The 62939-nt window shown below is 48.9% G+C and overlaps 1 protein-coding gene across 3 annotated transcripts; it reads right to left on the bottom strand.

The window, feature by feature from the left end:
* Positions 1 to 4516: 4516 nt before the first annotated feature.
* Positions 4517 to 62603, bottom strand: FBXO34 (F-box protein 34). Of its 3 annotated transcripts, none has more exons than XM_079993044.1 (4): positions 62418 to 62603; positions 28087 to 28165; positions 8649 to 8858; positions 4517 to 7324 (listed from the first exon to the last, which is right to left on the bottom strand). In XM_079993044.1, the coding sequence occupies exons 3-4, from the start codon at positions 8726 to 8728 to the stop codon at positions 5236 to 5238; spliced, it is 2169 nt and encodes a 722-aa protein (XP_079849170.1). In that variant the 5' UTR covers positions 8729 to 8858; positions 28087 to 28165; positions 62418 to 62603; the 3' UTR covers positions 4517 to 5235. The 3 variants fall into 3 exon arrangements, with proteins under 3 accessions (XP_079849170.1, XP_079849169.1, XP_079849171.1); XM_079993043.1 differs by lacking the exon at positions 62418 to 62603 and adding an exon at positions 61765 to 61935; XM_079993045.1 differs by lacking the exons at positions 28087 to 28165; positions 62418 to 62603 and adding an exon at positions 22935 to 23184.
* Between the last annotated feature and the right edge of the window lie 336 nt (positions 62604 to 62939).

Raw genomic sequence — 62939 nt, 5'->3', positions numbered from 1 at the left:
TTTAGGGAAGTTTTTAATGTTTAACAGACCACTGTATTTTAATATTGTGTTGGAAGCCGCCCAGCGTGGCTGGGGAAACCCAGCCAGATAGGCGGGGTATAAATAATAAATATTATTATTCTCATCCCTCTTTTCTTCCCTCCCACCTCTTAATGCTAAAGGCTTGCACAGCTGTTTGTTGTAGCAGCCCTGCTGCAGTCACTGCTGCCTCCCACCTATGGCCAGTCTCCATTGGGCCACTAAGGCTGGGCGCCTTCTCTTCCCAGGCCGCTATGGGGCAGTATGAGGAGGCATCTCTCCTTGGGGGGGCAGCAGCAGCTGCCCGGAGGGGAGAGGCTGAGGGGACACTCCACAAGGGTGTCTGAAAAAGGGTGAGAGGCTGCCAGCTCTGCCTGCAAGAGGTGACGTAACTGGGCTCATGAGTCCCACAGGGGTGCCACAGAATAAATGTAGTTGGGTCAAGGGAGCTGTGGACTCAAAAAGGTTGAAAATCTATGCTCTGATAACCCAAGTAAAGCCCCTTCAGAGCTCCTTATGCCTCTGTGGCTAACTTGGGAGACCATATGCAACTCAATGGGACAAGGGTGGTGCTGTGGGTTAAACCACAGAGCCTAGGACTTGCCGATCAGAAGGTCGGCGGTTCGAATCCCCAAGATGGGGTGAGCTCCTGTTGTTTGGTCCCAACTCCTGCCAACCTAGCAGTTCGAAAGCAGTCAAAGTGCAAGTAGATAAATAGGTACCACTCTGGCAGGAAGGTAAAGGGTGTTTCCGTGTGCTGCTCTTGTTCGCCAGAAGCGGCTTAGTCATGCTGGCCACATGACCTGGAAGCTGTACGCCGGCTCCCTCGGCCAATAAAGCGAGATGAGTGCCGCAATCCCAGAGTCGGCCACGACTGGACCTAATGGTCTTTTTACCTTTATGCAGAGCACCAAAATGGGGAAAGATCTGCCTCCTTGTGGAATGTGTCCCTCTCATGCACACTGAGGAATTCTGTCTGCTCCCCGGAGTCAATGGCAAATAGCACCTTTTCCCTAAAGCCTGCAGTGTAGAGGGAAATTTTTCTTGTCGCTGTTGTCAAGCAGTCCCACCCATTTATTTATCTCATGGTTTTATTCTGGTCTCACCTGCAAGGGCAGGTGTATGTGGTTCTTCCACCAATCAGACTGGCTGTAGCTCTCCAAGCAGAAGGTCCTGGGGTTAATCCCTGGTATCTTCAGCTGACGTCCCAGAGAACTGTTGCCTTTGATCCTGGAGGCAGGCAGCAACAAATCCGCTGTTTCACATCTGGGTCTCTTTCCAGGGAAGCATCCCCAGATGCTGGAAGTTTCAGGACAGGGGAAAAAGAGACTTCTTCACATGGCATGTGGTTAAGCTACCAAATTCACTAATTCAAAGATGGAATGATGGTACTGGTCTCTGGGTACAAAGAAAACAGGTGCTCTCCTGCAGGGGCTGCCTATGCAGAATATGTTTTCCCAGATTTTTGAGCTATGACTCCCATCAGGCCCAGCCAGGATAGGGTTAGGGTTAGGGTTAGATGTGTCATTGCTACTGGAAGATTGGCTCTCTGCTTCCTGAGGTGCTTTTCAACTTGCAAAACAGATTGTTAATTCTCAGAATCCTAGTAATCTAAAAAAACATGTTCTCCCTTCTCTTCCTAATACAGTGGTACCTTGGGTTACATATGCTTCAGGTTAGAGGCTCCGCTAACCCAGAAATACCGTATTTTTCGCTCTATAAGACGCACCAGACCATAAGACACACCTAGTTTTTGGAAGACGAAAACAAGAAAAAAAATATTATGAATCCCAGAAGCTAGGACAGCCAGCAGGATCGCTGTGCAGCGATCCCGCTGGCTGTCTTGGCTTATGGGATAGCTGCACACAGCCTCTCCCGGGCAGCGGGATGAAGGCTCGCCTTGCCCAGGAGAGGCTGCGCGCAGCTAAGCCCTTCTCCCTCCTCGGGGGAAAAGCCCCGAAGAGCCGCACACACGCTCCACGCGGCCCTTTAAAGGGAGCGCTGAGCAGAGCTGCCTGCCTGCATTCACTCCATAAGACGCACACATATTCCCCCCCTTACTTTTTAGGAGGGGAAAAGTGCATCTTATAGAGCAAAAAATACGGTACTACCTCAGGTTAAGAACCTTGCTTCAGGATGAGAACAGAAATTGTGCAGCGGCAGCAGGAGGCCCCATTAGCTAAAGTGGTGCTTCAGGTTAAGAACAGTTTCAGGTCAAGAACAGACCTCCAGAACGAATTAAGTACTTAACCCGAGGTACCACTGTACTTGTGACTGGTCATGCCATAGGAAGCTGCCATATACCAGTGTTCCATCTACCTCAGTGCTGTCTACACAGGCTGGCAGCAGCTCTGCAGAATTTTAGGCAGGGAACCTTTCCCAGCCGCCCTGCCTGGAGATGCTGAGCATTGCACCTGGGACATTCTGCACGCAAAGCAGAGCTACAAGCCTTTTTGACCTTTTTTCATCTTGGAAGCTCTTCTCAATTCCCCCCCCCCCCACACACACACCTTATCAACATCCTCTTTTCCAGTGTGAAAATGTATTCCTCACAGGGAACAAAGCAATAGTGCTTCCTCTATCTCAGAAACCCAGCCCATCAAGGAGAACCTAAAACACTGGCCTTGCATAATACCGTCGTGGTGACTCATGCCAAGTTAGATATTTTCTCAGAAGACTTTGCTACCAGTTAAACTGCCTCAACCTGGCCATAGAGATGGTTGGCACTTTTGCTCCTAAGTGAAACACAACCATTCTTCTTGTTGATTTTCAAATTAACTGCTATCTATGAAACACTCCAATGGGCCGCGGGTGGCGCTGTGGGTTAAACCACAGAGCCTAGGACTTGCCGATCAGAAGGTCGGCGGTTCGAATCCCCGCAATGACGGGGTGAGCTCCTGTTGCTCGCTCCCTGCTCTTGCCAACCTAGCAGTTTGAAAGCACGTCAAAGTGCAAGTAGATAAATAGGTACCGCTCCGGCGGGAAGGTAAACAGCGTTTCTGTGCGCTGCTCTGGTTCGCCAGAAGCAGCTTGGTCATGCTGGCCACATGACCCGGAAGCTATACGCCGGCTCCCTCGGCCAGTAAAGCGAGATGACTGCCGCAACCCCAGAGTCGGCAATGGCTGGACCTAATGGTCAGGGGTCCCTTTACCTTTACCTATGAAACACTCCAACGTTTTCAAAAATGTTTGCTGCTCATCTTGATTTGGTGTCCTCTGCAACCTTGAAACATATACCGTCTACTACATAATTTAATCTACTACTTGATTCTACGAATAAAATACACACTTTTTCATTAATCAAAGTTAGCTTCCAGAGCTGGAGGGAAGTTGCTTCTCAAAACAAAAGGTTGTTCCACCAGTAAAATCCATGTGTGTGGCAAGAAGCGACTGCGCTCGAGGCAGCTGCAACCTGCCTCTGATCAAAGTGTGCAACCGTCTATTACTTGGGAGTAAACTCTATGAAGGTTATGTAACTCCGAATGCCTAAATATTTAGAAAACATCAGCGTGCCCATGTTGATTTTGAGCATTCCAGAAAACCTCGCCTGAAATGTCTGAAAATTGAGTGTGCGTTCCATAGCATAGGTGCACATCTGTTTTTTTTTGACATTTGCAAAATTAAATTGGAAATGGTTGAGATTCACATTTAAATTTCAAAATCCAGTTAGTTTTTCAACACCCCCACCAGCCTAAATATACATCTCCTGGCTAAATACAGAGGGATTGTATCCAATGGCTGCATGAGTGGAAGGTCATGAAACCAATCTTGTTCTTTCCCTCCTCTCCCTGAAGCTCCTTGTACAGTGGTGCCCCGCAAGATGAAAAACCCGCTAGTCTTGCGAGTCTTGCGATTTTTTTCCGCTCCCCCCCTTTTTCTAAGCCACTAAGCCGCTAATAGCCTTTTAGCCGCTAAGCCGCTAATAGCCGCTAATAGGGTTGCTTCGCAAGACGAAAAAACCGCTAGACGAAGAGACTCGCGGAACGGATTCTTTTCGTCTTGCGAGGCACCACTGTATCCCCCCTGGGGTTCCCCCTGAACTGTGTGGGCCGAGTCACACACAAACACACAACCTCAAGATAGGGGAAGTCATTCAAAATCAGGTGCAAGATCCCTCAATTACATAAGCTGTCTTCATTAGGCAAAACAAGGCAACTGCCCCAGGTGGCAGATACATCCTCTTCTCCTATGCACAAGGGCTGTGTGGCCTTGTCCTGGATGCCCTAAACTAACCTGCTGCCTTCTGGTGTAGTGGAAGATTCTTCCGTGCTGGTGGCTGCATGGCAAGACCCAACTACCAGTCCATGGGCTTGGGTATGCAGAAAAGGGAGGGCACACTATCCTGCCCCAAGCAGCAAGGTGTCCTGGGCTGGCCCTGCTTCTCTGACCGTAATGCAGAGCACTTTCACACAGCCAGAATGCTTGCAATACTACCCCTTTTTAAGAGAGAGAGCGTTAATGAGGAAAAATCTTGAGAGGAAAACAGAGGTGAGCAAGATTCAGAATGCACATTTTATTTTAAGGTAAAAAAAAAAAAATGAAACAAAAACCAGGTGAGGTGGGCATGGGAAGCCAGAGCTTTTTCTCAACACTCTTCGCTCTAAGAAAAACACCCCTCTTTCGCTTGCTGCCACCCTAAGATATAACAAATATTTGTTCTAGCCTATTTTTTTAAGGTTGTCCAGTTAAACAATCTTTTCGAAGATTCCTCTTTTACCTATTTAGAGTTTCCTTCCAGAAACATTTTCAATATATATTTATATTTATATATATTTATATATGTATATTTTTGTACAGGATATACAGATTTGAAAATGAGACACAGTTGTTGCTTTTTACAACGACGACGACACGGGACTTGTAGCCGCAACACTCTCGTAGCTGCGTTGTAGTGATCTTCAACGTTGGTCAACCAGCTGTCAAGTCACTCTGATGGACAAGGAGATTCTGGGAATATTATGTACACGGAAGGGCTATTTCTCTCTCTCTCTCTCTCTCTCTTTCTCTAAAAGGTTAAAAAAGGCTCTTGTGATTTAGAAGTCATGTGCAGTTTCTTCATAGCCCTGTGGAAGCGGGAAATAGAAAGGGGGAGGGGGACCAAACAAAAAAACCACCCACAAAATTATATACAGTGTAAACATCACAAGGCATAAAACATCTTTTCCCCTCCCCACCTAGGAAGTGAGGCTCCACAAAGACTGCGCCAGGGAGGGCATGCTAACAGTCCTCTTCCGCCTCCCTGGGCTTCTTGTGCAGAGCACGGTTAAAGCTGTGGCAGGCAGGCACCCAGTGATTGTCGTGAAGGCCGAGCCTGCAGCCGGGGACGCTCCTCTGGGACCTGTGGCAGCACATCCAGTAGCCGGGTCCGTAGGGCAGCGCTTGGCAATAGGGCTTGGGGTGCCAGCGGCACAGCGAGACGTCGCCCTTGGTGTACTTCTTCTTGCACTGCTTGCAGGGGTCTTCGCGGTAGCGGGGGTCGCGGACCCAGCGGGAGTCAGCCGGCCGGATGTTGTAGTACCCGATAAGGAACTTGAAGTACCCGCAGGTACACTTGAGTGCCACCAGGCTGCGGGTGGGCAGAAGCCCAAAAATCTTCACGATGATGTGGTGCGGAAGGAAGAGCAGGTACTGCTGCGGCTCCAGGAGCTGCTGGATTTTGAACCTGGTCTCCAGGAAGTCGTGAGATCTCTGCCGCTTCAGGCGCGAGGAGGCGAGGGCCTGCGGGGCGCATTCTGAGGGCGCCTCCTGGGGCTCCCCGGGAGCAGGGGCGGGCAGGGGCGGGGCTTCATCGCCCAGGGAGGTGTCCTTCCCTTGAGGGCCCACACGGCACTCTTCGGGGAGGGTCTCCCCCGAGCGCAGGCACTCCTGGGGAGGCTCACACCTGGACAGGAGCAAGAAGAGTCTGCCCGGAAGAGGGTCTTTGCCCAAGGCGGCGTCGGAAGGCTGGGCGGGTCTGCATCCGGCGTCCCTCTTGGTGACAGAGATACTAATGCTTACGGACTCTCTCACTCGCGCGTTGGGAGCCAGGCTGGGAAGAGTGGCTAGCTCCTTCGGCGTACAATCAACCGTCGCTTTTCTGCTGTGCAAGGAATGTGGGGGCGCCTGAGCAGCTTCCGGATATGTGGATTTGTTCACCTTCTCAGAACCGAGCCAGCCACAGCTAGAGGAGACCGACCCTCCCTGCTCGAGCACGAGAAAGCCGTTCCCAGCACGGGTGTCTACGATCGAAGATAGCTGGCCTTCCAGCAGCGGACAGGGCTCTTCCTGGCTGGGAGCTTCTGGGGGCGCCTTGCCGGCGTCGTTCTCCGGGGGCGCCCCGCTCGCCAGCAGCATCCGCCCCACGTTCCGCCGGAAGCTGTTGTTCCTCGAGAGCGACCCTGCTTCGCGTTCATTCTGGCGCCGGAGACACTCCGACTCCAGCTTGGCCACCATGTCCAGCACTCGAAGGGGCTCTGCCTGCTGCTCCCCATCGCTGCTGCTGCTGCCACTGCTGCTGCTGCTGCTCGCCCCACAGGCTGCCTTTTCAGAGGGAGCTTCGCAGACTCCCGAGGTGGGGAAAGGTCCGGGAGAGGCTAGGGGAGCGGCTTTGGGCTGGCCAGGGAACTTGGTCACAGCAGAGGCACTGGGGCAGTTTTTGGAGCAGTCGGCCAGCAAGACGCTGGCTCTTTGCTCCAAGAAAGCAACCATCTCAACGACCGACAGGGGCCGCCCCGGGAAGCCCCCCTCCAGGCTATCATTCACATTATGGACAGAGCAGTGCTCGATGCCGCAGGCAAATGGCTCAGGCTGGTAGCACCTCCCGCTGGCCTCCCTCATCCTTTCCAGGTGGACCTTGGCCTTCTTGATATCCAGCGACTTTTTCCTGCGCTTAGTGGACCTCCCGTCGATGTCCCAGGTGCTCTTGTTCTTCACGGAGAGCACCCGGGTGCGGTCGCCACATTGCTGGGCCGCAAAGAAGGCGACCTTCTCCTTAGTGTTCCCCGGCTTCACGATGGCCCAGATGTCCAGTGGCCCCTCTCCATCGTCCCCCTGGTGGATGGTGGCCGGGAGGGCGGCTCTCCTCTCCTTCCCGCTGGGCCCTTCCGCATGGCTCCTGCTGCTGCCGATGGTGTTGGGGGAGAGGGTCCCCAATGGCTTCCGGAGAGAGGGGGCTGGAAAGAGGCTTGGCTCGGGGCTGCTGGGCTTCTCCTCTTCTGCCAACCTCGGCTGGCTCATTGGTGGGCTTCGGGGAGGGTCCAGGCTTATTTCCAGAGGCCGTTCTTTCTTCTGTAACTTGAGATAGGGCTTTAAGTGCATGCCAGATATTCTAGGAAAGAGAGAGAGAAATGCACAGATTAAAAACCGAGACCATTGCTGATTTTTGAAGGGTGCTTTTGTACACAAGGAGCCGGGAGCTGAGAGATCAAGGAGATGGGATACCTTTTTTATAGAGTAGGTAGGGAGTTGTGTGTTCATACATGCACATGTGTGCGCACACACAAACACATGTGTGTGAGAGAGAAACTGAGAGTGGACGACACCCCTGGCTAAAGTCAATGTTGGTTGGGGCTGGTGGAAGATCTAGTCCAAAATACTGGGGGGAGGGAGGTATTAGTTTGGGGAAGGCTCTGATATAAATTGGACCCTAAAACTACAGGAAGAAGGAATTTCAGTAACAGTGAACAAACTCATTTTCGGCCTCTCAAGACTCAGTTCATTTTTCAAATTGATTATTTGTTTGGATTTTATTTCTAAGGCTGAGCGGAAGACCCGTCATCCTGTCAGGACTTCAGAGCAGAGAATGCTGACCCAGAATTACCTAAGCCATGACCTTAGCATGATTTCTCAAGCACCCATGAATTTTTGGAGGAGTCTGGCATCTTCTGTTTTAGAACGAGGGAGTTAGGAATGAAGGCCCAGACACACTTCTTAGGAGGGCATCTTGACAAAGGCACATTTGTTATATTCCACTGACCACTGCTCTTTCTGGCTTTTCCTTCCTAGGGTGCTGGGTTTTTAAAACCAATCATTGTTGTCATAAGCTGTTTCGAGAGTCCTGCTTTGGCAGCAAGGGACACAAATATTTATAATGAAGAACAGTGGTACCTTGGATCCTGAACGCCCTAGAACTCAGAAGCTTTGGCTCCCGAACGCCGCAAACCCGGAAGTGATTGTTCTGGTCTGCAAATGTTCTTTTGGAACCAAAACGTCTGACGGAGCTTCCATGACTTCTGATTGGCTGCAGAAGCTTCCTGCAGTCAATCAGAAGCAGTGATTTGGTTTTCGAACGTTTTGGAAGTTGAACGGACTTCCAGAACAGATTCCATTTGACTTCCAAAGTACAACTGTACATACTGGGAAAATAGCTGACTTATCTTCTGCTTCTTGTTTTCTAGTCAGCCACCCAGTCTATAAAAGACCATAGCCTTTCCCTCTGCAATTCTGACACAAACTGCCTTCATCGTAGAAGACATCAGAGTCACCTAGGACCCAAAATAAGTCTATAAATTGCCAGGAATCCAGTGTTCCTCCCCGTTTCCTTGGGATCCTTGCTTAAAAATGGGTTTTTCAGCCACCAAGAGCCTATCGGAAGGCAGCTGAGGTAGAAAGCGTTTGCCCAGGAGAAATGGGGGCTCTGCATCTAACCGTACCGTTTGACCGGGTGTAACGCGGAGGATGTGGAATTCAGCAGTTCCCGGTGGAGGCCAGCTCGGCAGGAACTCTTCATCATAACTCTCCCCTCCTCCTCCACCTGCGGCAGGTTGTCACAGCCAATCCATCCCGGTCCTCTGGCGGGGCTCCTGCCTGAACTTATCTCGCTCCACACGGCGGTCAACTGGGTCTTTGGCACCTAAAAAACGCTGGGGGGGAAATGAAAACAGGCGTTGTTAGAACGCATCAAAGATACACAAACCATTGTGCATTATGCACACCAGCGGCATTGCGGCTGCTATTAAGGGAACTGCATGTTTAAACATAAAAATACAGGAAGGTGCCTTACAGGGGTCAGGCAACTGGCTCACCTCATGCAGCAATGTCTATTTATTACAGTGGTGCCCCGCAAGACGAACGCCTCGCAAGACGGAAAACCCGCTAGACGAAAGGATTTTCCGTTTTGGAGGCGCTTCGCAAAACGAATTTCCCTATGGGCTTGCTTCGCAAGACGAAAATGTCTTGCGAGTTCCTGCGGGGTTTTTTTCCCTCCCCCCCCCCCTTTTCCTAAGCCGCTAATCAGCTGATCCGCTGATAAGCCGCTTAACAGCTGATCGCTAAAAGCCGCTAAACCGCTAATAGCGCTAATCCGCTAAGCTGTCAATGGGCTTGCTTCGCAAGACGAAAAAACCGCTATACGAAGAGCCTCACGGAACGGATTAATTTCGTCTTGCGAGACACCACTGTATTATTTATCACATTTATGTCTCACTTTTTACTCCAAGGAGCTGAAGGCTAAATACAAGGTGGTTCTCCCCCTCCTCGTTTAACCACCACAACGAACCTGTGCGGCAGACTGGGCTGAGAGGCAGTGACTGGCCCAAGGTCACCCAGGGAGCTTCATGGCCCAAGTGGGGATTTGAACCCTGGTGTTGCAAATCCTAGTCTTGACACTCTAACCACTGCACCACACCGTTGTTGGACTGCAACTCCCCGGTGGTCAAGGATGATGGGAGCTGCAGTCGAGTAATACCCAGAGGGCACCAGGTTCCACACTCCTGCTTATAGATGACTTTGGGTGCAGCCTACAGAGTTGACACCCACCAGCCTGCCCGGCCTGATGCCTTCCAGTTGTTACTGCACCCAGACAGGATGGCCAGTGGTCAAGGATGATGGGAGATCATCCCATTGCCACCCTTGGTCTACAATGACTGGTAGCAAATCTCCAGGGTTTCAGATAGGAGTTTTGTCTCCCTGGCAATGTATGGCGGTGTATGGGGTGTTGGGGGCGGGGTAGTATCTCTGCTGGGAGACACATCGTGCTCTTTCTGGGACACTTTGTCCACCTTTGGTCCCCTGCACTCAGCTCTCGCCTGTGGCTCCTAGAAGCTGTCAGCATGCCACAGTGGCCACACCCCGGGAAACAGCTTCAACTGAGTGGCTAAACCAGGTGAGGGGAGCTGATGGGTGTCAAACTCTCAGTGAGTTAAAAGGCTAAGGAGTAAACTTGACACAAAGCCTGCTGCATGGTGCCTTGTACACCTCCTTGCAGCAACTCCTGCAGCCAAGCTGGTGCCAAACACATTGCTCTGCTTTCCTTTGGACCACACCAGCCAGGCTAAGATGGGGGTCTTGTCACCTGGGCAGCCCAGAAGCTCCATATGCACCATCCAGGCTTGAGACCCAGGGATGTCACTTAGGTGCTGCTAACACAGCAAAAACAACGCGGGAGGCAGCAGTTACGAGTTGCTGGTCTCTGCAGCTGCAGCAGGCGCTGTGATTCTCCAGCAGACTGACTTTGCCCCAGAGGCACGCTTCCTTGTCTCTCAGGACAGAGGGAGGGCAACAACCTGGGACCTCCTGCCCACACAGTGTATATACTCTGCACCTGAGCTGCAGTCTAATGTCCCATCCTCCCCACCCCATCTCCTGTGACAGCCACACACGTTCTCAACTGCACTTTGGGAAGAAGGATGCTGTGGCATCGAACAGCTTGCCATTGTCTTTTGGCAAAGGATGGGTTGGTCCTATAATATGATGTTTCACCCTTTTTCTGGTCCTTGGACCCCTCACATTATAGGGAAGCAGAAAGTAGGAGCAGCAGAACTCCTTATGCTGCTGACTTTCAAAATCTAGGCAGCATATTGGATTTCAGAGGAGTACCGGCTGACACACCACAGGAGCGACTGCCTTTGGTAGCCCCTTGGGCCGAGGAAACTGCAGAATGAGCACAAGCACTTTCCCCCAATCTGCTCCTTACAGCATGTGTGCCTCTCCCTCTTCCACACACCTCCCCCCTCCCCCAATTCACTTGAGTGTAGGATTGTTGTTTTTCCACACAAGAGCGTTTGCCGCCACACTGGAGAGAACCTGGAGGGACGCCTGGAAAACGTCAGACACAAACACGTGACCTGCAGGCAGAGCCCAGGGTGGAAAACAAGCCCTGAGCTGGAAAAAAATATATGGATTAGTCAGTGCCAAGGCAGTGGAATGTCATCTGGTTAAATACTTGTTGGTATCTAGGAAATCGTGCCACCGAGTTGCTAAACAGGCCGTACTGGCAATTAGGTGGCAGCTCGGGGCTTTGCAAGCCTTCATCTCTGCAGTGCTGCATCCGGAATCTTGTCAAGCGCTTCAGAACGACTCTCTTCCTGCACTCAATCCAAATTTCTGCAGATCTAAAATCCCTGACTAAGCAGACACAGGCGTAGGTCTGCCACCACACTAAGAGACTGTAATACATTTCCGAGCACAATTCAAAGTGTTGGTGCTGACCTTTAAAGCCCTAAACAGCCTCAAATCCGTATACCTGAAGGAGCGTCTCCACCCCCATCGTTCAGGTCCAGCTCCGAGGGCCTTCTGGCGGTTCCCTCCCTGCGAGAAGTGAGGTTACGGGGAACCAGGCAGAGGGCCTTCTTGGTGGTGGCACCCACCCTGTGGAACGCCCTCCCACTAGATGTCAAGGAGATGAGTAACTACACGACTTTCCAAAGATATCTGAAGGCAGCCTTACTACTACAAGATATCCCTTTTAAACAAGGCGCTGCCAACTCTTTGCCAAGCCCTTCCCCCCCCCACCTGGCCAAAGCCCCTCCCTTTATACCTTAACCACCCCTCCTCTTCCCCCTCACAGCTTGCCGGAAGCCACCACCCCTCACAATTTGTCCGAACCCCCAGCATCTTTTAAAGGAGGGTAGAAGGCGCTTCCGAGAGCCGTCTGCCCAAGCGCACACTGTTCTCCTTGAGAGAGCGGTCTGCCAAACTAGTCTCTGGTGTGCCTCCCGCATGCCTTTATGCAGCTCTTTTCGGGTGCCTGCCAGCCTTGCTGCCTGCTTGTTTTCCTGCTGGTCTGTCATCACATTGGAACTGCCATGGCCACCTGTTGGTGGCCATGGGAACTGCAGTCAGATGACAGACTTACAGTTTTATTATCTAGCAAGAAAACAGTGTGCCTAGTCCTCGTGATCAAACGGAAATGCTTTTACGGTGCCTCATGATGATGGAGAACCCAAGAAGGGTTCTTGCAGTGATTGAGAGGGGGCCTCACCAGTGCCCTGTTCCGCTCTTTGCCCTCCTCACATTGCTCCTATTCCCACTGCCCGTACTACGCATCTCAGCTCAATATCTGTGCACTGTATGCCTTCCAGACCCAGCACTGCTGTCCCCTTCATACTGTTCTCCAGAAGCCACTTTACAAAAGCACGAGAGAAGTACTGGGCACCAACAGGGCTTTGAGATCATAGCTGAATACGGGCAAAGATTCAGTGGGAAAGGACAAATGCTGCAGCATCAGAGGTGGCTCCAAGATATTGCTGCCTCCTGACCCTTTCTCAGCCCTAACCCGGCCCTCCCCCAACATGCAGGCACAAGCAAACCCCAACAGGAGGCGCTGGGATGTTTACAGAATACCACCAGCAGCGATAGACTCTGTGTTATTGTACCCTGTCTGGCTAGATGGAAAATGACTCTCCATTTGAGGGATGATGATAAGGGGCAAATTCACGTGCGTTATCTTTGTGGAACAGATGAGATGCTGAACGGCATTCTTGCCGACAGAAATTCACTCACACCTCCTTTGTGTAGGGGAAGGCCAGTTCTAAAAAATAGTGTACTATCTTGTCCTTTGTGTTGCCTCTTATCTGCAGTGTTTTTCTGGAAATAAACTCTCTTAAGCCACAGCCCATATGCGTGTGTGTTTTCAATCAAATGTGAGCAGGTGGTTAGCGTATCTCACCCTGTGAAAAGCAACTGAACTCAGCACCAAAATGAAGCCCTGACACCTTCACTTCTTCCTGGAAAATCACCCTTATTTAATTTTTCTGCTTAGCCACATCCCTGTGTTACTATATATACCGTATTTTTTGCACCATAACACTCACTTTTTTCCTCCTAAAAAGTAAGGGGAAATGTCTGTGCATGTTATGGAGGGAATGCCTACGGGTGGCATGCCTACGGATTTTCCTCCTCTAAAAACTACGTGCGTGTTATGGTCGGGTGCGTGTTATAGAGCGAAAAATACGGGGTGTGTGTGTGTGTGTGTATACATATATACACATGGGTTGGGGGTAAAAAATAAAGGTACTAGTCCATAAGGAGAAGAAAACCAACAGTTCAGCAATAACTTTATGGGACTAACCAACCTGTCACAAAAGAGTGGCAAAGCTTTTGGATTCTTCATCAGGAAAAAATGTTACTCAAAGCAGGAGAGTAAAGGAGAGACTTTATAAAAAGAAAAAAGAAAAAGAGGGAGGAGGGACAAAAATTAGGTTGATGTTGTAGCCATGAGGGCAGCCTAATTCTTGTACAATTTCCCCCCTCTTGCCCCTCACCCACTACTTTGTGTAGGATCTTGCCTGCTGAAGAGTGGACGCAAATTGGACATCAGGAATGGCAATATCCATAAACGCTAGTGGGAAAACATCTCAACCTCCCAGGCCGCTCCGTAGGTGGCTGCTCTGGAAGAAGTGAAGGACAACATGAAACTGCCAAATTCATCAGGACGTTTAATGCCATCACTTGTGGATTAACTGGAGACAAACAATTTTTTTAATCACACCACATGTGTTAATTGCTTACACAGATAGCAATATCTGAGTTATCTTGGACTGTTTCTTGCAAATGTGCAGGTGTTAATACAATCATCTCAGTAGCAATCGCTAATCTGCCACTACGAAGGCTTAAAGGTGTGCCTATTTAACATATATATTAAGTTCCAATTATCACCGGCTGTAATTTTTGCATCTCATTCAACTCCCACCTTAAAGCTTTCTTCTTTCTATACCTGCCAACTAAAATGCCACCTTCGTGTACCTGATGAAATGGGATTGAGTCCCCAGTCTGATTGTTCCATCATGGTTACTCCCATAAGAAGCAGCGCAAGACCGTCCTCAAACTGGTCCCAATTTTGCAGAAGGTTGCTCTGCATCCTGAACTCTTCCATTCCAGCAGGCAATGGGAATTCAGCATGGGATACAACTTGGTGGAAAGAAAAGACCCCTTCAGGTCCCCATGAGAGCAGTTGGGGGTGTAGGTGGTACTCACGGGGCAAGAGAGGATGGTGAGGGAATGGGGGTCAGTGCACAGGAACCAGAGGGAGCCCCGTTTCCACAAACTCGGAAGGTTCTGAGATGTAGGGAGCAGACTCGGAGTCAAGGCTTAAAAGGGGAGAAGTGCTGAGGTGCTGGGTCTGCAGCATCTGGGCTTGATGAGGCCGTGGGAACCTCACCTGTCCTGAGCCTAATCCAGCTGAGGAATCACAACCCTCCCCCCAGAGCTAATGAGCCCCACCTGGCCAGCTAGGGAGCTGGGTTGTGGGCCTTTGCCTGCCTCAGTCCCCCAGAGAAGGGTTTATCCAATCTTGGGTCTCCAGCTAGCAGGACCAGTGGAGACCCAAGTATGGGAAACACCGTCCTAGAGCGTACCTGCCACTGCTCCCTATGCAACGGAAAGAGCAGAACACACACAAAAGTATACTTTTTTTTTTTGCAAAAGAGACACAAAACTTTGGATTTACGAGCATGCTTAAGTTCTCCAATATTAAAAGCTCAGGGGAAGGCATCAGTATTTTTAATTACAGGTTCTTATGGGAGTTTTCTTTCTACAGATTGTTTTCCTCCTTCTTTGTATTCCTGCTTGCGTGTTCTCAGAGATGGAGGTCCCTGGTCCATGTGCACTGACCTTGCCCTTCTCTGTTGCCCTGTGAGTACTTTCCAAGCCCCCAACCTCTCCTTCTCCATCCCCAGCTTGCCCCAGAATGTACCAATCACGACTGCACCCCTCGCTGGGATCCCCTTCCTCTTCCCCATTGTCCTGCTGGTTTGTGACACTGAACTGAACCTCGACTGCGTTTCCTGACTTTGGACTTGGCTTGCTGCATTGAACCTGGACCGTATTTCTGGACTACTTGCCCCGGACTACTTGAGACTGTATACACCACCAGGACTGGTTGCCAGGTACACCGGGGTTCAGGACACCAATGATCAAGGATGATGGGAGCTGCAGCCCAGCAAAATCTGGAGGGCACCACATTAGCTACCCCTGCCATACAGAAACACTGCACCTGCACAAACACACACAGCTACAACTGGCCACAAGGTTTGGCCAAGGCTCTCCAATCCCACATGCCTGAAGCCACGCATGCCAGCATGTATAACCATCACCTGTGACAGAGTTTGGAGGCCCCCTGCAACCATTTCACTGCTGCAGGTCGTTTGTAAAGGTCCCTCAGTCAGAAAGTAAGAATTTCGAGGCCAGTGGTGTTTCAAAGAGGGCCAGATTTGATGACATGAAGGGCTGTGAGGGCCAACCAAAGTTGTTGACCTTTTTTAAGGGTTGAAGTTGTTGAGGTTTTTTAAGGATTTCACCCCATGTAATAAACCACCAGAGGGGCTGGATTAAACCAACCGGCGGGCCAGATTAGGCCCCCAAAACAGATTTTGGACATGCCTGTTCTAGGCGGTCGGTCTTTGTAATCTGTAACAGCAGAAACAAGGAGTCTTCTGATACCTTATGTTCAAAAGCACCGCTTCATGGCTGATAGAGCGTGCCATTTGTATGCACCCAATTAGGCTTCAGGGTGGCTTGATGTGGTAGATGAAAGACATTCAACCAGGATATTCAATTAAATGTTCTATCTGTTCTGGTAATCAAAGCATCTCAACCTGATGGGCCTTTCAAAAAGTCACTAGGTTCTTTTGAGATTCAAATCTAACTAGGGCCAAAGCTTAGGAGATGCCCGGGAGGACTATACAAGAACAGCAGCAGTGCCCACCTCCAGGGAGATCAGGGGCTTTGGGAGAAAAATAAGCAGCCATTCTCCACATTGCTAACTTTCCATCGAAAGCAGAAAGTGACTTGCAGCTTAAGGAATGTTGATAACTGAGGTTTTATTTCCTACTTGCTCTCTCGCGTCCTCCTGAATAACCTGTTTTTAAGGCAAAATGGGGGACACCTCAAGCCTTGATTCAAAGAGCTGGCAAAGCACTTGTCACTGCAAACACTGAATCTACACACATTTCCAGTCTGGCAGGATTTGGATTCTGCTGCTTCTGGAAGCCAAGCTGTTGATGCAGCAAGAAGGGAGGAAGATTTAAGAGCTGAAAAAGGAACTGGGAACCATTCAGATATTTGGGAGGCAGCATATGCCCAGGAAACACTATGAGGAAGGTCCAAAGCAGCTCAGAGGCAGAGCTGCATGCAAAAGACTCCAGGGTTCAGTCTCCAGCATATTCGGGTAGGGCTGGAAAAGATTCCCTGCCTGAAACCTTACAAGAACTGCTGCCAGTCCGTGTGGACAATACTGAGCTAGATGGACCAATGGCTAGACTCAATGTGAGGCAGCTTGGCATCTTCCCATGGCCTCGGACACTTGTATGAATTCTGAGAACCTTATGGCTGGTTTGCACATCCACACACTGCCACGTAAATTACATTACACGGGATGGCTTGCAGGTGGACAGTGCAAACTGATGCTCCAAGGTTGCGTTTGAAACAGATCCTTGTGAACAGTGCACTCACAATTCAGGGAAGCCAAACGACAAGTAAGAGATGCCGTGAAACTTAGCAGGTTCAGGGGGATCTTGGTTTCCCCCTGATGTCTGGAAGAGCACACAAAAGAGCTGGAAAATAGGACCAGGAAGCACTCAGCCCATGCCCATCACCAACCCCAGACTCTGCGTCCACCTAACTTTCAGGTAACGACAGGGAGAGTTTGGGCAAGTTACACTCTCGGCTACCTGTTGTTTCAGAACTACATCAAGAGTGGCTGTTTGTGAATGTTTAACCTATGGTTACCAGATTTTTTTCAATGAATCCAGGGACCCCTCCCCCCTTTTTTTGAAGCTGAGTAGCAACAGGGAGTCAGTAGTGGGGATGGTGAGGCAAAAGATAGAATCACAGAATCATAGAATCATAGAGTTGGAAGAGACCACAAGGGCCATCGAGTCCAACCCCCTGCCAAGCAGGAAATACCATCAGAGCACTCCTGACATATGGTTGTCAAGCCTCTGCTTAAAGACCTCCAAAGAAGGAGACTCCACCACACTCCTTGGCAGCAAATTCCACTGTCAAACAGCTCTTACTGTCAGGAAGTTCTTCCTAATGTTTAGGTGGAATCTTCATTCTTGTAGTTTGGAGCCATTGCTCCGTGTCCACTTCTCTGGAGCAGCAGAAAACAACCTTTCTCCCTCCTCTATGTGACATCCTTTTATATATTTAAACATGGCTATCATATCACCCCTTAACCTCCTCTTCTCCAGGCTAAACATGCCCAGCTCCCTTAGCCGTTCCTCATAAGGCATCGTTTCCAGGCCTTTGACCATTTTGGTTGCCCTCCTCTGGACACGTTCCAGTTTGTCAGTGTCCTTCTTGAACTGTGGTGCCCAGAACTGGACACAGTACTCCAGGTGAGGTCTGACCAGAGCAGAATACAGTGGCACTATTACATCCCTTGATCTAGATGCTATACTCCTATTGATGCAGCCCAGAATTGCATTGGCTTTTTTAGCTGCCGCGTCACGCTGTTGGCTCATGTCAAGTTTGTGGTCAACCAAGACTCCTAGATCCTTTTCACATGTACTGCTCTCAAGCCAGGTGTCACCCATCTTGTATTTGTGCCTCTCATTTTTTTTGCCCAAGTGCAATACTTTACATTTCTCCCTGTTAAAATTCATCTTGTTTGTTTTGGCCCAGTTCTCTAATCTGTCAAGGTCGTTTTGAAGTGTGATCCTGTCCTCTGGGGTGTTAGCCACCCCTCCCAGTTTGGTGTCATCTGCAAATTTGATCAGGATGCCCTTGAGTCCATCAACCAAGTCGTTGATAAAGATGTTGAATAAGACCGGGCCCAAGACAGAACCCTGTGGCACCCCACTAGTCACTCTTCTCCAGGATGATTTCCGGCATCGAAAAAAGACCCTGGGCCCAAGCACACATGCATATTGTATAAAGGTGCAAAGCCCTTCTTTTGCACCCTGTGAAATATAAATGCGCAGAGGTTTTTAAAAAACTGGGCAACGGCAGCCTGCCCACAACTCCCGAGCCTCCCCCGATCAGTCAAAACAAAGGGGGAAGGGGGCAAGAGATCTGTACCACCAGACGTCCCCAGTTCCCCTTCAGCAGTGGCAGCGGCAGTCAGCAGCCCGGAGCCAGCCTGGTAGTGCATTTGGCTCTGGCTGGCTTCAGGAGCTGCTTGCTGCTCGCTGCCATGGCGCCTGCCAGTTTGCCTCCTGGAAGTCCCCATATGATGTGTCTTGTGCACAACACATCATATGGGGACTTCCGGCGTGGAAAAATGTTGGGCACCACGGTAGCAAGCAGCTCCTGAAACCGGCCAGAGCCAACTGTGCTACCAGGCTGGCTCCGGGCTGCTGAGGCTGCCGCTGCCACGTTTCCCAGGACAGATTTGCAAATCTAGGGGCATTCTGGAGACAGAATTTGTCCAGGGACAGATTTGCAAATCCAGGGACTGTCCCCAGGAACCAGGGACGTCTGGTAACCCTAGTTTAACCCCCACCTCTAAAAAGGAGAAAGCAATAAATCACTGTTGTATCCTTCTCTCACACTCACTCATTGCAGCAAGGGGGCCACTTCCATTCGAGTGTCGTGTGCATATGTTGTACACATGCAGCCTCTTCCTTTTGTCGTGCACCAGGCATGGGGAACCACGAACCCTCCAGAGGTTGTTGGACTACAACTCCCATCATCCCCAGGGCCACTGGCCATACTGGCTGGGGTAGTGGGAGTCTGACAGCATCCGGAGGATCGCATGTTCCCCACAGCTGTGGGAGATTCCGGATAGCTCAGTTGGTTGGAGCATGGTGCTCCTAACATTAAGGCTGCAGGTCTGATCCCTGTATGGGACAGCTGCATCTTCCTCAGGGTCCCTCCCAATGCTACAATTCTATGATTCCCAGCTGGGACTGGCCAAGCCGCTTTGCTGGAGAGAGAGGAAGAGGCCCAGAGAAGCCTCCAAGTGTCTTCACTGCCCCTAATAAACATTCTGCAAGACTTTGTGCAAATCACTTCTTCCAAGGAGTGTGTGAGTGTGTGTGTGTAGAAATCCAGGCCGCTTGCTTTTTCCATTCTGGGTGATCCCAGCATTGTTTTACAGCACCGATACTGGAGAGCTGACAGTTTTCCAGCTGGGGGTTGCTGTTTTCATCACCGCTACTAAAACACACACCCTCCCAGCTCACACTGACAAGTATCTGGAAAGTCGCTGGAAGAGCCTCACACCCTGAAGAATGGAGGGGGGAAAGTCCACAGAGGAATGAAACGATGTGCTGGACCACCAGCAAAAAGCCCATGGCTGTGAGAGGAGTTGCGCTGCAAACACACACACACACACACACAGAGAGAGAGAGAGAGAGAGAGAGAGAGAGAGAGAGAGAGAAACTAACTAATGGCTACAAAAAATTGCCCCGTTCATGATTGTTGTCTTTAAAAGGCAAGACATATGCACTCCACTTTTTAAAGAACTGTTTTTTTTTAACTGCAGAGAAACCAAGAACCAGCTGCGGATCCCAGGAAAGATTCAGTGTGTGTTTGTGTGTGTAGACACAGACTTGCTCTAGTATAGCACAGTAGCCAATATGCTGCCAGACTACAACTGCCATCATCCCTGATTACTGACCACACTCACTGGGGCTGATGGGCATTGTAGTCCAACACCAGACTGGACACAGATTTAAAACTTCTTCTCCATGTTCAAAAGTGGTGTATAACCAAGGTTCTTAAAGCACGGTAAAAATCACTAAATCAGTTTCATACAATGACCAGCTTCACATGGAAGCACATGGCTAAGTGTGAATGAGTGAGCAGGTTAGCACTCAAAGGAAAAATCCTGGCTGCTTTGACCCTTTCTTGATTCTGCTGCTGCTCAGCTATCCTCAGCTAAGCCATGGTTTGGCTTAGCATTGTGTGCAAACCCAGGGCTGTGGTTTCTCCTGCTCCAGTCCAAACAAACCACGAGCTGTAGCTGGAGACCGACCACGATCCCAGCTTTGGACACAGTGCTATGTCAAGCCATGGCTTAGCTCTAGGCAGTACAGCATCTGCAGGACCTGGGGAAGGAGCAAAGTGGACTTTACTCTGCCCCAGAATACGTTTAGCCACAGAGGCACAGAATTAGAAAGGGACAGGAGTAGGGACTCCCAAGAGTCATCTAGACCAACCCACTGAAATGAAGTAATCTCACATATACATACACACAAGAGTACAGCACAAACTGCGTTTCAGAGTATGAAAGCCTCTCGTTAAGTCTGGAAATAACTGCCTTTAAAGTCTGGGGTTTAAAAGATTCCTTAGAACACGCCGTCCCATCCCAAAACGCAGAGAATCAAACCACTAGAATATCGGTTCATGGCACCAGACCAGGAACAAGGAAGAAAGGAGGAATAACACACAAACCTCAAGGTAAACATCCTGCAAACTCTTTGCAATCTCACAGGTGATCTACTGCTGAACCTGGAGCCCTTTTTCTTAGTAATTACATAGTTTTTGTTGACAGGACTGCAAAGATCACTCATCATGTAACACCATGCTCACAAATCATGACTCAGCTTCTCCTTTTGTTTTCCTTTTTAAATGAAGTACATTTCACCCAAAGGAATCCCAGAAAACAAGCAGACTGCTCAAACCAGCTAGGACTGGTTAGACTTTGCTCTAAAATAGAGGTTTTGCATCACGAAAAAGGGAAGCCCAAATGCCAGGGATATTGTTCAGCTGCCCATCCAGCTCTGGAGCTTTTTAGCAAGCTCTTAAGGGCTACATAGAGGGACGCAGGTGGCGCTGTGGGTTAAAGCCTCAGCGCCTAGGGCTTGCCGATCGAAAGGTCGGTGGTTCGAATCCCTGCGGCGGGGTGCGCTCCCGCTGCTCGGTCCCAGCGCCTGCCAACCTAGCAGTTCGAAAGCACCTCCGGGTGCAAGTAGATAAATAGGGACCGCTTACCAGCGGGAAGGTAAACGGCGTTTCCGTGTGCGGCTCTGGCTCGCCAGAGCAGCGATGTCACGCTGGCCACGTGACCCGGAAGTGTCTCCGGACAGCGCTGGCCCCTGGCCTCTTAAGTGAGATGGGCGCACAACCCCAGAGTCTGTCAAGACTGGCCCGTACGGGCAGGGGTACCTTTACCTTTACCTTTAAGGACTACATACTCACTGGTAGAGTACATGCTCTAAACCGGGGTAGGCAACCTAAAGCCCATGCGCCAGATGCGGCCCAATCGCCTTCTCAATCCAGCCTGCAGACGGTCTGGGAATCAGTGTGTTTTTCCATGAGTAGAATGTGTCTTTTTATTTAAAATGCATCTCTGGGTTATTTATGGGGCCTAGGAATTCGTTCATTCCCCCCCCCCCGAAAAAAAATATAGTATGGCCCACCACATGCTGTGAGGGACAGAGGACCGGCCCCCTGCTGAAAAAAGATGCTGACCCCTGCTCTAAACTCAGACTAGTATTCTGGTCTGAGTTCAGCGACTCCAGTGAATAAGCACTTAGGCCTGTCTATTTCAGCAACCTGTTCTCACAGTGGCCTGTCCTACAAACAGGACCTGAGCACAACAGAACATCTCCCATTCTGCAGTTTCAAGCAACCGGTATTCGGAGGCATTTACTGCCTCTGACAGTGCATAGCCATTGCATCTAGTAGCCCTTAGAATCATAGAAATTATAGAACGGTAGAGTTGGAAGGGCCCACGAGGATCATCTAGTCCAACCCCCTGAAGTGAAGGAACCTTTGGCCCAACATGGGACTTGTACCCACAACCCTGAGACTAAGAATCTTATGCTCTACCAATTTATCCTTCGTTAATTTGCCTGGCGTGCTGTCGTCCATGGGGTCACGGAGAGTCGGACACAACTAAACAACAACAACAATTTGTCCAATCCCTCTTTAAAGCCATCCAAGTTGATGGCTGTATCACTACCTCCCGTAGGAGCGAGTCCCCTTGTTTCAACGATGCGCCGTGTGAAAATGGGACCCAGCTGTGCGCTATTTCAATACCTTGATATCTGCTGTTATTTTTAAACCAAGAAGCAGTCTTGGCGTAAAAAAACTTCCAAAACGTAGGAATGAGGCCAAGGGCAGCACCTGTGAAATCCCCAACGTGGGCACAAAAGAAAGAGGGCAAACTAAAAAATATTTGAGGGGGGGGCAGACAGATGCAAAGATTCCTGTCCACCAAGCAGTGGTCTTTGGACTGAAGTCCCAGCAGGGAAGTGCTGAAGGGAAAGTTGTATGTCATGGAAACCAGTAGTTGTAGGGCAAGGGAGGCAGGGCAGGGAGGAGAACAATCCCATAATCTTTACTGCCCCGGGGCTGAACCCTTTTCATTTGCAGCCACTTCTGCAAGCCAACAATGGGCAGCCGTGATTGGAAGTGCCTTCAAGCCTTGCCAAAGCACATATACACAGGGAATCGGAACAATCGGCCCCTGCTTTCATGGGAGCGAAAGGTTGCCGCCAAATCAAATGGGTGGGGACCCCACTCTGCAATCTTGGAATCTGCTCATAGGATATAGGAAAATGTGACCATCATTGCAAAGAGGGCAGGGGAGAGTTCCCTTTCCTAATAAGTATAAAAGGAGAGGGGGGAGAGAATGGAGGAGGCAGGGCGGGGAAGAGAGTGGCTCAGAGAACAAATGAGGCAATTGGAACAGAATTAAAACAAGACGACATTGGAAAGTCCCGTCCCCCCACCGAAGCAAACAGAAACTTGGGAGATGACAAAGAAAAGGTCCTCTCCTCTCCACCCATGCCCAGCACTGAATAAAGACTTGTTTTCAAAGGTTTTACCTGCACCATGCCATCCTCTCTACCAGGCCGGTCAGCAACAGGCAGGAAAGCAAACGCAGCCGATTCACACATTCACCTTTTCCTCTTAGCAAGCCCAATTTCAGCCCTCAGTGCAGCAAACGGCCCTGCTTGCCTCCCGCCCTTCCCAGGGGACTCTCAGCCCGGCAAAAAGTCCATCTGCTCCTCCACCTGAGCCACGCGCGAGCCCTGCGTCATCCAGCCATTGAAACCACGTCCTTCACCAGATGTGACATCAGCCTGTTACCATGGGAATGATGGGGGATGCGGAGAACCCCGTGTTCTGGAACCACGGCAACTTCAGGCAGCAGAGCCGGCTCCTGCCTGAGCGAGGCACAGACGGGTTCAGAGACCCCTCCTTACACCCAACTGCAGGCCTTTTCTTGGGCAAGGCCTGTCCAGACAGAAAGCAACCTGTTGCACGGTGGCAGGCTGGGGAATTAAAATGCCTCCTGTGCAGAAAGGGACCATCGCTCCCTGGCAGAGCACGCCCAAGCTTTGCACACAGAAGGCCGCAGGTTCAAACATCAGCATCTCCAGGTAAAGCCCAACTGGGGAACTTGTAGGGTCCTGTCTACTTTTGTAGACCCTCCAGACTCTGTGTGTGTATGTGTGAGTGAACATGGGTGTGAAAGACATGGGATGTCAGACGGAGAGTCAGGGAAAGAGAGAGCACTATGTAATTCTGCACAGCTGCAAACAAGAATTGCTAGTGTCATTCATGTAGACAAGAAGACGAGAACATAGAAAGCTTTATGGATCCAAGATGAGGGGCCAGAATATTGGTTGACCCAAGGTCTACCTGCCATTTAAATCCAGGTTTACTTTCCAGATTTAAGGACGCAGATGGCACTGTGGTCTAAATCAATGAGCCTCTCGGGCTTGCCGATTGGAAGGTCGGCAGTTCAAATCCCCGCGACAGGGTGAGCTCCCGTTTCTCTGTTCCAGCTCCTGCCAACCTAGCAGTTTGAAAGCACACTAGTGCAGGTAGATAAACAGGTACAGCTGCGGTGGGAAGGTAAGCAGCGTTTCTGTGTGGTCTGGCTTCCATCACAGTGTTCCATTGCGCCAAAAGCAGTTTAGTCCTGCTGGCCACATGACCTGGAAAGCTATCTGTGGACAAACGCCAGCTCCCTGGACCTGAAGTGAGGTGAGCGCCGCAACCCCATAGTTGCCTTTGACTGGACTTAACTGTCCAGGGATCCTTTACCTTTACCTTACTTTCCAGATATTCTCTCTCACTTGCTTTTGGGAACAGCTCACAGAATCACAGAGCTGGAATCTAGACCAGGGTTTCCCAAAATTGGGTCTCCAGCTGCTTTTGGTCTACAACTTCTATTATCTCTAGCTAGCAGGACCGGTGGTAAAGGATGATGGGAACTGTACCCCAAAAACTCTAGAAACAAGATCTACAATGCTGTATGAACCAAGTACTCCTTCTCCTCATGACTGAGGAACTGTAGACATCTCTTACACACCTGGGATTTTAGGGCATGACTTCTGAGTCACGGATCTGAGTAGGGCTGAGCCAAGACATCACACAACTTAAGAAACTGAGCTAGCCTTGCAAACAGATCCACAAAACTTACTTGCCCAGCTGCCAACAGAACTTTGTAGCACATCAAAGGCCCAACAACAACATGACACCAACACCACAAACCCCAATGCACTTCCAGTTTTACAAAGCTCCATCTGGTCACCTGGAGGAGAGTCTTGCTCACTTCAGGCAACTACAGAAGTGGTTAACAGAAGTCTGAGCTGATTGCAAACTACAAAGCTCAGCCAGCCAGCTCTCAGATCTACCCAGGACTCATCCTGCCAACGTAAGGCAGATTCAGCAGCTTGCACAATAAGCTTCTCATGTGACCTCTCCAAATGAAGCAGCTTGAATGGGTGGCCTGAAGACAGCAGCAGTGGTTTTTGAATTATGGTGCTGGAGGAGACTCTGGAGAGTCCCATGGACTGCAAGAAGATCAAACCGATCCATTCTGAAGGAAATCAGCCCTGAGTGCTCACTGGAAGGACAGATCCTGAAGCTGAGGCTCCAGTACTTTGGCCACCTCATGAGAAGAGAAGACTCCCTGGAAAAGACCCTGGTGTTGGGAAAGATGGAGGGCACAAGGAGAAGGGGACGACAGAGGACGAGATGGTGGGATAGTGTTCTCGAAGCTACAAACATGAGTTTGACCAACGTGCGGGAGGCAGTGGAAGACAGGAGGGCCTGGCATGCTCTGGTCCAGGGGGTCACGAAGAGTCGGACACAAATAAACGACTAAACAACAACAAAGCAGCAGTGATAGTAGATGTGCAACACTTAGGAGAGAGGGTGTGAGTTTCACCAGCGATTTCTTTGTCTCTTGGAGATCAGCTTCTCCCAAGTTCTACTAATTAAGATCCCAATGCAGAAAATAAGCACTGAGTACAGTTTCCCCAGCTGCACTGAGTACAGTTTGACCAAACTGCGGGAGGCAGTGGAAGACAGGAGTGCCTGGCATGCTCTGGTCCATGGGGTCACGAAGAGTCAGACAAGACTAAACGACTAAACAACAACAGTTTCCCCAGATTTCAGGCAGCCAAGGTCCAATTTTCTCCTGAATTAAAACTGGGGAAAGTATTTGCCTTTTTGAACTTGTAATATTTGCTTGTGTCCAGCTACCTTCTGCATGAAAGCCAGTGTGGCATAATGGTTCAGAGTGTTGGATCACGGACCTGGGAGAGAAGGGTTCGAATCCACATTTAGCCATGAAGCTCACTGGGTGACCTTGGGCCAGTCACTATCTCATAGTCTAACCTACCTCGCAGGATTGTTGTATGGATGAAAGAGAGGGGGAGAACCACATACATCTCCTTGGACAGCTCCTTGGAAGAAAAAAGTCATAAATAAATGAGAGCCTGAGGGCCCTGCTCCTGCCTCTCTCCACCGGGCCCAAGGCAGGGCCTGACAGGTCTTATAAGCGCTGCTGCTGCTGCTGCTGCTGCTGAGCAAAGAGGGCTTTTTCTTTTAAATTGCTTTTAATTCTATTTTTATATCCTTTTAAATTGGTCTTTTTGGTGTTTTAACTGTTTTTAATTGGGTTTTAAGAGCATTTTGTGGGATATTCCTGGAAGGAGAGGAGCGGTGGGGAGCAGGGGGAGGCCCAATTTCAGTGGTTCTGGGTAGGGGGAGGTATGGCGTGGGAGGAGGGGCGGGCCGCGTAAGGGCCACACAGCACAGGCAGTTAGTGACTGTGCCGTGTGCCAGTCCCTCCCCCAACCTGGGAAATTGTGGCTGTCATATCATCCAGCCCTCGGGTCTGCGACTGCTGCTGTTGAATGCCAGGTCAGCCCAGGAAACCATCTCCCTCATCCATGATCTGATTATGGGTGAAGAGGCTGATCTGGCATGTCTCACTGAAACCTGGGTGGGTGAGCAGGGTGGAGTTGGTCTCACCCAGCTGTGCCCACCTGGGTACTCACTGCAGCATCAGGCCAGACTCGAGGGTTGGGGAGGGGGAGTCAGTAGAGATTCTCTATCTCCAGGCTCTCTGTCCAGTTGGAGGGGGAATCTAGAGTGTGTGTTCCTGGCACTGGGCAATCGGGACAGATTAGGGATTCTGCTGGTTTACCAGCCACCTCACTGCCCAACAGTCACTCTGCCTGAGCTAGCAGGGCAGGTCTCGGAGGTGGTGTTGAGGACTCCCAGACTGCTGGTTCTGGGAGAGTTCAACATCCATGCCAAGGCAGCTGGCTCTGGGGCGGCTCAGGACTTCATGGCCGCCATGACAACTATGGGGCTGTCTCAACATGTCACTGGCCCAATGCACATGGTAGGCCATACTCTGAACCTTGTCTTCTCAACTGGGCAGAGGCTGATTTGAAAATGGGGGACATTGACACCAGTCCTTTGTCATGGTCAGATCACTTCCTGTTGAGATTTGGGCTGTCAGCAATTTTTCCCCTCCACAGAGGCCTATTAGGAAGGTCCGCCCTCGGAGGCTGATGGATCCAGTGGGATTCCAAACAGCTCTGGGGGTTTTTTTGGGTGATATGACTGGCGCCCCGTCAAAGCCCTGGCTGACCTCTGGAACACCCGAACAGCTCAGGCTATTAACACGACCGCCCCTGAGCGTCCTCTCCCACTTCGTGGAGCCCATTTGGCCCCATGGTATACTCCAGAGCTTAGGGCGAGGAAATGAGCTGGAAGACGGCTTGAACGCAAGTGGAGGAGAGATCTGAATGAATGCAACCAAACACTGGTAAGGGCTCACTATCGAGCCTACCTAGTGGCAGTGAAGGCAGCAAAGAAGGCATACATTGCTGCCTCCGTTGTATCCTCATTATGTCATCCAGCAGAGCTTTTCCAGGTTGTACAGGGCCTTTTGTCCAGAGCACAGTCTAGTCATAGAATCATAGAATCCTAGAATCATAGTTGGAAGAGACCACAAGGGCCATTGAGTCCAACCCCCTGCCAAGCAGGAAACACCATCAGAGCACTCCTGACATATGGTTGTCAAGCCTCTGCTTAAAGACCTCCAAAGGAGGAGACTCCACCACTGTTGTGTTGGATGAGTTTTAGTTAGTAAGGCCTGTTGTGTTGGATGAGTTTTAGTTAGTAAGGCTCGAGGATGTAGACAAAGTGCCTTCTCTGCAGTGGCTCCCCATCTGTGGAATGCTCTCCCAAGCGAAGTTCGCCTGGCACCTTCATTATACATCTTTAGGCGCCATGCAAATATGTTCCTTTTTAACCAGGCCTTTGGTTGATTTGATTGACATCCTATGCCCTTTTAAAATGTGGGGTTGTTGTGGGGGGAGGTTATTGGGTGTTGATTTTGTTCTGTGAACCGCCCTAAGACCTCCAAGTATAGGCCGGTTTATAAATTCAATCAATCAATCAATCAATCAATCAATATAAAAAAGTACTGGATCTGGGTATACCTCTTGATTGGAACATGTAAAGTGCAAAACAGAAGGAAGCTCCCAAGCAGTCTCTTGCTACAATGAAAGATCCCTTCCCCACCCGTTAAAAAAAAATTAAAAATCAGCACCCAAATTGTATAAATAGGAAGAGATTTTCTGCACAGCACCCCCAAAATGCCAAAAACAAATACGCAGAGCTGCACATAGGCACCTCGCTGGGGCAAATTGAGAGCAGTACCTTCAGGGAGAAGCCCCTCTGCGCAGTTTCAGACATCACAGCACCCTCGGTGTTCGGCACAATCCTTTGAAGGGCATTTCTGAAAAGGAAAAGGAAGGGGAGGTTAGAGGGCAGCAAGCAATTAGCAGGCAGCAAACATTCCATCTTTATAAAAAGGACACATCATAAAAATTACCAGGACACAATCAACCAGATGTATTAAAAGCACTGCCGCCCAGAACATCACAGGCCTCTTCCCTCTGGAGGGTGTTGGGAATGACAACTCAAAGTGGAAAGAGAGGGCAATGAATTTCCTAAAGCTACGGTAGGCAAGAGCAGCCACAACCTCTCGTCTCCTGGATATTTATAGCTCCCATCGACACAGAAAGCTCAAGGACAGTCACAAAACATCACTGCAAAATATGCAGTGTATGGCTGGGGCAACCCAGTCAGATGGACTCATCATCATCATCATCATCATCATCATCATCATCATACTACACCCAGTGTACGGGCAAAATCACTGCACACAACAGAAATGCCCCAAATGCCATTGTTTTGGCTAATTCAGCGTTATTCATGCAACCCACATGGTCGGTTCATCTAGAAACAGCTCTTCAGGGTCTCAGGCAGAGGTTCCCTCCCCCCGGTCAGCCTTCTGACTGGAGATGCTTGAGATGGTACCTGGGGCAGTCCACATGGAAAGCATGGCAAACTCTTCCACAGAGCGACGGCCCTTCCCAGTCCTGCCAGCTTATCCCACGACCCTACAGGGGCAGCCCTAGAACAATAGACTTCCAGTGATTCAGGGAAACATGAGGTTTTCTTCCCCTTCCTCAAGTTTCAATGGCGAGGGAGGCTCTTTGCCATTTACACAGATTGTCTCCCCTAGACAAAAAAACCAAGCAGCAAGTCAACAACAAACCTTGAGTAAAAAGGTAATGGTAAAGGACACCTGGATGGTTAAGTCCAGGCAAAGGTGACTAAGGGGTTGCGGCGCTCATCTCGCCTTCAGGCCGAGGGAGCCGGCGTTTGTCCACAGACAGCTTTCCGGGTCATGTGGCCAGCAGGACTAAACCGCTTCTGGTGCAATGGAACACCGTGATGGAAACCAGAACACACAGAAATGCCGTTTACCTTCCTGCCGGAGAGGTACCTATTTATCTACTTGCTCTGGTGTGCTTTCAAACTACTAGGTTGACAGGAGCTGGGACAGAGCAATGGGAGCTCACCCCGAAACTTTGAGTACAGTGTGTGATTTGCCTGGAGGGAGTCCAGGTTCTGACATCACCAGCCCCTTTCAGAGGCTGTTCAGGGCACTTCCATTTTTCAAGAACTCTGGCCAGTGGTGACCGGTAGACCAAGTAGGAGGCCACAAAGGGTACCAGCCCAGGGCTTACACAGCCTCTCCCAATTGAGATGTTATGGAGAAATCCAGTCAGGTGTCATCAGTGCAGCTAAAGCACCTTGTCCCCAAAATCCTTATGACCTCTCCCAACAACTTCATATACATATTACCTTGTGAAGTTGGGATATCTCAGTTGATAGAGTGTGAGACTCTTAATCTCTGGGTCGTGGGTTCAAACCCCATGTTGGGCAAAAGATTCCTGCACTGCAGTGGGTTGGACTGGGTGACCCTCGCGGTCTTATTTTACTCTACAGTTCTATGACTAAATAGCACTGGGGATAAAATAAAATAGCATAACCACCAGAGGGCCAAAAAGCACTCTCCCAATGCTACCCTCTGGACTCGGTCCCATAGTGAGGACTGGAGCCACAGTAGCAGCGTGCTCCCCATTCCCATTCCTGCCCCATGGCTCTACAAGCTCTCACCACCAAGTCCCTCCCATTAGGGTATTTCAGAACCTGGAATAAAAACATTCTCGGACAAGATCCTGTTATGCAAATTCAGAAGCTCCATAAGCGAAAAGGTTAACATTCATTGTTCATTTCATCATTTAAAGTCCTGACCTTCCCAATGGTCGGGAGTCAGTTCAACAATGAAACAAAGTCTGTGTTTATTTTAAATTTAAATAGCGACATGCATCGTAAGACGTTTAACCAAAGGAAACTTAAAATACAATGGAGCCCAATAAAAACCCTCGGCAAAAAATGTAAAAATGCAAAGCACTGGAAGAGAATGTATCAGCAGTACAGCTTTCCCTTGGGCTTTATCGCCAAAGGTCTTGAACCCAGACTGATGTTCCTCCTTAGTTTAGCTAGATGACCTGTGGCAAATCACTGGCTCTCAGCCAGACCTAAAGCACATGGCTGTTGTGAGGCTGATGTACCACTTTTGAGCTCCTCTGATGAAGGCAACAAAATGCTAGAGATGATAGATAGATAGATAGATAGATAGATAGATAGATAGAGAGAGAGAGACAGACAGACAGACAGACAGACAGAGATCTTCTCCCACTTGATAGATAGACAGACAGACAAATATAGATCTCCTCCCACTTCTGCCATGCTGAGGACCAGAAACTTACATCTTTCTAAAAGTAATGACGAAAGTTGAGTTCTGTTAGATCAGGCCAATGGCCCATCTAGCATCCTGTTTTCATAGTGGACCACCAGATGCCCCAATGGGAAACTCACAAGCACGACCCAAGAACAGATCACTCTCCTCCTCAACTGGGATTACTCACAGCGACTGGCATTCGAGAGGCATTTACTGCCTGCAACAGTGTGGAGGAACACGGCCATTGTGGCTCCTACTCAACAACTGCTTTATCCTCCATGAATTTGTCTTTCGAAGCCATCCAGAGTTGGTGGCCATCACTGCCTCTTGTGTGAGAGAACTCCACAGTTTAGCTACGCATGGTGCGAAGAAGTCCTTTATTCTAACCGCCCTGCATCTTCTACATGAGCACAGCTCATCCCGATCCTGTTACGTCTACACATTTTGTGCGGAAGCCTTTATTCCAGATTCTGAACTTGCCTGGGCAGCTGAAGCGTCTGATGTGTGATGTTTGTACAGAACGATACCAGGAGAACAACGGACGGCGCGATCCGATCTAATACCTCAAGTGCCCTGGGTGCAGCAAAGCATGCGATGCACCTTTCCATTCACTCCCTACAACGGCAGGCTGTGAAGCTGCAGGCACGATACCATCAAACACACTCTGCTGCACAGAAGTAGGCCAGGAACGCCAGGCCCTGCCAGGCAGAAGCAGCGGTACACCCACCCCTTGCTGCTCGGCTAAGTATAGACCTGCAGCTTATTAATAGACCAAGATGTAGGAGCCCTCAACCCAAACAAAAACCGTTTCGCATTCAAGAAGCTGGGGTCCTTGTTTGGAGTTTCACATTCTCATGAATATGCTTCCCTCCCTCTCTTTTAAGCTCATCTAGGGAGGGAGGACGAAATCCAGGGTTGGCAAAAGGGGACATCATCAAAAATAGGAAAGGGGGAAATGCCACCCTTACTGAATCTAGACTGCTTACTGCAGACCCAAAGCTGCACCTCTTTGAATCAAAAGTCTGTCCCTGCATGTTAGCTGCTTCTCTTCCTAAGTGTCGCAGAGGGAACTCCTTCAAGGTAAATGCGCACATGATTCGACTGCAAGCCTTTTAAATAAACTTTCAGCTACAAGAGAAAGAGGGAGAGAGAGAGCGAAAGAGAGACGCTCCAAGCAGTGTTAGAAACTCAGATATTTAAGCTAATCATCAAATAGCACCTTAAACCTAGGTTACAGTCACCACAACTGAATGTCTAGGTGCCTTTTTTTACAATGAGATTTGTTATTATTGTTGTTGTTGTTATTACTAGTAATAGCATTATTAATTTCATTTCTAAAAAGCTTTTATACTGGCTACGACCTACTTTGCTCCTTTGAGCATTAAATGAGAAAACAGGAGGTTCAAGACAGTTTTATGGGGCCGGCGGACAGTCACTCTTTTCCAGAAGGGATTCAAACGCATACCAGAAATTTAGGTTTGCACCATTAAAATGGGTTAAATGGGTTCTGTCGCCGTAGCATAACTCTTTGGGGGGGAAAGGAAGACTTTTTGCAGTTAGGAAAGTTGTGAGGAAAGGTATTAAAAAGTGTGGGGTGACTGAATGGTTAACAGGAGGACTTGTAAGCAAAGCCCAAGCAAATCAGAATTTGTGGGGCATAGGAATTCGTTCATTTCCCCCCCCCCCAAAAAAAAATATATAGTTCAACCCCCAATAAGGTCTGAGGAACAGTGGACCAGCCCCCTGCTGAAAAAGTTTGCTGACCCCTGATCTAACCCATGGGTCGGCAAACTAAGGCCCAAATGCCTTTTGAATCTGGCTCGCGGACGGCCCAGGAATCGCTGCGTGGATCGGTGTGGCGATTCTGATCGTTCGGGCTGCGCCATTTCTCCCCCAACACACACCGTGATGGCGCCTCCTCCCTCCCTCCTCCTGGCTTCTCCCCGCCCTGCCTAGAGGAGGAAGGGGGCTGGGCTTTGTTGAGCTGTAGTTGGCTGAGCGCCATTTTAATCAGCCCCTCTCCGGAGCCAGCCCTTTCGCGCCGCTCATCGTCCTTCTGCCACCAGCCGCTGCCACTCGCAAGGCACAGGTAAGCAGCTACCAGGGCTCGTCCGTTCCTGTGGAGAAGGGATGGGGGAGTTGGGGGGGGTTCAAAATATAGTCCCCCCCCCTCACAAGGTATGAGGGACAGTGGACCGGCCCCTTGCAGAAAAAGTTTGCTGACCCCTGATCTAACCCTTGCCTAAGCTTTGTGTAGTATAATAATGTAATGTAATGTAATGTAATGTAATGTAATGTAATGTAATGTAATATAATATAATATAATATAATATAATATAATATAATATAATATAATATAATATAATATAATATAATAATTTATTATTTATACCCTGCCCATCTGGCTGACTTTCCCCAGCCACTCTGGGCGGCTCTCAACAGAATATTAAAAACACGATAAAACATCAAACATTAAAAACTTCCCTAAACAGGGCTGCCTTCAGATGTCTTTTAAAAATAGGATAGCTGCTTATTTCCTTGACATCTGATGGGAGGGCATTCCACAGGGCGGGCGCCACCACCGAGAAGGCCCTCTGCCTGGTTCCCTGTAGCTTTGCTTCTCGCAATGAGGGAACCGCCAGAAGGCCCTCGGTGCTGGACCTCAGTGTCCGGGCTGAACAATGGGGGTGGAGATGCTCCTTCAGGTATACAGGACCGAGGCCGTTTAGGGCTTGTAAGCAAATCAGGGTGAGGGCTCCAGAAACAGGGCATCTGAAGATGCCTTTAGAAAGAGAAGAGCTGTTTCTAGCCCCTTGCCAGCTACTGAATAAGCTCTGAGCTGTTTTACAGGCTGACTTCCCGCAACTAGGTAAAGGTAAAGGTACCCCTGCCCGTACGGGCCAGTCTTGACAGACTCTGGGGTTGTGCGCCCATCTCACTTAAGAGGGGTCACGTGGCCAGCGTGACATCGCTGCTCTGGCGAGCCAGAGCCGCACACGGAAACGCCGTTTACCTTCCCGCTGGTAAGCGGTCCCTATTTATCTACTTGCACCCGGAGGTGCTTTCGAACTGCTAGGTTGGCAGGCGCTGGGACCAAGCAGCGGGAGCGCACCCCGTCGCAGGGATTCAAACCGCCGACCTTTCGATCGGCAAGTCCTAGGCGCTGAGGCTTTAACCCACAGCGCCACCTGCGTCCCTAACTACTGGCCTTCTATTCCAGCTTCAGTTACTCTGACAAAATTGCTCTCATTTTGCACCAGTTTCTCCCTTCCCACACTTTATCCTGGAAATAGAAATCCTCTATGAAGTTGAGAGCTAACAAGATGAGGTTATTCACTTTCTACAGCAGCAGAAGCAGCCGGCTCCAAATTACTAGACCTGCCTGCATTATACCGCTAATGTCATTCCCCCCACCTCTACCTCCCACTTCCAAAGAGCCTCAGAACTACTTGCTAGATCTCCCAGAGGAAACTAATTTGGATTTTTACACTCCACCAGCAGCAGGAAAGTGCTAACTCCACAGCAAGAGAGCAGATGGCAGCAAACCAGAAGTGAAACGTAACTGTGGCCAGCTAAAAAACCAGCATGCTGCTTTGTTGCTCTTTATTCAGATCGCGGCTGGTTTGCTTCCAAAATTCATTAAGTGTGCATGTAGGGGGTTGAGAGGGAGAACACCCTTTTTTGCACATTGCCTGTTGAAGATTTTGAGTCCACTGCACTGAAAAGGCCCACGCCGCTCTCAGTGCTATTAATTGCCAGGCTTCTGGGGTTAGTGCTTTCCGCCATGGGAAAGCCGCGCTGTACAGAGATCACATATTTTCTCTTGGGCATACGGCTTTTCATCATCTAATGGCAGTTTTGTTTTTGGTATGAAGGGCACAGAGGTTCGGTGGACCTCTGCAGAGCTGTTTATGCCTGTAGGAAAAAAATCGTTTCGGATCCTTCTAGTTGAAAAGCACATATAATTCTTAATAAGGGCACTTCTGGTCCAGCCCTCTGCTCTCACAAAGCCCCACGTGGTGCCCATGGGGCGCCTGCAAGCGGGACCTGAATGTAACAGCTCACCTTCACCCCAGGAAGGACCAGCTAAGCAGCCCAAGGCCAGCATAAGGCTTTGTTTGTTTTGCACAGTGCCCTTCATCCGTAGATCCCAGGGAAGTTCATTTCTGCAACGGGAATGAGTGTGCTATGCTTCCATCGGGCTGCGCATGCATGCAATACTTGGGTGCCAGCACAGGGAAGCGAGTGGCATCTCAGAACACTATCAGGTATTTGTGCGTTTAAGATCTGCTGGGCAGGTTTTTCCATTTGGTTCCACTCACAGCTGTACTGCTTTTGATGCAAGACTACAGTGGTACCTCGAGTTATATACGCTTCAGGTTACAGACTCCGCTAACCCAGAAATAGTGCCTCAGGTTAAGAACTTTGCTTCAGGATGAGAACAGAAATCGTGCAGCGGCAGCGCATCAGCAGCAGCAGGAGGCCCCATTAGCTAAAGTGGTGCTTCAGGTTAAGAACAGTTTCAGGTTAAGAACGGGCCTCTGGAACGAATTAAGTACTCAACCCGAGGTACCACTGTATTTACCGTATTTTTCGCTCTATAAGACGCACCCGATCATAAGATGCAGCTAGTTTTTAGAGGAGGAAAACAAGGAAAAAAATATTCTGAATCTTTTATTTCTGTAGAGCCTCTTTTCAAAAGCTTGATTTTGCAAGTGAACAGTAGAAGCATTTTAACAGGCATTAGTGCTTGGATTTCATTCTCTCACAGAAAGCCCCAGGAAAAAAAAATGGGATCATCTGGCCGTTTGGAGAGACAGAGGCACATGGTTTGGGCACTGATGGAATCCAAGACTGACTGAAGAGTGAAAACAAGAATAATGTTCTCCTGTCTGTTTGTTAAGTTGCTCAGGGGGCTAAACAAGGGCTATCACACAACAACCTCACAACAACCCAGTGAGGTTAAGGTGGCCCTCTCTGCGCAGCGCCTCTCCAGCAAAGCGGGAGGAGAAACGGAGCCCCTTCTGTTTCTCCTCCCGCTTCACTGAAGGGAAGCTGCGCAGAGAGGGAGAGCTGCGCAGCGCCATTCGCTCCACAAGACGCACACACATTTCCCCTTACTTTTTAGGAGGAAAAAAAGTGCATCTTATGGAGCGAAAAATACGGTAAATGGTTTATTGTGGTGTTAGGATCACTCAGGATTCCATGTGACATGCTTGGTGGGGTACACACATACATATAGAGAGAAAGATGTAGATATATACTGGAACAGTCACACTCAGTGGGCGACCACCTGCTTTGCATCAAAAATGTCCCCAGCTCAATCCCTAGCTGGCCTGGAAAAAGACTCTTTCCTGAAACACTGCAGAGCTGCTGCCAGTCTGTGTGGACAATACTGAGCCAGAGGGACTGCTCACCATAGGGTGAAACGTTCCTGGACTGTACCACCTCAGACTGCAGGTGAGGGGGGAGATCACATAACCAACCACAGTCAAACCTCGGTTGTCGAACGTAATCCTTTCCGGAAGACCGTTCGACTTTTGAAACGTTTGACAACCGAAAATTGAAAGCGGAAGCCTCAATACAATAGGGGAACTCAAAACGGAAGCCGTGTAGCATGTTCGGCTGCTGAAAATCATTCAAAAACTGGAGCAGTTACTTCTGGTTTTTCGGCGTTCAGGAGTCGAAACGTTCCAAAACAGAGCTGTTCAAGAACTGAGGTTTGATTGTATTCCACTTGGTTCAAAAAGCAGATGTTGCGAAAGTTTTATTTTATTTTACTTTATTTGCCGCCCTATACCTGCAGGTCTCAGTTTGGTTCACAGAATAAAATCAAAATACAAAACCACAAAATACATAATCAAAATAAAAACTACAACCCAATAACCCCACCCCACCCTAAAAAAACCACATTTTAAAAGGGCACAGGACGTCAATCAAATCAACCAAAGACCTGGTTAAAAGGGAACTTATTGCCTGGCACCTAAAGGTGTATAATGAAGGCTCTTCTCCCCAACAACACTTGTCTTCCATGTGTTTAAAAATTCCTCCCACCCCCACAGGGGCAACATTCAAGCATGCAAAAGCAGTCTGAAGCAACAGATCCCAGGAAACGTTTGGTCCTTGCCTGGAGAGTCTCACAGTCTGTTAGGAATTGGAACGAAACCCAAAGGGGCATTATTGGCAAGACCACGGGAAAAGCCACCCTGTTAAGCGGGTGAGAGAGTTCCTTTGTTGTTTCGCTGAAAAGCAAAAAGTGCTAGCTCAAAAATAAAAAATTTAAAAAACCCAGCCGAAAAAAATTCCATCCGCTGCCCAGTGACCTGCATTCCCAGCCGGAATAAAAGAGGGAGAGACCGGCAAATTTGGCTCCCCGCCTCTCGGAGGCTCAAATTACTGTGCAAACAGTGATTAAAATCAGCCAGCTGAGCGCAACAGATATTTTTTCCTTTATGCGGGCTGCAAAACATAACATGTCCCATGCCTCAATTTAAAAAAAATAAATAAACAAAGACAGGCGGAACAAGATAGCATCCATGTTGGTCTTAAAACAGCTATGAATCTCATTGTACCACTACCAAAACCACTGATCAGGCGAAACACTCATCATCCTGTCCTCAATGCAGTCACAGTGATGGGAAGCCCACAAGCAGCAGTTGAGAGCAATGGTATTCTCCCTACCTGCCAATTCCCAGCAGCTGGCGTCCACCAAACCCACTTCCTTATTGGAGAATTAAGCATCTATGGGGATGAATGCCACAGAACAGCTTCCCTCGGAACAAGGAAGTTTTAATTGGTAAGGAAAACACAAGTTGTTAATGTTCTACCTGCTGTAATCTGAGTTTCCTTGTTTGCCTCCACTAATTCCACATCACAGACGTTATTCAAACACCCACTAACACAATGAAAATAAGACTGGGCAAATAAAGCAGGAAAAGTTGCGATTCTGTGTAAAATTTGAAAATTACCTCCCTACCCACCAGCAGCTGCCGAAGGGAAAAGGGATTTGTCAACGGGTCTACCACTGCATTAAGTGTCATGCTTTTGTAGGAAGTGGATTATGAAATGGAGAGCATCTAAGAAGCACGGGAGGCCTATTTATTCTAACCCCGGGGTGGGATAACAAATCCAGCAAGTTTAATAGGCCAAGTTCACTGGGAGCTGTGTGCAAGTTATTACAGCACCAGTGGGTGTGGTGGAATGGTTTTTTTAAAAAGTGAAACCTTCCTTTGAAGTCTGCTTAGACGGGCAGAATGCAATTAAATATTGCTCTGCAGCAGGCACAGAATGACAGATAATCCCATGCCGTTTATTATAAAATTGGCCTCGTTGCCTCTCTCGAAACACGGTCAGCAGCTTGCAGGCCTGCATTATGGCTTCCCGCACTACCGGCTCCGCAAGAGAAGGACAGCTGGACGTGCAAGGGAGGAAAATTCCCGGCGTACGAAAATCCTCGGGATGCTGGCGTTCAGCATCTTATTAAAACCACAGCGCTGCAATAAATATGTCAAGCAAAGAAAGGACACCTTGGAAGCCCTAATCAAGACTCTAATAGTTTCTCCGGTTAAAAGCCCATCTGACCTCAGCAGATACTTGGCTCGGAAGCTGCTGCTTTGGAGAGGAGGCCTATTTGGGTTTGGCATCCTTTTCTGTGTTTTGCTTTACATAAAACACAAGAGTCAGAGAGCAAGATTCCTTCTCTACCACTCCTCGTACTCCAGATTTCATTCCCCAACCCAAAATCCTCTTCTCCCACAGAGATCCACAGGGCTACTGTGCAGTGTCTCCTATCCCAAGTTCTCTAGGCAGTTTGGATCTCAGGAAGGCTGCTCCCATTGGCCAGTTAATATCCTCTACAGCTTCTGAAATGTGCTTGTGGGAAAGTGTTTTGTTCTGTTTTCTTTTTCTGTTTTAATTATTTATTCTGTGCTTTTATCCTGTATTTTTATCTTGTGAACCGCCCTGAGATATTCGGATGAAGGGCGTTTTATAAATTTAATAATAAATAAATAATAGCCTCTAACATCCAAGTTTAATAATAATCACCCAGAGAGAGTGGGCTTCAGTGTTTTACCTAGAGTAGTGGAGGGATGTAGACCCTCCACATGCAGCTGCACTGCAACTCCCATCTTGCTTCACCATTGGTCATGCTGGCTGGGGCAGATGGGATTCGGAGTCAAGCAAACAGCTGGAGGGACGCAGGATCCCCACCCCTGGGCTTACTTAAAGAACAGAAGCAGCAAGGAACCAATCAGATGTCGAGCACCAAAAAGGTTAGAGGTTTGCTCTGCAAAAGAAACTAACCCCCTCGGTTTTTTTCAGATTGGGTTTGTGGTGGAGTTTGTGAACAACCAACCTGGCAGAGAGTGTAAAATCAGATCAAAGTCCAGGACAAGCAAAAACACTGCCTGCTCTCAGGTAAGTAAAGAAAACTGGCACAGGTCGATTTTATCCATCACCACTTTTGTCTACAAGGACTGAGCCATTACTGTCTCCATGTTTTAACTGGGACTTTAAGTTAAGCAATACATTGGATTTTTTTAAAAAAAGAAATAAATTCCTTGGACATACTTGAAGAAGTTCCTAGAGTGTCGAGAGCTGCCATTGCCAGCACGTTCAGTATTATTTGATGTAATAAAAAGTCATGCTTCACCACTTTCTCCTTATTGAAAAGGTGAGAAAAGACACCAGAAACAAACAAAAAAGGTGGAGTATTAAATGTATGTAAAGGTAATAGTGTACACGCTCCAGAAAGGAACCAATTTAGTTTATGCAAGATGCTAATAAAGACCAAAAGGTGTGTTGGGCGTGTGTGCATGTGTGTGTGTGTGTGAGAGAGAGAGAGAGAGAGAACGAACACCTACTTAAAGGCAATGCTATACATATTAGTATTAGTGAAGAAGGGGCAATAGCAGCAGCTGATCCGTGTGCAGAAGGTTCTGATTCAATCCCCAACACCTGAGGAGATTTCACCCCTCCCACATCCAAGAATCTGCTGATGTTCTCTGCTGATTCTCCAGAGAGGAGGGGTGGTTTCTGCTCTCTACTTATTCCGCTCCAGCCTCACATCAAAGTGTCAGAGAGAGAGAGAGACTGAGTGTTAGAGAGAGATCGTGGGTTGCTGCTAAGAGCAGCTGCAGACACTCAGTGCAGTTCAGCATTTTCGTTTAGACCTCATTTAGCTCCGTACATAGCTGTGTATTATAGTTGTAGATAGAATAAAAGAATATATTCTACAGAGCTGCTCTCCGAGTCGTTTATGCTCTGCTATACTCTGCTGTGCGACAACTGTCTTCTTGTTGGAGTGAATCCGGTGCTCACAACTCTAAGCTGTGAGTCCACAGCACTTTGACCAGTTCCTGTCCAGAAGGTGGTCTCTGGAAGTGCTACCCAGCTCGCCTAGCCCAGTCGGGGCTGAAGTGTGTGAATCCAGTTGGTGGCATTGCCTCAAGGGCAATGCTCACAGCAGGTAGAGTTAAAAATGTTCCCTATCTGAAACCCTGGCAGCTAGTCAGTGTAGAGCTTTTCTTAGGATTGAATTACCCCAGGACATATACTGCCACAGGGGCCAGATTAAATCGACTAGCGGGCCCCCGAAACGGACTTTGGACATGCCTGGTGTAGACAGTCCTGAGCTAGATGGAACAAGGGTCTGGCTAGGTATAAGGCAACTTCCTATGTTCTTATGAAAATTATGGGAAGGCCTTGCTTTAAGGCCACATCACAGGTTTTAAGTTAATTTGCCTGCTAAAGACGGGGGGGGACGGGACGATGACCAAGAGCAATAAAGCTTCTAGTGAAAAATCTATGTACTGATCTGTGTGTGTGTATAGCAACACCGGCAGTGGCACAACAAAAGAATTCCAGTGAACTTAATAATTAATAGTTCTCAAGAACACCTAGTACCAAATGACAAGCCAAGCTAAAAATAGTTCAGAAATGCTGGGAACACTGAAACAGCAGCAACAAGACAAATCGGAGAAGCCCTCCGTCAGAGAGATTTAATGCTGCTGGAAAGGTTACACAAATTCCCCAGGTTGTTAAATGTTAAGAAGCACAGACGAAAGAACAACGTCCCTCTACAAATGATACCAACAATGAAGGGGGTACTGAATATCCTCTGCAAATGTTTCATCCAGGTTCATTTAAGAGGTAACAGAAAATGCTGCCATCAAATGTGGATTCTGCAGGCATTTAAAGGTGAAATGAAAGCATTAATTCAGATTACTTTGGAGTCATCAGAAAAAGATAAGAACATGAAAGAACCTGGCAGGATGTGACAAAAGGTCTGCCTAGTCCAGCATCCTGCTTCTTACAGTGGCCATTGAGACACCTCTTGGAAGCCCATCAGGAAGGCAGCAAGGCCACAGCCCATTTCTGTTCCTCAATGAGCACACTGACCATGGAATATGGCCATCATGACAAAGCGGCACTGATAAGGTGAACTTCTAGGAATTTTGGAGGGTAGATCTATCATCCCCTTCATGGATCACTGCCTTGCCATGGCGAAGGGGCTTGAAGAACTCAGAGAAGCTATGAACTATGCAGAGCAGGGCACCCAAGATGAACAGGTCATAGTGGAGAGTTTTGACCAAACGTGATCCACCTGGAGGAGGAACCGGCAAGCCACTCCAGTATCCCTGCCAAGAAAACTCCATGGACAAAGACAACAGGCATATAAAAGTTATGACGCTGGAAGATGAGCCCCTCAGGTCGGAAGGCGTCCAACATGCTACTGGGGAAGAGCGGAGGGCAAGTACAAGTAGATCCAGAGCTGATGAAGCGGCTGGGCCAAAGCCGAAAGGACGCTCAGTTGCGGATATGCCTGGAAGCAAAAGGAAAGTCCAATGCTGTAAAGAAAAATATTGCATAGGAACCTGGAATGTAAGAACCATGAACATGGGTAAGTTGGAGGTGGTCAAAAATGAGATGGCAAGAATAAATATTGACATCCTGGGCATCAGTGAACTAAAATGGACGGGAATGGGTGAATTCAGTTCGGATGACCATCATATCTACTACTGTGGGCAAGAAACCCGTAAAAGAAATGGAGTGGCCCTCATAGTCAACAAAAGAGTGGCAAAAGCTGTACTGGGATGCAATCTCAAAAATGATAGAATGATCTCGATACGAATCCAAGGCAGACCTTTTAACATCACAGTAATCCAAGTTTATGCACCAACTACTGGTGCTGAAGAAACTGAAATTGACCAATTCTATGAAGACTTACAACACCTTATAGAAGTGACACCAAAGAAGGATGTTCTTCTCATTATAGGGGATTGGAATGCTAAAGCAGGGAGTCAAGAGATAAAAGGAACAACTGGCAAGTTTGGCCTTGGAGATCAAAACGAAGCAGGGCAAAGGCTAATAGAGTTCTGTCAAGAGAACAAGCTGGTCATCACAAACACGCTTTTCCAACAACACAAGAGACGACTCTACACATGGACATCACCAGATGGGCAGCATCGAAATCAGATTGATTATATTCTCTGCAGCCAAAGATGGAGAAGCTCTATACAGTCAGCAAAAACAAGACCTGGAGCTGACTGTGGCTCAGATCATCAGCTTCTTATAGCAAAATTCAAGCTTAAACTGAAGAAAGCAGGAAAAACCACTGGGCCGGTAAGATACAATCTAAGTCAAATCCCTTATGAATACACAGTGGAAGTGAGGAACAGGTTTAAGGATTTAGATTTGGTGGACAGAGTGCCTGAAGAACTATGGATGGAGGCTCGTAACATTATACAGGAGGCAGCAACGAAAACCATCCCAATGAAAAGGAAATGTAAGAAAGCAAAGTGGCTGTCCAATGAGGCCTTACAAATAGCGGGGGAGAGAAGGCAAGCAAAATGCAAGGGAGATCGTGAAACATACAGGAAATTGAATGCAGATTTCCAAAGAATAGCAAGAAGAGACAAGAAGACCTTCTTAAACAAGCAATGCAAAGAAATAGAGGAAAGCAATAGAATGGGAAGAACCAGAGATCTGTTCAAGAAAATTGGAGATATGAAAGGAACATTTCGTACAAAGATTTCCATAATAAAGGACAAAAGTGGAAAGGACCTAACAGAAGCAGAAGACATCAAGAAGAGGTGGCAAGAATATACAGAGGAATTATACCAGAAAGAAACGGATGTCTCATATACCTCAGGTAGTGTGGTTGCTGACCTTGAGCCAGACATCCTGGAGAGTGAAGTCAAATGGGCCTTAGAAAGCACTGCAAATAACAAGGCCAGTGGAAGTGATGGTATTCCAGCTGAACTATTTAAAATTTTAAAAGATGATGCTGTTAAGGTGCTACACTCAATATGCCAGCAAGTTTGGAAAACTCAGTAGTGGCCAGAAGATTGGAGAAGATCAGTCTACATCCCAATCCCAAAGAAGGGCAGTGCCAAAGAATGCTCCAACTATCGCACAATTGCACTAATTTCTCACGCTAGCAAGGTTATGCTTAAAATTCTACAAGGAAGGCTCAAGCAGTATGTGGACCGAGAACTCCCAGAAGTGCAAGCTGGATTTAGAAGAGGCAGAGGAACCAGAGACCAAATTGCAAACATGCGCTGGATTATGGAGAAAGCTAGAGAGTTCCAGAAAGACATTTACTTCTGCTTCATTGACTATGCAAAAGCCTTTGACTGTGTCGACCATGGCAAACTATGGCAAGTTCTTAAAGAAATGGGAGTGCCTGATCACCTCATCTGTCTCCTGAGAAATCTCTATGTGGGACAAGAAGCTACAGTTAGAACTGGATATGGAACAACTGACTGGTTCAAAATTGGGAAAGGAGTACGACAAGGCTGCATTTTGTCTCCCTGCTTATTTAACTTATATGCAGAATTCATCATGCGAAAGGCTGGGCTGGATGAATCCCTAGCCGGAATTAAGATTGCCGGAAGAAATATCAACAACCTCAGATATGCAGATGACACAACCTTGATGGCAGAAAGTGAGGAGGAATTAAAGAACCTTTTATTGAGGGTGAAAGAGGAGAGTGCAAAATATGGTCTGAAGCTCAACATCAAAAAAAACGAAGATCATGGCTACTGGTCCCATCACCTCCTGGCAAATAGAAGGGGAAGAAATGGAGGCAGTGAGAGATTTTACTTTCTTGGGCTCCATGATCACTGCAGATGGTGACAGCAGCCACGAAATTAAAAGACGCCTGCTTCTTGGGAGAAGGGCAATGACAGGCCTAGACAGCATCTTGAGAAGTAGAGACATCACCTTGCCAACAAAGGTCCGTATAGTTAAAGCTATGGTTTTCCCAGTAGTGATGTATGGAAGTGAGAGCTGGACCATAAAGAAGGCTGATCGCCGAAGAATTGATGCTTTTGAATTATGGTGCTGGAGGAGACTCTTGAGAGTCCCATGGACTGCAAGAAGATCAAACCTCTCCATTCTGAAGGAAATCAGCCCTGAGTGCTCACTGGAAGGACAGATTGTGAAGCTGAGGCTCCAGTACTTTGGCCACCTCATGAGAAGAGAAGACTCCCTGGAGAAGACCCTGATGTTGGGAAAGATGGAGGGCACAAGGAGAAGGGGGCGACAGAGGACGAGATGGTTGGATAGTGTTTTCGAGGTTACCAGCATGAGTCTGACCAAGCTGCGGGGGGCAGTGGAGGACAGGAGTGCCTGGCGTTCTCTGGTCCATGGGGTCACGAAGAGTCGGACACGACTAAACGACTAAACAACAACAAGATCTATCATCCTCCATATGAATGGGGAAGTTGAAACAGTCACCCCACTTATCATTGTCATCGGCACACACACCCCAAGTCTCAGGAGACATGGAAACTTACATTTGAGTACGATAGTTATGAACATCATGGCATTCACTTTCACATGAAGAAGAAGAAGAGTTTGGATTTGATATCCCGCTTTATCACTACCCGAAGGAGTCTCAAAGCGGCTAACATTCTCCTTTCCCTTCCTCCCCCACAACAAACACTCTGTGAGGTGAGTGGGGCTGAGAGACTTCAGAGAAGTGTGACTGGCCCAAGGTCACCCAGCAGCTGCAGGTGGAGGAGTGGAGATGCGAACCTGGTTCCCCAGATTACGAGTCTACCGCTCTGAACCACTACACCACATTGGCTCTCATGAGAATGAACAGCCTACCCATAGATCGTTCTAAGGCTGAATCTGGTCAAAGAAAATGGAAAACAGTGGCTCTTCCATCCCTGACCATGTAAGCCAGTCCTTCAGCAACCTGGAGCCCTCCCCAGCACTGGCTGGACCTGATGGGAATAGCAGTCAAAAACACAGAGAAGGGACTATATTGCTGAATATAGAAATATCAAGGTTATCATCTCCAAAATACAGAGTTTCCAGACCTATAAACAGGAGCTGAAGGGAGCATACATGCTTCTCCCTCTCCCCATTTTATGCTCATAGAGCAACCTTGTGAGGTGGGTTCCGCTGAGAGACTCACCCAGTGAGCTTAATTCCTGGGCAGGGATTTGAATCTTGCTCTCCCAGGTCCTAGTCTAAGACTCCAACCACGACACCACAGTGCTCTCTCTGTGTTTGAGCCAGAATGGTCCAAAACGAGGTGTGCCTGACTATCAAAAGAATTCAAGGGCGTTAATTTCAGTACGACAGAGAAAACCCTTCATACCTTACCATGTATGAATAAGCCCTTATTATCTCCAAAATCATAATAAAGAGATCACCACAAACCACAAGAGTGACGACAATCCCCACTATTGATAGCATCAGTTGTTCCGAAGCTGTCAAGCTTATTTGTGCCTCACGTCAAAGCTAATGAGCAAGTACCAGTTTATTTTTCTTGGCCTCCACACGTCTCTGAAAGAAAGAGGTAGACTGGAAAGGTAGGACTTGCCACCATCAAGAACTTCAAGAGCTTAAAAAAGCAAATAAATATCTGTATTTGATTAACCTTATCCCAACGCAGCTTCAAACATATGAGAGATCTGAACTTGCTGAATTTCAATTGCCTCTTTTCATAAGCCAAAGGCTGCCCTTCTGTCTTCCTCTATCTGGCCCCTGGGACTCTCCAAGCCACACCCCTACCTGGCACTGCTTTGCACCCTCTTTCGAGCTGAACTCCAATAATACTCCTTGCTTGGGGGAAGGGTACAGGCACATGCAAGTGTGTGCAAAAAGTAGCCTGCAAAGCAAAGGTAAAATCTACATACATTGCTCCACCCACTTTGGCCTCTGGCCCCGCCCATCACCAGAAACGAAGGTTCTGAGAAGCAATAAAGGTAAGGTAAAGGTACCCCTGCCCGTACGGGCCAGTCTTGACAGACTCTGGGGTTGTACGCCCATCTCACTCAAGAGGCCGGGGGCCAGCGCTGTCCGGAGACACTTCCGGGTCACGTGGCCAGCGTGACAAAGCTGCATCTGGCGAGCCAGCGCAGCACACGGAAACGCCGTTTACCTTCCCGCTAGTAAGCGGTCCCTATTTATCTACTTGCACCCGGGGGTGCTTTCGAACTGCTAGGTTGGCAGGCGCTGGGACCGAGCAGCGGGAGCGCACCCCGCCGCGGGGATTCAAACCACCGACCTTTCGATCGGCAAGCCCTAGGCGCTGAGGCTTTTACCCACAGTGCCACCCGCGTCCCTCTGAGAAGCAATAGGCAAGAACTTATGGGATGGACTAAAATGAATGACAAGGATGACCCACCGGAGACAACGGCCAGAGGAAATAATGGGAGCTGCAAATGCAAGACTCCATTGGAATACATGTGCCATTTCCAACATTCTTTCAGTATATGCCAAGATGGGCAGCACCTTAAGGGATTGCACGTCAGAGCAAGGCGCAGCCCCTTATAACGGGCAAGGAACTTCCCTATGCACTAAAAGCAGCAGAGCAACTACAAGGCTGTTCGGCCAGCATGGCTTTCGATTTCACCGCCATCATTGCTGCAAGTTAAGCCTAAACTCTTCCTTAAGGGTAACCGAGGCAGACTGCCCGCCTTCGGAATGGAAAAGGTGGGCAGGATAAAGCTCAAACAGAGCTTCAGCTACAAAAGGGGGGGGTTGGGGGGTTATAGAGAAACTCTGCTTTTTTTGTGTAGCTTCCCCACCCCCGTTTTTACTACTAGAGTAAGGCAGGCACTGGTGGAGGCAGGAAACTGCTAGGTTATTTTAACCAGGGGTGGGGTTTTGACTTGGGTGGGTGTTGTTTTATCTGGAGGGTGGGGTTGTTTTTAAATGTTATGTGCTAATTTGGGTTTTTGTATTGGTATCGGTGGGCTGGGGGATTGTTTTAGAGGCTTTTGTTGGGGAGCATATTTTTTATTAGTCATACCTCGGGTTACAAACGCTTCAGGTTGTGCGTTTTCGGGTTGCGCACCATGCCGAACCCGGAAGTACCAGAACAGGTTATTTCTGGGTTTCGGCGCTTTGCGCATGCGTAGAAGCACCAAATCACGACCCACACGTGCACAGATGCGACGCTGCGGGTTGCGAACGTGCCTCCCGCACGGATCACGTTCGCAACCTGAGCGTCTTCTGAAGTTTATATACATTAGTACTGTTCATTGTTGTAATTAGTTCTATTAAGTACAGTGGTGCCTCGCAAGACGAAAAGAATCCGTTCCGCGAGTCTCTTCATCTTGCGGTTTTTTTCGTCTTGCGAAGCAAGCCCATTACCGCCTTAGCGGATTAGTGCTATTAGCGGCTTAGCGGATCAGCTGATAAGCGGCTTAGCGGATCAGCTGATAAGCGGCTTAGCGGATCAGCTGATAAGCGGCTTAGCGGCTTAGAAAGGGGGGGAGGGAAAAAAACCCCGCAGGAACTCACAAGACATTTTCGTCTTGCGAAGCAAGCCCATAGGAAATTCGTTTTGCGAAGCACCTTCAAAACGGAAAACCCTTTCGTCTAGTGGGTTTTCCGTCTTGCGAGGCATTCGTCTTGCGGGGCACCACTGTATTTTGTGCTGCTGTAACTTTGTGTTGTGAACTGCCCTGTTTGTATAGGGCGGTATACAAATGTAATAAACAAACGAAAGCAGGGACTGCTTATGGATGAGCGTTGTTGCGCCTGTCACTCACTGGAGGTCTGGCTATGCAGAGGTACAATTCACAGGTCCTGTGCCACCCATTTTGGATTTACGCTACCCATCAACCCCAGCCAACATAGCTGATGGGAATCACAGCCCCAAACATCTGGAAGGTGCCAGGGTTGAGGAAGGCTGATATAAAGGGTGACCATCTTTTTCAAGTTCTGCTAGTAAGCTTCTGGAGGCCGCTGGCTGGTCACGGTAGCAGACAAGGTGCCAGGATAGGTTGACACTGCTTTGACATAGCAATGCAGCCCTTCTGATCTAATACCAAGAGAAGCGGTGTGTGGACTCCGCTGGAATGCATGAGCAATCACAACAGCAGCTTACGTGGTCATTCATCAGTCTCTCTTTATTCGGTAAAAGGGCTGAAACAAGCCACAGGCGCACATGAACGAAGCATGTGAATGAGCCAACCCTGTCATCTGTTGAATTCTGAATCACGAGTGTCCTCTCTGGCTCCCATCAGGACAGACGCAGGTTTGCATCCAAGCACCGCAAAACCAGTGCACTGCTTGTCGAATTACAACCAATTATCTTTTAAAAACTGGCAAGAGCCCAACTCCAGGCATCATCTAAACACGTCGCTTTTTGCAGCTGTTACACTCACCGCATTCTGCTGTTTTGAAAACCCTCATGACCTCAGCAGCAGTACGCTCACTTTCCCCCACAAGTTAGCTGGTTCTAATCAGCAAGACCTTCTCCTGCAGCAGAGTGTCATTTGACCTTACTGCTCAAAATCACAAACTTAGTGAGAACTGCAAGCAGATAGAAGCAAACACACACACACACACACACACACAGAGAGAGAGAGAGAGAGAGAGAGAGAGACAGAGAGAGAGAGAAATCAGCATTACCAAAGCATGAAGACTGCTAGGGTAAAATCCTGGCTGTGGAGACAAAGAAAGGCAAGGAAAGAATGGGAGATAAGACAAAACTAAGCATCCCGCCAGACCAGGGGTTTCCAAACTGCAGTCTGGAGAGTCCTGGGGCTACTTGTGGATCTGATTTCGTATGCAACAGGTCCCTGGTTAAATGCCAGGTGGGACTGGGAAAGTCTCCTGCTCTGAAACCCTGGAGAACCACTGCTAATCAGTGTAGACCAGTGTTCCTCAGGTCCCCAGCAGTTATTGGACTACAACTCCCATCATCCCTGACCTTGACCACTAGTCCTGCTAGCCAGGGGCGATGGGAGTTGTAGTCCCACAACAGCTGAGGACCCAAGTTTGAGAAACATTGGTGTAGATAAGACTGATCTAGACGGACCAATCGTCTGACTCGGCACAAGGTAGATTCCTATGTAGGGAGCAGCAGCGAAGGGCAGAAATCCACCCATTAAGAATATCAAAAGCGTCTGGCTTCTGGGTAAATAGCTCATCTAGTCCGGCCTCCTGCTCTCAGATGCCTCAACCAGATGCCTCAATGGGAAACCTGAGCAAAGGAGCTGAGCACAACAGCCCCTCTCCCCACTTGTGATTCCTACCAACTGCTATTGAGTGCCATATCACCTCTGAAAGCCTGTGGATCTATAACGAAAGAAGCCAAGGACATGTCATCTCCCTGCCCCAGTCTGTTCTGGATCTTCCACCAACCCTCTGGAGCAGATCTGGGCTGGAAAAGGGGACATGGCGGGGGAGAGAAGGGGGGGGAGTCCTTGCACTAAACAGACAACTCCGTTGTGTACAACCCATGGCTTTGGACACAAGGTTGGGGAAATTCCAAATAGGAATCAGGTTGCGTTAACACATTTTTATTTTCTTTTTGAAAAATAATGCAATACAAGAAACGCAACAGACACAGTTAATTCAGCCCAAACACGCAGCTCAGTTCCTACGGTCCTCCAGACAGCCAAATGCACAGAAAAGCACACATGTTTAAGTTACTGTGACCTTTGAACCCACAAACTGCTCACAAGGGAGGGGGGGCATAATGTGGGTTTTCTGGAAAACAACTAGCAAAATAAACTGCCCTGAAGGAAAGAACAGGTCTTTTGAGCAGCAAATGGTACCCCTGTGGTTTTCGCACCTATGTTCTGGGCTTGTATGGCTAGGAGGCAGCTTCAAAGGATTCAAAAATATCTGCTGGAAAAACCACTTAACATAACTCTCCCAAGTTGTAAACAGGACTGCTTTGTGCGCAAGGAGAAATTGCCGCTGCTGGAGGGCATTTTGAAAAAGTCACTTATTGTTTGCAATTGTGCATTTCTCTAAACTGAAAGCATATTTGTATTTTCATGGGCCACTAAGCTCCAATAAGAAACAGGGAGGGGGAATCATCAACCATGTCTCCCTAGCTTATCTTTAAATATATATATATATCAGAAGGTCAAGAGACACATAGCATTTTGATGGCAAAAAGCTACATCTATGCAGGCTCCCAAGCTACCCTGCCTCCGGGTCTGGTCCTGACCGGATGGATACTAGAATCAGCAAGGGATACCCACATGACCTGAAGGTGCTGCTGTGCAATGCCAGGTCAATGATTCATAAGACCACTGCCATCCATGACTTGATCATGGATGGAGGACTTGACCTGGCATGTGTAACAGAGACTTGGTTGGATGAAGCAGATGGGCCTGTCCTTGCCGCTGCTTGTCCACCAAGTTTCTCTTACGCACAGCAACCCAGGTCATGTGGGCGGGGAGGGGGGGTTGCAGTAATTTTTAGGAAGTCATTAGTTTGCACCAGGCGTCCTATTGGGAAGACCCAGTTTTCCGAGTGCATGTTCTGGAAGTTGGGCAATAGGGGCAGTACAGGATTCCTTTTGGTGTACCGACCTCCCCGCTGCACCAAGGATTCCCTGCCCGAGCTGCTTCAGGTCGTGGCGGATGTTCTCCTGGAGACACCTAGTTTGGTCGTCCTAGGGGATTTTAACATCCATGCCGACACGACCTTACAAGGGGCCGCTTCATGGAAAGCATGGCCTCCATGGGGCTGTCCCTGAATAAGTCTGGCCCAACCCATAGCCGCAGACATGCCTTGGACCTGGTGTTTACCTCTATGGATGTTGGTGATCTGACACTAAGTAAAAGCGAAACGAAATAAGTGCCATGGTCAGATCACTTCCTGGTGCAACTGGACTTCTCTGCGACCCATCCCCTCTGCAGGGAGGTGGGACCAATTCGGATGGTCCGCCCCCGCCACTTAATGGATCCAAATGGTTTCCAGAGAGTGGTAGGGGATGCTTTATCCCATGTTGATGGCCTTTCAGCTGATTCCCTGGTGGCCCGCTGGAATGTGGAGTTAACCAGGGCTATTGACTGTTTGGCTCTGAAGCGCCCTCTCCGATTGCATGGAGCCCGGATAGCCCCGTGGTTTTCCACGGATCTGAGGGCAATGAAACAATAGTTGAGACGGCTATAGCGCCGGTGGCAGATAACTCATTCCGAATCTGACCAGACACAGGTTAGAGCTCAACGTCAAGCCTACCAAGTGGCGATAGCGACAGCGAAGAAGACTTTCTTCACCGCCTCTATTGCATCTGCAGAAAACAGCAGCAGGAGACTTTTTCAGGTAGTTCACAATTCAGCGGAACCACCTGCAACATCGGGGCCCAGTATGGGCCACATGTTCTCCTGCAATGATTTTGCAAAGTTTTTTGCAGATAAAATCGCTCCCACTCCACCGTGGGAGCAGGGCCGGGGTGGGAGAGTGCTAGAGACCTGTCTAGTCAAGTTGCGTGGGATCAATTCCAATCTGTTACCTCCAAGGATGTGGACAGGCTGCTTGGATGAGTGAAACCAACCACCTGTCTCCTGGATCCTTGCCCATCCTGGCTTATAAAAGCTAGCTGGGAAGGGCTGGGCGATGGGCTTCGTGGGGTGGTGAATGCTTCCCTCTGTGAGGGAGCCTTCCCAGACCCGCTGAAAGAGGCGGTTATTAAACCGCTTCTTAAAAAACCATCTTTAGATGCGGCCACGATGGTCAACTATCGCCCAGTCTCAAATCTTCCATTCTTGGGCAAGGTGACTGGGCGAGTGGTTGCTGAACAACTCCAGGCACGCCTGGAAGAAGCGGACCATTTGGATCCCTTCCAGTCGGGATTCAGGCCTCATCATGGGACTGAAACTGCCTTGGTTGCACTGGTTGATGATCTCCGGCGGGCTAGGGACAAAGGTGAGAGCTGTTTCCTAGTTCTGCTGGATCTTTCAGCGGCGTTTGATACCATCGACCATAACATCCTTCTGGACCGTCTTGAGGGGCTGGGAGCTGGGGGCACTGTCATACAGTGGTTCCGCTCCTTCCTCCTGGGCCGTGTTCAGAAAGTGGGGGGGGGATGAGTGTTCAGACCCCTGGGCTCTCACTTGTGGGGTGCCTCAGGGTTCTGTCCTCTCCCCCATGCTTTTCAACATTTACATGCAGCCGCTGGGAGAGATCATCAGGGGGTTTGGGCTGGGTGTTCATCAGTATGCAGATGATACCCAGCTCTACCTCTCTTTTAAATCAGAACCAGTGAAGGCGGTGAAGGTCCTGTGTGAGTGTCTGAAGGCGGTTGGAGGATGGATGGCGGCTAACAGATTGAGGTTGAATCCTGACAAGACAGAAGTACTGTTTTTGGGGGACAGGAGGCGGGCAGGTGTGGAGGATTCCCTGGTCCTGAATGGGGTAACTGCACCCCTGAAGGACCAGGTACACAGCCTGGGAGTCATTTTGGACTCACAGCTGTCCATGGAGGCACAGGTCAAATCTGTGTCCAGGGCAGCTGTTTACCAGCTCCATCTGGTACGTAGGCTGAGACCCTATCTGCCTGCGGACTGTCTCGCCAGAGTGGTGCATGCTCTGGTTATCTCCCGCTTGGACTACTGCAATGTGCTCTACGTGGGGCTACCTTTGATGGTGACTCGGAAACTACAACTAATCCAGAATGCGGCAGCTAGACTGGTGACTGGGGGCGGCTGCTGAGACCATATAAAACCGGTCTTGAAAGACCTACATTGGCTCCCAGTACGTTTCCGAGCACAATTCAAAGTGTTGGTGCTGACCTTTAAAGCCCTAAACGGCCTCGGTCCAGTATACCTGAAGGAGCGTCTCCACCCCCATCGTTCTGCCCGGACGCTGAGGTCCAGCGCCGAGGGCCTTCTGGCGGTTCCCTCATTACGAGAAGCAAAGCTACAGGGAACCAGGCAGAGGGCCTTCTTGGTAGTGGCACCCGCCCTGTGGAACGTCCTCCCACGAGATGTCAAAGCGACATTCAGAAGACATCTTAAGGCAGCCCTGTTCAGGAAAGTTTTTAACGTGTGGTATTTTAGTGTATTTTTGGTTTCTATGGAAGCCGCCCAGAGTGGCTGGGGAGGCCCAGCCAGATGGGCAGGGTATAAACAATAAATTATTATTATTATTATTATTACCCTTCCCTTGTGCACATACACCAAACAAGAAAATAGCACCATGAGGTTTTAAGACTAAACTACACACAACCACTAGGTCTACGTCAGCTGGAGAAATGCTTCAGGATCCTAGGCACAAACATGACATTTTGAGATTTTTCCAGTCCATTTCAAAGTTGTGGAACAGAAACAACACAGTTTTTCAAGTTCAAAAGAGTCAGATCAAAATGGTGTGCTAGAAAAGCAGCCATCAAGCAGCAAAAATAACAACATGCAGAAGTTCTCAGCAGACGAGATCACAACCACCATTCATTAAAAGCGCAGGCTAGTGAAGTCCTCACCCAAGCACCTAAAACCTAACCCTGCACCTGTTCTCTGTGGAGAGGATATGCTGTAGTTGGGTGCTGCCCTCTGAAAGAGTGTCACGCAACACACTTGCCACCCGCTGCCCCTCCGGTGTTGGAGACACCCAGAGAACAGCCACCAATGGGAACCCCCGAAATACCTGTGCTGGTTTGTATGGAAGTGGGCAGTCCTTTAGATACCTGTGCCCCGAGCCATAGCCATAACAGGTGCCTGAAAGTTAAAAACAGCACTCTGAATTGTATCCAGAAACAGGCAGGAGGGCAGTAGTGCTGTTTTAAAACACAAAAAAGGCAAATAGGTATGAAATTCCCCTTCTTTTCAAGGACTGTAGTTCAGTGATACAGCACAACTTTCCAAGTTTCAGTCCTTGGCATCTTCAGATAGGGATGGAGAGCTGCCCCGACTCACTGTAGACAATACGGGGCTGGATGGATCAATGGTGTGACTCGGGTAAGGCAGTTTACTACCCTCCTACCCTCCTCACTTCAGGAAATGATCTGCAGCTACCCCTGTGTACGCTCCCTCTATGCCTTCAGGGTCAAATACACTATCTACTCTTCCACCACACAAAACTCTAAGCCCCTAAGTGTGAGTTGTAGGTCAACCATCAGATTTTTACGAGACACTTCTTTAGCCACCTGCAGACTGGCACAGCTGGAGAAACTTAGCCAATCTTTTTCCTACAAAAGATTTCCCCCAGCTAACGGGGTATCCTACATGCAACATTCAGAAGCCAGTGTGGATATGGCAAGGATCAGCAGCTATCAGTCTGAACCGCTTCAATGCTGAAACAGCAGGTCTCTCCCAAGCTCCAGCCCTCCTGACAATGGAAACAGACAGTGTCTAGATCAGTAGGTTCTCATGATGACCCACTATCTTGTTCTATAAATGTGTGAAGTCCTATTGCAACAGATACAGGAACATAGGAAGCTACCTTACATGGAGGTCAAGGCCATTGGTCCATCAAAGATCAGCATTGTCTACACTCATGGCAGCAGCCCTCCAGGATCATGGAATTGTAGAGTTGGGACCCCAACTTGACCCTCATCTTGGCCAACCCCCCGCAATGCAGTAACCTCAACTGAAGCATCAATGACAGGTGGCCATCCAAACTCTGCTTGGAAACCTCCAAGGAAGGAGAGTCCACCACATTCTGGGGGAGTCTGTTCCACTGCTGAACAGCTCTTATTAGAAAGTCATTCTTGAGATTTAGTCAGAATCTCCTTTCTTGTAACTTGAAGCCATTGCTTCGAGCCCTACCCTTTGGAGCAGGAAAAAACAAGCTTCTTCCATGTGACAGGGTTTTAGACAGAAGACTCTTCCAGCCAAATATATTGCTCTGCTTTCCTTTGGAGTCCAAGAGGGGGGTCTTTTGCCTGGGCAGCCCAGGACCTTCATGCACACTGGCCAGGCTTGCACCCCGGGGGTCACTTCAGTACTGCGAACGCAGCGGTTTGACTTCAGCCCTGGAGGAGCACTCCATTGTCTATCGAGTCAGACGGATGCCAACAAAAACAACGGCCCATATACTATGAAAAGTGTGCAAAGAGATCTGAGCCCAGGTATTTTTAATACATATTTTCTAGAAGGGAGCGACTCACACAAGACTAGGAAGAATCAGGGTGAGCGTAAGGGAGTGGCGTTGATTGTTTAATGACTGTTCATCACACAAGTTTTTATTTCAGCTGCTGCCATGCGTTTACTGAAAACCCAATAAAAACCGCTGATAGGCAGTGCCATGCAACAGCAGGCACTAGCTAGATGCAGTGCCAGCACAGCTAGTGAATGAGACTCTTTCACTCCCTAGCTGTCTGGGCACTCCTTCCCTCCTTTGCACTCAGTATCCAAACACACCCTGTCCCCGAAGCAAAAGATTATCCATTTATTAAAGAGGAAATGCACAGCAGAGAACTTGCCAGCTATGGTTTCAAAGGCCAAACTCATCACAAGCGAAAGTCCAGAGGGGAAGCGACGTTTATGATCGGAACAAGTGCATTTACATGTTATGACTGGGGAGAGAAGAGTCAATGGTAGACTTGAGGAAGCTATAAACCGTAAGAGAAAGGCTGCAGTGTATTGCCTACTCTCTTAAGAAGGCGCTGCTCACAAATTATGCCAGATGTTCCACTCCCAGTTTATGTCAGCCTTGGGACCAGCACTTCGGATTAGCATCTGAAGAGGGGGTTTTATTATCCCCCATCATTAGCTTGCAAGCTGCTATCAGATGCTCTGAAGGCACCTGGTGGTGTAGTCTCCATCTCTGCAGCTAAGGAGGTCAGGGCCTGACCAAGCCTTCTCCCCACTTATCTTAAGTCTCTGTGTGCAGGAGCAGCAGGAAAGGCAGCCACAGTATTGGGCTTCTCTGTGTCCTTGCCTACAAAGATCCCCTCCAGGCCACCCGGCTGGTTTCCAAACAGATTCAGGCAGTTGGAGGCACAGCTACTCTTGATTTGATGAGTTCAAATGTCTAGCCAACCTAATTCACAAAAAATACAGTTCATCTCTATGTATAAGTAAGCCACACCATGCTTTCCCCTCTTCCGTAAAGAAAAAACATTGCACAGTCACACATAATCCTGTAAGCATAACAAACCCTGGAAAAGAGAGATGGGAAATGCAGGTTTGGCTAACGATGCACTCCAGACCATTCATTCATTGCGGAGCTCAGTTAAGCACCAAACTACCGGCAGCCCCTGCCCCTAAAGTTCAAATTTGCTTTTAGCTTGTAAGGCGCTTTGCACCAGTCTTTTATTACAACTTTACAGTATCCTTATTGCAGCGTTCAAAATTTGTCAGGCACGAGGAGCATTTTCCACCTGGCTATCAGTGCCGGGGCACCAGGCGTCTCCACCATCTGGAGGTGCATGCCTGAGGCAGATCCTGAAGCTGAGGCCCTAAGTGCTCACTGGAAGGACAGATCGTGAAGCGGAGGCTCCAATACTTCGGCCACTTCATGAGAAGAGAAGACTCCCTGGAAAAGACCCTGATGTTAGGAAAGATGGAGGGCACAAGGAGAAGGGGACGACAGAGGACGAGATGGGTGGACAGTGTTCTCGAAGCTACCAGCATGAGTTTGACCAAACTGCGGGAGGCAGTGGAAGACAGGAGTGCCTGGCATGCTCTGGTTCACGGGGTCACGAAGAGTCGGACACGACTAAACGACTAAACAACCACCACCACCACCCTGCTTTAAGGAGCCATTTGGCACCTAGTTTGTATAATTGAGTTTCTAACACTGTCATATTGGCTTGAGCCATTATTACTTCCATCTTTGAGACATTTCATAAGACCAACAAGCATGCTCATAGCCAAGCTGAGGTTTGAAATAAGATCCCTGAAGTGCCCATCACCCCAGCCATCCAGAAAACAACAACAACACCAGGAACATTTATTCGGTCAAAAGCAACAGCAAAAGCTCAGAGCTCTCAAGACAGAGAGGATGCATTGAATAGTTGTGTTCTCAATCAACCAACACCTACATAATGGAGTGTGTGTCTGCATCTGCTCTCCTTGTAGAGACACAGCGGTTTTCCTTTCCAGCTTGTAGGAAAGCCAAGCTCTTTGACCAGACATGTGGGGAGCAGCTCTATTATTCCCCTATCAGGGTATACAGGAGGGAATGAAAATGTATTTAATGAAGGACTGCTCACTAGGAGGCAGGCAGGCAGGGGCCCACCTCGCAAACCACCATGTGATGGGTCAAAGCTGTGACAGGGAAACTTTTCAGCCCAAGGACCACATTCCGCCATGGCCAATCTTCCAGGGGCCGCATGCAAATCATGGGTGGGACCAGAGGCAAAAGTAGGCAGAGAAACAGATGCAAGCCTTATTTTTGTACAGTCCACTGTATTCCAGCGACACAGAAGTCAAAGGCTTCTGGCTTTCGTCAGAGGTTCCCGACACCTACACACAATTCTCCATCCAGGAAATATGGTGTAATTATCACAGGTAAAGGACACATTCCAGCCAGGTGAAGGCACTTCGGAGGATGGGGAGTAGGGCTGGTGAGAGGGGAAGGGTCCTGAAGTCCATTTGGTCCATTTGTTAAAAGAAGAACATTTGGGTGGGAGGGTGGAGAAGCAAGGCAGGGTGGAAATAAAGAGCAAGTGCCTCCTATAGAAAAAAACATGCAACACATTTTGACATGGCTCTCAAGTTTGCATCCGCTGTGAATTCCCATCACTCTATTCATGGGAACATGTTGGCTTATTAATTGGTAGAACCACTTGAGAAAGGCTGTACTTAATTTTTTTTAAAAAATCCTTACGTACAGATGCTCGCGCGCACACACACACACCACCACAGCAACCTGGGGTCACATTCTTCTGTCTGTTAATAAAAGATTCAGGCTGGCATCCTAATAACATATTCGGAACCGCGGCTCAAAACGCACATCGTAGACATTCTTTAAGCCTCAAACACCAAAGCAAGAATCGCTAGCTACTGTCATTATGCCCTTTGTTTAAAAATGGCATAAGCATATTTAACCTACCCAAAACCATGCAATTAGTATGAGCGCAATGCCGAGGCTTCAAGAAAAGGAATTTTTAAAGAGACACTAATGTGCCGAGTATTTAAAGCCTGGTGCCAGCTCACTCGGTGCACGCTGTGTTGAGCCCATTGCAGAGCGTCGTCAGTGAATCCTGAAGTGTCACTGCGCATCTGACGACACTCTGTCCAATCCAGTTCCACAATACGCTCTTTATGTAACTGCCACACAGCAATGAGACCAAGAAAGGGAAGGGAACAGAACTGATCATACAAGCACGAAAACAGGGATGAAAAGATACGCATCACTTTTTATTTAAAAAAATGCCCACTGCATTTTAATAGACTGCATTTGCAGGGCCCACCTAGAAAAACACAGCTTCCACTAAGACACTGTACTGCCAGTTTGTATGGCATGGATTTCATTCCTAACATCAGGCAACTCTAGATGGGCAATTTGGTACTGTGGACACAGAAACTGGCAAGAACCAGTTTATACTCTCAGTAAAATCAAATAGTAAAGCTTCTCCTGGATTGATCCACTTCAGGCTGCCGCAGGTGGGAATGGAATATTTCAGCACTCAGCTATGCAAGTTATCTAGCATGTTAGGGAGAAAGGTTCAGTCTCGATTTCTCCCAGTCATTATCTTTGGAGCTTTTGCCATAATTATATGATTTTCAAGTGTGGTCCAAGGTAGCACTCTGGCCTCCCTTGCTTCAGATATATGGCTTATAATACATTTGATGTTATAATATATAATCTAGAAGCCAAATGGCTCCTGAAACCAAGGTTACAGGCGATAAAACAGAATGTCTAGTTTGCCATTTGGGAGCAAGATGGCTCTAATGTCTTATTTTTCAAATGATGAACTGACTGTGATTGATTATCAGTTAAACATCTGGCTAGTTCAGATGGCAACCCTGAGCTAGTTTAAGAGATTTGATAACTTAAAGAAGAAAAGTCCCTTGATCCAGGGACACTCCACATATATAGTGGACTATATTCCAACTTCATCTTCTTAATGGAGACTGGTCCTGCTCAGGCTGTATAGAAAAAGCATTTTGGTTCCAGAAATTAATTCTGTTGTGCAGATAAAATATAACTGATAGAATTCTACAGGATGGGGTATTAGTGTGTGAAAACAGGCAAGACCCTGTGATCCCCAGGCACGCACCTCCAGATGGTGGAGACGTCATGCGCCATCCTGATGCCCCAACATCTTCACTTGGTCGCAAGTGATCAGAAGCCAGGTGCAAAATGTAGCTCACTAATTTCAAACACTGGATACATACAGGCATAAATATTTATTTGTCTGCCGCCTTTCCACAATTCGAATCATGCTCCAGGCGGCTTATAACATGAAAAAATACATAACTGCAACATATCAGAAGTAGTCATAAGCAACAAATAAAACTTCAAAATATAAACAAGCAAACTGAAGAATTTCCACATAAATCACAAAAACCCAACAGCAGCAGCAACACCACCCAACTAAAAAACCCCGCAAACAACACCGCAGCTCAAGAGCCTGTTCAGCAGCCTCAGCTTTTGTAGCTGGAGTCATTCAGGGACAGTGTATAACCTCACCCATGTACTATACCTACTATGGAGTTCCCAAGGGGTCTCTCAACTTTGCACCATTTTACCTGAAAACTGTAGCAGGACAGCAGACAGGAAGGGAACAAAGCTTGCCAACTTAAGATTTTTAAAGATAAAATATGAGGCCTGCACAGCTTGGCTCTAATGCAGCAGCAAAAGGCGAAACTGACAGATCTCCTCTACAGCCGGACCCCATACAGATTTCAAGGGAATGAGGCACCATTAGCAAATTCCTTATCAGCTAGGGTTGCCATATGTCTGGGAAATACCAGACATGTCCTCTTTTGGGGGGACCAACAGGCCCATCCAGGGGGATTTTTACATTTTAAAGGAAATGTCTGTGATTTGGGGGGGTATTTATTTATTTGGGGGTTGGCTCAGGCGGCTCTGCACATTGCAGCCGCTGCCAGCCCAAGCCCAAGTTGGGAAAAGAGGCACACTGGCACAGCGGTGGCCCCATACACCAGTGCCCCTCTTTCACCGGCTCGAGCTGTCCTCTTTTTTGTTCTTCAAGATATGGCAACCCTATTATCAGCATCACCTTCTTTTTCATCTCTTCCCTCCGTGGAGTAGCAGCTACATTGGTGTGAGAGCCCTTGTGGAAAAAGGAGCATGGGCAGATAATGCTCTCCTAAATTAACATGGCTGGCAGGAACCCTAGTTATGGGGTAATTGCTTTTCCCCAGCAGCATAAATAGCAATGGCAGGTGTTCTTTAAAGGGAAAGGGATGAATGGCTGAAATTCCTCTGGCAGAAGCTGCCATGGGAACCTCTGTTAAAAGGGTAGCAGTGGGAAAAAGTAGGTTTTTTCCAAAGAACTAGCTCTTCTAAGGTACAGTAGTCAGTACATTTTACAAGATCACATATTGCATAACTAGCTTAGAAGAATGCTAGTATTTGCATAGCATTAGCAAAAACACCATTCATTTTTATTCTCTGGGAGCACCCCAAAACACATGCATTAACACTATGGGACTCATTCTTCATATCCACAAGTGTGCGCTGGTGAAAAGTCACTTATTCTACCACAGGAATACCACGCCACCAACTCAAAGGCAACAGTCATGCCCATCATGGATTCCTCATAGCTCAAACCAAACAGAGCTGCCCGAACATACCTAATATTTTTACAGCCAAGGAGTAAAAACTGAGGACTCCAGCACTGAGAGTCCACAGTCCCTTCTCAAACCTTCCCTTTGGAAAGAAGCACATGACACGTCACACAAGCCAATTACCTGTGCAGGTAAGAGAAAAATTGTGTACGCAGGCATACAGGGTTTCCCTTACTATTACCATTACAATTTATTGTCTGCCATTCACACTAAGATCCCAGGGCGGGAAGCAACAATTAAAACACATTATTAAATCCAGTTTAAAACAAGTTTAAAATTACAAAAATAAGTGAGCAAACTGAAGGGCAACATATGTGCTAGCTCAGTGAAATCTTTGGAACCATGTCCAGTTAACTATATACAGACACAGACAGAAACAAATAAAGTCCCATTTAAATTAACGGACAGCACAATACCAAGCATGACTTGTAGCCCAGACTTTTTTCCTTTTGCTAACTGCACCAAGTTGCCTGTTTTAGGTTTTTATTGCCTTTTAACTGGCTTCAATGCAAAACAGCTACCTTTGTAAGAAAAGGGATTAACAAATGCAACAGCAAAATAATCACAATCTTGTCTAAGGTAAAGGTAAAGGTACCCCTTCCCGTACGGGCCAGTCTTGACAGACTCTGGGGTTGTGCACCCATCTCACTTAAGAGGCCAGGGGCCAGCGCTGTCCGGAGACACTTCCGGGTCACGTGGCCAGCGTGACATCGCTGCTCTGGTGAGCCAGAGCCGCACACGGAAACGCCGTTTACCTTCCCGCTGGTAAGCGGTCCCTATTTATCTACTTGCACCCGGAGGTGCTTTCGAACTGCTAGGTTGGCAGGCGCTGGGACCGAGCAGCGGGAGCGCACCCCGCCGCAGGGATTCGAACCGCCGACCTTTCGATCGGCAAGCCCTAGGCGCTGAGGCTTTAACCCACAGCGCCACCTGCGTCCACAATCTTGTCTACTCAGAAGTAAATCCTGCTGAATTCAACAGGGCTTGCTCCCAGGTGTGGGAGGCCGCACACTCCTTCTGTGTTGCAAATTCATCGTGTCACCAGGAGCCTTTGGGACCTGGGCTGGCAATTGCTCCAGTTTCCTAATCCCCTAAGCAAAAAAAGGGGCTGAGATGTGAAGCTCCTCCGAGGTCCCTGGTGATGGAACAAGGAAGTCTTTGCAATTGGAGCAGCAGGGTCAAGCCGCCTCTCTCCAATTTAAGGGGACCGTTTGGCTTAGGGGCAGCCTTCAAAAGGCACAGAATCAAATCCCAAAGAGTAGGGGGAAAGGGGGTGGGGGGGGGAAAGAATATGAGTGGGGAGAAAGAAGCCCTCACCCCAAATCCCTGCCTCCTGGAAACAGAAAATCTCTCCATCATCCCAAACGCTGGAAGCAGCAGGGACTCCAATTCCAGATTCCCCAAGCACGACAAAATCCTAAATATAGGGGCCCTCCGACACTCAAGCAGGGGGGTGGGGGGAATGGGGACAAGAAGCCTCCGCCCCACACAAAAAAACAACAACCCTGAAATGCAAAGGCAGCCCAAATCCTGCAGGGCCCCCTCTTTAAGCCCTGAAGCCCCCACACCCCCCAAAGCTAAAGAGAAGGAGGTCCAGACCCCCCCCCAAAAAAGGATGGAGACCCCTCGAGTCCACGCCTTGACTTCCACCCCACAGACACCCCAAAATATGTGGAGGGGGGAGGGATTCCTCTTCCGAAATGAGGCTGAAACCCGAAGGACCCCGCCTCAAATATCACCCCCCCCCCAAAAAAAAGGGAAGGATAATTCCCCTACAATCCTTCCAAGGGGGGGAAGGTCCTATTATAGCGCTGAAAAGCGCGAATTGGGGGTGCGGGGCTGGCAAGGGCGCCCTCGGGGGTTGTTTCGGTGAGGGGGTGAAGGAAGCTCCCCGCTGTGGTTCCCGAGGCCGGCGGCGGGTTCTAGGCGAGCCCCCGGCGCGGGCCCTCCCGCCAGCGGCCTCGCCTCACCTGGCGAGGGGGCGGGCTCTGGGGCCTCCGACGCTCCTTCTCCTTCTGCTGGCGGCGGCGGCGGCGGCGGCAGCGCTTCTCCTCCTCCTCCTCCGGCGCTACCTTCGCCGACGTCTCCTCCGTCCCGCTTCCCTCGCTCCTCGGCCCCCGACCCGCGCTGGGAGGAGCCGCGGCCTCCCGCCAATCCAAGGCCCGGGGCGGAGCAGCGGCGCCGAGTGGAGCGCCGCCCGCCGGGGGAGGCTGCTGCTGCGGCGGCGGCAGGCAGGCAGGCAGGCAGGGCTGGGCCTCGCCGGCTCCCCGCCGCCTCAGCAGGGGCCAGGAGGGACAGGCGGGCAGGCCTCCGCCGCAGCTGCGGGGCTGAGTGGATTTGAGGCCCAGGGCCGAGCTCAGCCCCCGGGACACCCACACATCCCCGGCGCGGGCAAGGCCCTGGGGCCCAGCGCCACGCTTATGGTGGTTATTAGTAGTATTGGTTCATTTCCTATGCCGCCCTTCCTCCGAGGATCTGCAGTGGGAAAACAC

Source organism: Podarcis cretensis, assembly GCF_951804945.1.
Source record: "Podarcis cretensis genome assembly, chromosome: 1".
NCBI lineage: Eukaryota > Metazoa > Chordata > Lepidosauria > Squamata > Lacertidae > Podarcis > Podarcis cretensis.
The sequence above is the reverse complement of the archived record's forward strand: the minus strand, read 5'-3'. Positions and strand labels throughout refer to the sequence as shown.

Bases quoted from the DNA above. Each gene is read 5' to 3' on its own strand.
- FBXO34 (XM_079993044.1), bottom strand. From the start codon at position 8,728: ATGATGAAGAGTTCCTGCCGAGCTGGCCTCCACCGGGAACTGCTGAAT. The intron at 7,325-8,648 runs GTACGGTTAGAT...TCTCTTTCCTAG, and splicing joins GCGTTACACCCGGTCAAACG to AATATCTGGCATGCACTTAA.